Raw genomic sequence first — 72089 nt, 5'->3', positions numbered from 1 at the left:
GGAGGTGTATAGACTGGTGACGTCAAAAGATGCCAGGAGGCAGTTGTCCGGCAGCACCATGTCAGAGATTTTATCCAAAAAATCCCCAGTGTCCCTAATGTACGACCTGGCCGTGACCGCATACTGGCGAAGCAATTTATCCAGAAAAATCGAAATGTTAGAAAAAATGGAGCCAGTACCTGCAACAATGGGACGGCCAGGTGGGTCAATCAGTGATTTATGTATCTTGGGGGGTACATATATGACCGGTGTACGTGGTTGTGTTACAGATAAAAATGTATAGAGTTCACCATCAATAATGTCCTGAGCCAAAGCTGCGTCCAGGACATTCTTGATGCATCTAGTAATCTCAAACTTCGGATCACCAGCCAACAGTTTGTACACATTCGGGTCACCAAGCTGTCTCCTAATCTCAAGGATGTATTTAGAGGTGTCCATGACAACAACCGCACCACCCTTGTCAGCTGGTTTAATGGTGAGGCTGTTGTCATGGCACAACCCCTCCAAAGTGACAACCTCAGAGGAAGTCATATTAGGATGTTTTAAGGGCATGGTACTAGTCTCATCCCGTAATGAGGCTACCTCCCTAGAGACAGCCTTTCTGAACGTTTCTAGAGCAGGAGAACCACTATGTGGTGAAAAATCACTCTTATTGAACAATCCAAAGGATTCCTCATCTGGCATGGTGACTCCATCTCGTTAGGGTTATTCCATGACTTTTTGAATAGCATGGACCCTGACATCAGTCCACTCTGCTACTCATGTCCAGTTTCCTGACACTACGGTCACTATAGTGAACAACACACTCTCTACGGATATTTACACCAAGCCGACTGACTGTAACACGCTGTTACACTATAACAGCTGCCATCCGAGGTCAATCATTAATTCTGTACCCTATGGCCAATTACTTAGGGTCAAAAGGGTGGTGCAGGATCCTGATCTACTCCCGACTCGGTTTTCACAGATGGTACATAAGTTTATACAACGAGGCTATCCTGCTCAGGTGATTGATAAACACCTCAGCAGAGTGAGAGATCCACAACAGATACCATCTGTGAATACACGTAGCAACATTGAGAGGATACCGTTCATATCGACGTACTCGGAACAGAGTGCCTCTGTTGCTCAGATTGTTCGCAAATATTGGCCGATACTGAGGAGTAATTTTCCTGACATTACAGCATTGACTTTGCCGCCTCTGCTTTCTTATAGGCGCGCTGCCAATTTTCGTGATAAGCTGGTTTGGGCAGATATTTCCACTAAGACCTTGGTACAATCCCATATTGGCTCCCGAAGGAGGGGCTCCTACCCTTGTTTGGATTGCATTAACTGTTCTTACATGATCAAGGGTGAGAAGTTCACGCATCCCGTTACAGGGACCCAATATGGGATTGGGCATTTTTTAACATGCAACAGCTCTTTTGTGATCTATGTGCTTTCCTGCCCTTGTGGTCTCCTCTATGTTGGGGAGACCACTTGTGACATGAAGACACGTCTTAACAATCACCGGTTCTCTATCAGACAAAAAAGAAAAGATCTGCCCGTTCCTAAACACTTTGTGGAGGCTAAACATAGGGAGAAAGATTTGAAGTTTATGTTGGTGGACCATATCACCTTGTCTAGAAGGGGAGGTAATAGGACGCTGGCCCTTAAACAGAGGGAATTGAGGTGGATCCATCGCCTCAACACCCTGAGACCCTATGGTATCAATGTCGATTTCAAGTGAAGTGTGGTGTAGGAGGGGGCACCTTGCTACTCCTTGTTGGTCCTCGACTCGCCGTGCCCTGGTGTATGTGAATATTTATTAGTGTCATCTACTATGGAAACTGATTATATAAATATGATCGTTTTACTCTATCTTTTAATTTTCTTCTTTCTCTTTTCTCTTTCTCCAGTTATTGGGACTCCACCGATTCTGTTCATGGACAGTGGGCGTCTATTTCTGCGTCTCCTTGTTGATTTATGGCGATGGGGGAGATCTTTGGGGCCTTATGAATTGTATTGTCTTTAATAAGATACTCAATGGGTCTACTGTAATTATACTTCTCTGGAGTGGTGGTCTTTTCCTTGGTTGCTTAAGACATGAGGGTCGGTTTCTGGAACTGGGCACCTTGGCATTGATGTGTCTTGGATCCCAGGCCCGTTATGGACCGGGGGCGATGATCGTGAGAACGACGTGGCCCCTTTTGGTCCCCGTCCCAGTGTCATAAAACATGGGTATGGCACAGATGATTTAGGGGTAACCCCTGTTGCCGATATACTCGAACCACGTTCACTCCTATCTCCAAATATTCTAAATACATAAATATACAGGTTGACCCGATGAGGTATTCAGTAACCCTCGTCAGTATGCTCCCATAGATTTCTATTTGGCCTAATGTTCTCCCTTCGCCGTTCTTTGCGAGCTTGCGCCTGCCCTATGCCTGCCGCTGGATTTTGTGGAGACACGGAGTATGTTGCTGGGCCGGCTGTTGCCATGGCAGTGACGCCACTACTGTAGGCGTGTCTGGCCTGGTGACGCGGACCCTGCATCATGGGTGCTTCCCGGCGACGCCTCTGGTTTGGTCATGTGGCCGCCTCCCGGGTCGCGTGCCTTTAACGTCACGTCTCCTTGGTGATGGCTACTGGCTTCGGCCTAGAAGGTGTCGCTTCTGTGACGCGGCTGACATTTTGGGCATGCGCAGTTCGACAGTGAGGACGCGGATCTTGGCGCCCCTGCACAGGTGCTACGGAGTGAGTTTTTTAACCCTGGTTGTTATAATTGCACTTTATATATGATACACAGGTGACTTTGAGTATGTTGATGAGTTATGGACCAACAACTAAATCACAGTTGAGACTGATAACAAAATTGTTGGAGCTGTATACACTGTGAATGTATTGTGATATATATAAATCATCATGTAATTGTATTAGACAGATCCACTGTATATTGCACAATGCACTTTATTATGTTTTTTATGAATTAATCATGTTGTAGATTGAATAATTGTCACTATAATTGTTTGCTATGAATTGTGGGTATATATACCCCTGTATGACACTGTGTGATATGCTTGAGAAAGACCGCATTGAGACGGTTGAAACGTTGCAGAGGGAATAAAAGATCCACCATTTTCACTTTATCTGGAGTGCTGCCTCATCCTTTTGATGTCTATATATATATATATATATATATTTGATAAACTCCACGGCACGTCCAGAAGTACCAAAAATAACAAGAATTTTTATTCACCAGACTAGCAGCAGTATGTCTGGTGAATAAAAATTCTTGTCATTTTTGCTACTTCTGGACGTGCTGTGGAGTTTATCAATTTTTGTAAGTAAGGTGGGTGGATCGTTCCCCACAGCCGCTGGCATCCTACTATACTAATTTTCTTGCTGCCCTTTTGCTGTGCTGCCCTTCTTTTGTACTCTCTATCTCTATCTCTCTATCTCCATATATGTGTGTGTGTGTGTATATATATATATAGCTGCCTGTCAGGTGGAGCTCAGTGCATAGGAATTGATACAGTTACCACTGAACGCAATTGAAGCTGCAAACTTTTTCTTCAGTGAGCTCCCTTTAGTGGTGGTTGCAGAAAAACTCTTTGGTTTAATTTTTGAGAAATAAGAGAAAGAGATTAGTGTCGGGCCCTTCCTTATCACAGACCCTGTAGCAGTTGTGTAGTCTGCCGCCATAGCAATTATCCCGCTAGGGGTGGGATTACCTGCAGAATCACCGGCAAATCTGTAAAACTGTTGTGGAACATATGTTACGTCTCTAAAAGGGGCATAGATATAGGGGGTGCAGAGATAGCTGTCTCAGGAGGGTTCTAGTTCCTAAGGGGACCCAAAGTCCAGTCCTATAAATGACACATGGTAGATCGGGGCCTTGTTACAGGTATTGAAGTTACACCTCTGCGCTGTGCTATGATATTTTCTAGCCTTACTAGGCAATTACTAGAAAAGGTGCATGATACTTTACTTTGCTTTGGACACAACAAATACTGATCTGATTTAGTGAGAATACAGTGTATTGATGTTATAGCTTAGGCCTTTATGCACACGGCCGTTGTTTGGGTCCGCATTCGAACCGCCGTTTTTGCGGCTGGGATGCGGACCCATTCACTTCAATGGGGCTGCAAAAGATGCGGACAGCACTCCATGTGCTGTCCGCATCCGTTGCTCCGTTCCGTGGCCCTGCAAAAAAAAAATAGAACATGTCCTATTCTTGTCTGTTTTGCGGACAAGAATAGGCATTTCTACAATGGGCCTCCCATTCTGTTCAGCAAATTGTGGAAGGCACACGGGCTACTTCCGTTTTTTTGCGGATCTGCAATTTGCGGACCGGAAAAAAATGGAATGGTCGTGTGCATGAGGCCTTACAAATACAATTTTTGCACAGGTCTGTACATGATCACCTTATAGACCTTTGCTTGGAAACACAACTACATGCAAGCATCACGTGACCTGACAACTGACACATTCCCATTAGATGGAGGCATTACTGTAGCTGACATAATCTAAATCCTCTGCTTTACCCCCTGTTGTTTTATGACCCAATAACTGGGATAGTAAAATCCCAACACTCGAAAACAGATGAAACAAGAAATATAATAAGCATGAGATTGGACATCCGATGGTTCCAACTACTTTGTGACTGTTTTTGACAAATACTGGCTAAAATTGTGTATTGTGCAAATGCATCACAGTGTCACGCCGGTGACAGGTTTGAGAAGGTCTGAAAGAATAACTGCACATTAGTTATCTGACAGCCTCTTTTGGTTTCACTTTGTGTGTTGCTGGTATGTCCACACCCTCTGTTCAGGTGTGGATCATGTGACCTTTACCTCGCCCTATTTTGTCTGACTTTTCCCATCACTCCTTGCTCTGAATAGCTTCATTTAGTTTTTGGAAGAGCTGGAGTGTGGTTCGTGGTGAAGTCCTGTTAGTCCATTGTCCATTGTCCATTGTCCATCATCCATCAGCCTCAGAAGTTAAGTGTTCCGCTTGTTGTGTTTTTGTATTCCACCCCCCACCTTTGTTGTTTATTAGTCCTCAGCGAGACGCTGGTTCCTTCACCAGGGAAGGAGCGGGTTGTCTCTGCTCCGTCATTACTATTAGGGCGTCTGAGGGCCACCAGGGTTTTCTAGGTTCATGTGTATGGGCATCTCTACCATCGAGATGTGCCCATATGGATAGGAGTTAGGGCCAGGAGCAGGGTTTTATAGGTGGTGACCCTTTTCCTTCCCTAGCAGTGAGGCCTAGTGTCTTTTACCTTCCATCTTTTGTTGTATTTTGGTGTTCTCCCCTACAACATCCGTGAGACACAGAGAGCAATGAGCCTAACAAATGCATAGAAAGCCTCCACTAAATGTATTAATATAGTTGCTAGTATGATAATAGAATGGGGATACTTGCAGCAAAAAGGCACTGACACTGGTGTATATAGAAGAGAGGAGGTCACAGAATTGCAGGAGCACACAAGTAGGAAGGGCCTGGTCCTTTACCAGATCTAATGGGCCTATTTCCAACAACCTTATTTGCTAACAGTACAGTTCCTCTACAGAGGGTGGTCCTGTATGGGTTCTCACCACACAGCAGCAAAGGGCTGGGGCTATGGGCCTAGCTATAGTGGAAGCAAGGGAAGTGGCTGCTATGGGGCCCTAAATCAGACATTGCCCGATCCGAAAGAGGAGGACTGATAGATTTTATTGTCAGAGGCCCCTCAAACGTATTAAACAATTAAATTTTATACAGTGACATGAGATATAGTATATATACGTGTAGGAAACTGCCTGGCCGGATCTGAGAGAGCTGCCTTGACTAGCCGCAGGAGTGAGGCCTGCACGGAAGAAGGAAGTTGTTTGGAAGGAACCTGTTCAAACATTTGCTGCGGAGTCCCAGTCAGATCTAATTACGCCCCTGGCTGGGGCCCCCTCTCTCCAAGGATCTCTTAGTAGCCTCACTCTCTGCCTTTGGCTACATGCACACGACCGTATATGTTTTGCTGTCCGCAAATTGCGGGTCCGCAAAAAAAACGGATGACATCCGTATGCCATCCATTATTTTTTGCGGATCCATTGTAACAATGCCTAAAATGGACAAGAATAGGACATGTTATATATTTTTTGCAGGGCTACGGAATGGACATATGGATGCGGATAGCACACGGTGTGCTGTCCCCATTTTTTGCGGACCCATTGAAATGAATGGGTCTGCATCCTGTCTGCAAAAAAAAAGGAACGGAAACAAAATACGTTCATGGCAATGAGACCTTTGTATGTAAGTCCATTAGTGTCTTTCTATCATTTTTAGTGTTGAGCGAGCATGCTCAGCCAAAAAACCAGTTCGGCTCGAGCATCGCGATGCTCAGACGAATACCTCGTGTGCTTGAGGTAGTGTATTTAAATCCAATTAAACCTCTATTTCTGAAAAGTTTCTGCTGGGATTTGAACTCACAACCTTCTACATTAGGGCGAGGACTTTAACCACTCAGCTATAAAGCTGAATGGTAAACTGTGTCAGAAAAACCTCATAGTAGTTTGTCATGTAGTAAGTATTCCTATATAGTGTTGATCGCAAATATCCTAATTACTAATTTTTATCGTGAATATTGTCAGTTCGAGAATTCACAAATATCTGGAATATAGTGCTATATCTTCGTAATCGCGAATATTCTAGATTTTTTTCATCAGTACCCATGATTCCTCATTGCTTCTTGCTTGCGGGCCAATGAGAAGGCTGCAATATCTTTGACTTTAGGAGTAGTGTTGATCACAAATTTTTGTATCGCTAATTTACCGATTTGCTGATTTTCGCAATCAAGAAAATAATGACTGGAGATCACGAATTCTCGAATTTGCGAATATATGATGAATATTAGCCCAAATATTTGCTAAATATTGCAAATTCGAATATTGCTTCTGCCGCTCATCACTGTTCCTATACAGCAGAAGTATCATTTCATATTTCAGTGCAGGTTAACATGTAGCTCTGTAGCATAGTAATTGGGGTTCTTGGCTCTATTGTAGAAGGTTGTGAGTTAAAATCCCGGCAGCAACTTTTCAGAAATAGAGGCTACATTTGATTTTATTTAATTTAAACATATATGTGTTTTTAGCCATAATATATTTACATATAATATATTATATATTCTAAATATATAATAATATATTATGGCTAAAAACATCAGTAGCAATTTCCCACAGATTATGCATTTCTTCTGGGATTTGAACTCACAACTTTCTATATTGGAGCCAAAAACTTTAACCACTACACTATGCAGCTACATATTAACCTGCACTGAAATATTTCTTCTGCTGTATAGGTATACTTACTACATGACAAACTACTATGAGGTTTTTCTGACAGTTTACCATTCAGCTTTATAGCTGAGTGGTTAAAGTCCATGCCTCTAATGTAGAAGGTTGAGAGTTCAAATCCCAGCATAAACTTTTCAGAAATAGAGGCTAAACTGGATTTAAATACACTGGGTGTCCCCAAGCACTAACTTCATATATGGACATAGCTATATATGGAGACAGAGCAGGGACTCCTAAGCCGTGGACTCACACTGGGGGATTCCCTCACTGTACAGCGATCTTCTGCATAGACCTCAGTGAGACCCGGTACCCTCCCCTCTTCAGTGCCTGGTTTAATGCTCAGTGACTTCCATTGTGATCTGTAGAGCACCCGAGCATCGCAAAGTGTTCTACCAGAGCACCTGAGCACTTTGGTGCTCAATCAACACTCATAATTTTCTTAAGATTTTTACATCTCCCCAAGCCCCCGTACTCATGTCTTCTGCAAATTAATTTTGATTTGATTAATTTCAGATCCACGGGATGACTAGATTTCTTGCTGTGAATTTTAAACCTACTTATATCTGAACTCTAATACAGAGGGCTTTGATTTTCTGAAAAAGTATGTTAAGCAGAGAGCCTGTTATTCTTCATTTGGAAAATGTCTAGCTAAGCAAAGCATTTTCTAAGGTCCACAAAATATCGGCTACAGACAGGGTTTGTGTAATGATGTGTCTGATTGTGTCATCTGTAAAATCCAGATGCATTTTACCCCACTGACTTACAGTACATAGGAAGAGGTCAATCAGCTAGGCAAACTTTAGCCCTATAGATCGTAGGGTACCAAGTACTAATTATGATCACTGAAAGAGCACCATCCAAAAACATAACTTTTATTTGTAATTGTGAAAAGATACCCAATTATCCCACCAGAAATAAAACTATTATCAATATGGTGAGGTTATTAATATTCAGTATTGGGCCATACGTATTGCCCTAAAGATACAAAGGTACACAGGTATAGGCAGTATGTCCACCTTGATCCAAATGATTTTTGTGTCAATCCATGAAGATAACTATTTCATGGGAGTACACCTCACTCACCTTTCCATTTGATTCCCAAACTTCAGATACCAAAGGATCCTCCCAAGGATGGATTGTAGATGATGTGAATTATCCAGGGATGACGTTGATACCTCAGGGTACACTGCCTTGCTCCAGGTGATTCTTTCAGGTGGCTGCTACTGGTTTACCAATACAGATTCAGGCCACTAAATGTCCCATGTCAGCTGGGTCTCTACAATTTCCCATGGCAGAGCATCCACTCCTATGTAATCTTGGTTGTCTGTTTAGGGTCATTGTCTTGGAAAGTGAACTTTCGCCTATGTCTGATGACCAGAGCAGTCTAGACTAGGTTTTCATTAAGAAAATCTCAGTATTTTGCTCTATTCAGGTTTCCCTCAACCCTGACCAGTCTCCCTGTCCCAGCTGCTTAAAACACCACTACAGAATGATGCTGCCACAACCATGCTTCACTAAAGAGATGCTATTTGGCAGGTGATAAGCAGTGCCTGGCTTCCTAAAGACATGACGCTTAGAATTGATGCCAAAACTTTCAATATTAGTTTTATCAGACCAGAGAATATTGTTTCTCACAGTCTGATAGTCCTTCAGGTGCTTTTTTTGCAAACTCAATGTGGGCTTTCATGTTTCTTTTACGGAGGAAAGGCTGCTTTCTGGCCACTTTGCCATGGAGCCTAGATTAGCAGAGTGCTGTAGTGATAGTTGACCTTGGTCACCCCTCTTACCAAGGCCTTTTTCACCGATTACTTAATTTGGTGGGGAGGCCAGCTCTAGAAAGACTTTTGGTTGTTCTGTTTAAGGATTATGGAGGCCACTGTGCTCTTGGGAACTTTCAGTGGAGCATAATTTTTTTTGTCCCCTTCTACAAATCTGTTCTTCCGCACAAACCTGTCTCTGAGCTTTACATGCAGTTCTTTCCTCTTTATGTCTTGGATTTTGCTCTTATACGCATTGTCAGCGTGAGAACTTATATAGATAGGGCTGTGTCTTTCCAAATCATATCCAATCAACTGATGTGAATATAGCTGCCTTAGTACAACTTTATTGTGTAACATGGTCCCATATTGGATTGTGACTGTGTTCGTAACCAAGCTTTGTGTGCCTTTATATAATGGGCAAAGCACTTGTGAAACCAAGATTTTTAATTTTATCTGCTTAATTAAAACATCTTTTAAATACTAGCTCTTTAAAAAGTCACGCAGAAGAAACAAAGAGGTTCAACCAAAGTCCCTTTGCTTGGGTCAACACAGCAGGTAAATATTGGAAATGAACTGTTTGTTCCCGATATTTTCCTGCTCATTACAAGAAGTGAAAGCTGCATTTATAAACAGCAATCACCACTGGTTTATGGGGACGAAAGAGCACTACAGTAATTACCGGTACTCGTCCCCAAACAGGTTCATTATTTCTAAACGGTGAATGAACAAAGATTTAGTTTGACCATATCATTGATGCTTTCCCCCGATGAGCAAGCATTTGCTTGTTTATTGGTGAACTGTGGCACCTGTTAGTTATCGGTAAGCAGACCTTCTAGGAACTGTGTGTGTGGGCAGGCAGCTCTGAGTGGGCAGCACATGGCAGTCTTTGCCATGTAGGCCAGAGTCCAGCCATTTGTTTTGCAAGCTGGGCAAAGACCACTCTAGGACCTTTATCACATTTACTTAACACACAGTATGTTCTCAACCCTTTTAAATAAGAGACTCATATCTCCTATTCTAAATGTGTACCTTTCCTCTGACAATAGATAATATACATAAAACCCACATAAAAGATCAATCAAACCCATAAGACAAATCAAACCAGAAAACATCTTCTTTCTTCTCTGTCTTGCTTGCACAATATCAGTCAATTATTATAGTAAAGTATCTGTGTCATTAGTCCAACGAGGCCTTGCAATTCCATTAAGCAATACCTGCTTATGTAATGAGCTTTTTCTAGTAAGGCATTACATATTAATATTATACTGTATAGGCATCACTGTGCAATTCAATAGAGGAAAACAGTTCCATTTTAAAAGCTCTGACATTCTTATTGTTTCTTCCATACTCCATATATTTCACAAAGAGTATGCATTTAAAATGGAATGAAGAGTAGAATGTGGAATGTAATGACAATAAATAGTTCTAGAATAGACTGATCCTGCCTTCCTACAAAAGGACATATACCCAACATGACTGTAGCATTGCACAAAGCAGTATCGATTTTATTGAAATTTTGAGGGATTTTAAATATAAAAGCTAAGAACCCTTAACATGAAATACATCAAAATACAAAAGTCATTTATGGCAGCCTGTATTCTGTCAATGCACTGCTGATACGAGTAACCAGTGTCAGCCAGCACATGATGATACTGTTGTCTCAGAGTGCAATGGATTGGAAAAGTGCACAGGCTTCTGAAAAGTTTGCAAATTATTGACTCATTGTTGCTAAAGCTGTCATTTCTTTCAGAGCTGCCCTAGGCACTTGCCTCTGGGGCTTAGAAGGAAAAAACACTCCAGCTTGTATTTTAATTCTGACCCCATTTACCTCATTTTGTTGTTTGTTTGTTAATTAATCACTTAGCTTATATAAGTAGTGTTGAGCGAACCCGAACTATAAAGTGTTCGGGCATTTAATAAAGCTTTTGAAAGGGTTCAGGGCAGCCAATCAACAAGATTTAAGATGTGGGCACTTAGAAGCCATCACAGCCATGCCTAGTAATGGCATGGCTGTAATTGGCCAATGCATCATGTGACCCAGCCTCCATACAAGCTCGATCACGTGTAGCACCGCCCATCAACTCTGAGTAGTGCAGCGACAGGAAGCTGAAGCGAGGGAGAGTGTTAGCAATCTGTTTTGTGAGTGACCTTTATTGATTTTTCGTGGGTGCAATAAACCAGCTTTGCACCCCTAACACATAATATAATAATACATCTGGCTGTTAATTCTGTGAGTGACCTATAGCGATTAAAAAAAAAAAAAAATTTGAGGGGTGCAATGCACCATCTTTGTACCCCTGACACAGAAATATAATAACTAATCTAGCTGTTAATTCTGTGGGTGACCTAAAGTGATTTTTTTTGTGGGTGCAATGCACCATGTTTGTACCCCTTACACAAAAATATAATAGTTAATCCGTCTATTAGTTCGATGGGTGACATATACCCATTTTTGGTGTGAGATACACGTGCACTGCATATGTGACAGGGAAATTAATATAGTTAATCTGTCTGTTAGTTCGGTAGGTGACATATTCCCATTTTTGGTGTGAGGTACACCTGCACTTCATACATGACAGGGACATTAATATATTTAATATGTCTGTTAGTTCGGTGGGTGACCTCAAAGAATGAGGATAGAGATGGCCTTGCGGTTCGCTCGGCGGTAATTTCACGGCGAACTTTGCTGGTTCGCAATTCGCCATATTTGCCATATTTTTTGCATAGCGCCGAATTTTGACCCATGACACATCCATCAGGTGGAACAGGACAGCCAATTGAGATGTTTCGGCACATGGACACACCCCCAACCCTATAACAGAACCCGATCTGGCAGCCATTTTACATTGTGTTTTGCCAGTGTAAGGAGAGGTTGCATTTTGGAGCAGGGACAGTTAGGGACACCAAAAGCTAGCTAATAGGACCACAAAAGTCCTTTTTAAAGACTGATTGAGGGGTGCCATATACCTTCTTCCACAAAATGCTGATTGAGGGATGCTATTGATATATACCTTTTTCCACCAAATACTGATTGAGGGATGCAATATACCTTCTTCCACAATTATTGCTCTTCTCTACATAAATAGTGTTGAGTGAATTGAAGTATCTTAAATGGACTTTGATATGAATTTCAGGGAAAATTAAAATCACTGCAAAGTCGAAATTCCTTGTGCTTCGTGGTAACAATTTTTTTTTCTCTGAAATGGCGGTAAAAATTTTTTAAAATAATACTCTCCTCATCCATTTGACTGCAAAGAGGCAGCCGCGGAAATCTTGCTGGTAGATCCCACACAAAATCTTGTGTGTGGTGATGTATAATGTCAACACTCTGGCCAGCGTTATGACGTCATCATCACACACCGCGTGGGATTTGGCGCTGTATTTTCAAGCAAGATGTCTGCAGCGGCCTCTTTGTGCCCAAATTGATAAGGTAAGTACAATTTACATTTTTTTTTAACTGATCAACCCCTGAAAGGTCTTAATATTCATTTCAGATGCCGCGATAAGCGATGAACATGGCATCTAAGGGGTTCAATCAGGGCCGGCTCCAGGTTCATGTGGGCCCTTCGGCGATAAAGTCTCAGTGGGTCCCCTTGTGGCATTTTGCATGGCGCTTACAGCAATGAAACTGCATGTATTATAGATTATATACCTTATGCAAAGCATGCTACAGAGCGGATATATGTGAATCAGTCGTTATATGCCTACTTTCTACCCAGTGTTTCAGTCCCTCAGGTCTACTCACAGATATGTGCCCCCTCACAGTAGAACTGCCAACATACGCCCCTTCACAGTAGATATGCCAATATATGTGCCCCAACACAGTACATATGCCAAGATATGTGCACCCTTCACAGTAGATATCCCAAAATATGTGCCTCCTCACAGTTGATATGCCTAGATGTGTGCCCCTTCACAGTAGATGTGCCAAGATGTGTGCCCTCTTATGGTGGATATGCCAAGATATGTGCCCCCTTCACAGTGGTTATGCCCAGATGTGCCCCCTTCACAGGAAGTGAAAAATAAAAATAAAAATACTCCTCGCCTCAATTACCTGGCTCCTCTTATGATCTGTGCTCCCCATCAGCAGCAGCAGGATACTGTGACACATGGCGCTTCTGTGTAGGAGGAGCAGAGGCTGATTCCCAGCCTGCCCCGCTCCTCCGCCTACACAGATCAGCAGGACGATGTGTGAGGACATTGTGCTGTTGCTGTTGTTGAGCGCTGGTGGCTCAATGGTGGAATAGGGAGCAAATAGTTCCCTGCTACAGTGGGGTGCCTACAGTGTTTGGCACCCGGGGCGGGTCCTTACTCTGCCCCCTCCCCAATACTTAAAAAAAAAAAGTTACCCCCTCACAGTAGTATTGCCTTCATTTTACAGCCTTCACAGTAGTTTTGTACAGATGTGTGCCCCCTCACAGTAGTTATGCCCACATTGTGCCCTCTCACAGTAGTTATGCCCCCTCTGTGCCCCTTTCACAGTTGTAATGCCCTATCTGTGCCCCCTTCACAGTAATAATCCCCATTGTGCCCACTTTGCCGGAATAATCCCCATTGTGCCCCCTTCATAGTAATAATCCCCATTGTGCCCCCTTCATAGTAGAAATCCCCATTGTGCCCCTTCACAGTAATAATGCCAACTGTGCCCCCTTCACAGTAATAATGCCCACTGTGACCCCTTCATTGTAGCAATGCCCTCTGGTTCTGTGCCCCCTCCATAGTAGAAATGCCCATTGTGCCCCTTTCACATTAGTAATACCCTCTGTGCCCCCTCCAGAGTAGTAATGCCATCTGTGCCCCCTCCATAGTAATAAAGTCCTCTGTGCCCCCTCCATAGTAATAATGCCCATTGTGCCCCTTTCACATAAGTAATGCCCTCTGTGCCCCCTCCAGAGTAGCAATGCCATCTGTGCCCCTCCATAGTAGAAATGCCCTGTGTGCCCCCTCCATAGTAATAAAGACCTCTGTGCCCCCTCCATAGTAGAAATGCCCATTGTGACCCATTCACATTAGTAATGCCCTCTGTGCTCCCTCCAGAGTAGTAATGCCATCTGTTCCCCTCCATAGTAGAAATGCACTCTGCGCCCTCTCCATAGTAATAAAGACCACTGTGCCCCCTCCATAGTAGTAATTACCTCTGTGCCCCCTCCATAGTAATAAAGTCCTCTATGCCCCCTCCATAGTAATAAAGTCCTCTGTTCCTCCCCCATAGTAATAAAGTCCTCTGTGACCCCTCTGTATTAAAAAAACAAAAAACACAGTAACTACTCACCTTGTCCTGTTCCTGAAGCTCACAGTCCTCTCTTCCCTGCAGGCACAGAACGCTCTGCAGCACTGTGTGGGCGGAGCTTATGCAGATTACAGGGATGCAGGCTCCGCCCACACAGATCGGCAGCACAATCTGTGCCTGCAGGCTTAATGGTGGAGTGGCGAAAAGTCTTCCTGCTTCACCATTTAGAGCGCAGCTGGCCTGAAGGAGGGGAGGAGCGCGGGGAGCTGAGCAGTGAATGGCTTGCCTCAACACCTTGTTTCTGACAGAGGTGTACAATTTACATCCTGATTTTGAAGGTTCCTTTGCAAATTCTTTGATGTTAAGTTGGACTTCTTCGTCTACCATTCCCAGTCCAATAGACAGGTGAAGTGAACTTAGCAGAACCTGGAGAATTCCATGCATCACTTCATCTCTTCTAGTCCAGACAATTGTGTATCTTTTTTGCTTGGGCTGAAACACTCAAGTGAGTCTACAGGCAAGTCAATACTTTTAATTGTCTATATCCCCCCTTCCCATTACCACTTCATCTAATGTACCAGCTGCAGCAACCACTTATAGGGATTTTCTCCAGACAAATATTGCCCTATTCAAAATGTTTTATGAAGAAGTCAAGGTCTGGTTAGGTCTTCTAAGAATCTTCCCTTGAAGATACCTGTCCTACAGGTTTACTCTTGGCTTTCTGGATCCATTTAAGATATTGAAACCAATCAATCCTGTTATATGCTGACTACCTCCATCTCTCCATATCCCCAACTCCTTTCAAATGTCACACATCAGACCTTTTATGCTTAATCAATACTCCAGATACTCTGTGGTTGCTCTCTCTTCTGTTGGTCTTGAGAATGATTTAGAGGTTAAGAGCATCCTGGATGTAAAGAAGAAGGGAAGAACAAACCTACTATTTGGTGGACTTAAAAGGTTACGGTACAGAGGAGAAATCCTGGAAGCATGAATCAAATATTAACACACTAGCCCTTCTGTAGAAATTTTTGCAACAGTCTAGACCAAAGAAAAGGGAGCGCAAGGTAGCATAATCTTACCCAGTCATGCATATTCTATATACCAGGAGTTCTGGATTTGACCATTAACTGCCTGATCTCAGTACTGACCCTGTGCAGCCTGCCCTGACCTAAGACTGTTTAAACAGATTGCATGTAGTCTACCTGTACTAACCTAGGCCTATATCTGACTATGGTTTTGCCTGATCCTAGCTGCTCCACCCTGATATCCTTTGACCCCCATGGGTCAACAGTCACTTAATCGAAAACTACTTCATTAGTTGGTGACCTGGTGGTTCCCCTAAAGTGGAATCCAGATCCTTGTAAAGGGGTTAAAGCATGAAGACCATATTTCACTGGTTTCATGAGGTGATGAGATGTGCTGGGTTTATGCCACACAGATCTTTTCCCATAATAGTTATAAAGTTCAGTGTTAGTTTCATCTGACCAGAAAACATTCTTCCATGTATTTGGGGCATCTACCCCATATCATTAGGACAACAAGTTTTCTTAGAACAAAAAGTTTTCTTATGTTTTTCGTTAAACAATTGATTTTTTCTGGCTACTTTTACATAAAGGCTCCCCTCTGTGGATTCCACTGTTTGTAGTAGTCCAATAGACAGATACTTCCATCTCTTCTGTGGCTCTTTAGAGCTCTGTCACGGACGGTGTACAGGAAACAAGACAAAGCAACATGCATATATGACTAACTGGATCCAAAGCTAAGGAACCAAAAGGGAGATCCCTGCACAAGACCTATCACTTTCCCTGGCTGCTCAGCCTATGCAAAGATCCCAAAGGTGGATGGTTGCATATCCACATACCTCGACTATATAAGCCCTGAACACCCTACAATAGTGAGGGGACACAACCACCGGCTCCCTACACCAGACACAGAGGGAGTCAGGGTCACCTGGGATCCAGCAAACAGAAAATAACAGATAAATGTACAGCACTTAACTTTGTAGCAGACTGGGAAACAGGATCAGCATGCACACACACTCCAGGAAGAAGTATAAGCAGCCCATAATGCATTATGGGGAGGAATTTAAAGGGAAGCAATCAGTCCAACTACATGACAGCTGAGAGAGGCTAACGAGATGAGGAACTGAACAGCACAACAAAGAAAACTCAAGGAGGAGGTTCTGAAAGGCTTCTGTCAGAGCTTCTCAGCTGTCTGGTTGTGACAGTACCCCTCCCTCTACGAGTGGACTCCGGACACTCAGAACCCACCTTCTCAGGATGGGACCTATGGAAAGCTCTGATGAGACGAGAGGCCTTAATGTCCGTCACTGGGACCCACATCCTCTCCTCAGGACCATAACCCTCCCAATGAACAGGGTACTGAAGAGAACCACGGACAAGACGAGAATCCACAATCCTAGAGACCTGAAATTCAAGATTCCCATCAACCATAATCGGAGGAGGAGGCAAAAGCGAGGGTACAATGGGTTGAACATAAGGTTTCAATAAGGACTTATGAAAAATATTATGGATCTTCCAAGTCTGAGGAAGATCAAGACGGTAGGCAACAGGATTGATGACAGACAGGATTTTGTAATGCCCAATAAACCTAGGACCCAACTTCCAGGAGGGAACCTTCAATTTGATATTCTTGGTAGACAACCACACCAGATCACCAACATTCAGGTCCTGACCAAGCACACGTCTTTTATCTGCCACACGCTTACATCTCTCACTCATGCTCTTTAGATTATCCTGAATCTTTTGCCAAATAGATGACAAAGACGAGGAGAATCTGTCCTCATCAGGCAAACCAGAAGACCCCTCTCCCGAGAGTCCCAAACTGCGGATGAAACCCATATGCACCAACAAATTGTGACTTATCAGAGGACTCCTGACGACGGTTATTTAAAGCAAACTCAGCAAGGGACAAAAAAGAACACCAATCCTCTTGATTCTCTGCCACAAAACAGCACAGATATGTCTCCAGATTCTGATTGACGCGCTCCGTCTGGCCATTCGACTGTGGGTGGAAAGCAGAAGAGAATGACAAGCAAACCCCCAAGAGAACAGAAAGCCTTCCAGAACCTGGAAACAAACTGCGTGCCCCTATCAGAGACTATGTCTGAACGAATACCGTGCAATTTGACAATGTGATCAATAAATGCCTGCGCCAGCGTCTTAGCATTGGGCAAACCAGGAAAAGGGATGAAATGCACCATTTTGCTAAAACGGTCCACCACCACCAGAATCACAGTCTTCCCCGAGGAACGAGGCAGGTCCGTTATAAAGTCCATGGACAGATGTGTCCAAGGACGGGAAGGAATGGGTAAGGGAAGGAGAGGACCTGATGGCCGTGAATGAGGGACTGGCACGAGCGCAAGTCTCGCAGGCTGCCACAAAACCCTCAACCGACTTACGAAGTGCAGGCCACCAGAATCTCCGAGCGATGAGATCCAGTGTGGCTCTTGCCCCCGGGTGCCCAGCAAGGACCGTATCGTGGTGTTCCTTAAAAATATTGTGTCTTAAAGCGAGAGGCACAAACAACCTCCCAGGAGGACAAAGATCAGGAGCCTCTGACTGGGCTGCCTGCACCTCTGCCTCCAATTCAGAAAAAAGAGCAGAGACCACCACACCTTCAGCCAAAATGGGACCCGGGTCTTCAAATTTCCCGCCTCCCGGAAAACAACGTGACAGGGCATCTGCCTTCACATTCTTAACTCCAGGGCGGAACGTGACAACAAAATTAAACCTAGAAAAGAACAAAGACCATCTGGCCTGTCTCGGGTTCAGACGCTTGGCTGACTCCAAGTAGGCCAGATTTTTATGGTCAGTAAATACGGTAATAGGGTGTCTGGCTCCCTCTTGCTAATGGCGCCATTCCTCAAAAGCCAACTTGATGGCCAACAATTCCCTATCTCCCACATCGTAATTTCTCTCTGCGGAGGAGAGTTTTTTCGAGAAAAAGGCACACGGTCACCATTTGGCAGGAGAGGAACCCTGAGACAAGACTGCCCCCACACCCACCTCAGAAGCATCAACCTCAACTATGAAGGGTAAAGAAATATCAGGTTGCACCAAGATGGGAGCGGAAGCAAAACTCTCCTTGATATTAGAAAAAGCCTTACGCGCCTTTACTGACCAAGAAGAAAAATCTACCCCCTTTCTGGTCATATCAGTGAGTGGTTTAACAATAGAGGAATAACTCAAAATAAACTTCCTGTAATAATTGGCAAAGCCCAAAAAATGCATCAGCGCCTTCTGATTCTCAGGAAGCTCCCACTCAAGCACAGCGCGGACCTTCTCGGGGTCCATGCGAAAACCAGAAGCGGAGAGAAGAAACCCCAGACATTGCATATAATTTATTCTCCCGCAGGATGAGCAAGACCTGACGTAAATGTTCCTTATGAGTTTTGAAATCAGGAGAAAAAAATCAAAATGTCATGCAAATACACTAATACAAATTTTCCCATCAAATGATAAAAAATGCTGTTCATGAAATGCTGAAAAACAGCTGGGGCATTCATCAAACCAAAAGGCATAACCAAATTCTCAAAATGGCCCTCAGGGGTATTGAAGGCCGTCTTCCATTCGTCTCCTTCTCTGACCCTGACCAGGTTGTATGCCCCCCTTAGATCTTATTTGGAAAAGACTTTAGCCCTAACAACCTGGTTAAAAAGGTCCAGGATCAGAGGAAGTGGATAAGGGTCACGAATAGTGATACTGTTCAGCTCCCTGAAATCCAGACAAGGTCTTAAAAAACCATCTTTTTTCTTAACAAAGAAAAAAACAGCGGCAACAGGTGACTTCGAGGGTCGTATGTGTCCTTTTCTCAGACTCTCAGAGATATAAGCACGCATAGCGATCCTCTCAGGTTGGGAAAAAAGATTGTATAAACGAGATTTAGGCAGTTTGGCACCTGGGATGAGATTAATAGTAGGGATGAGCGAACTCGAACTGTATAGTTCGGGTTCGTACCGAATTTTGGGGTGTCCGTGACACGGACCCGAACCCGGACATTTTCGTAAAAGTCCGGGTTCAGTGTTCGTCGCTTTCTTGGCGCTTTTGTGACGCTTTCTTGGCGCTTTTTGAAAGGCTGCAAAGCAGCCAATCAACAAGCGTCATACTACTTGCCCCAAGAGGCCGTCACAGCCATGCCTACTATTGGCATGGCTGTGATTGGCCAGAGCACCATGTGACCCAGCCTCTATTTAAGCTGGAGTCACATAGCGCCGCCCGTCACTCTGCTCTGATTAGCGTAGGGAGAGGTTGCGGCTGCGACAGTAGGGTGAGATTAGGCAGATTAACTCCTCCAAAGGACTTGATTAATCGATCGATCTGCAGCTGTGCATCATTGAGCTGCTGAAATTCAATTGCTCACTGTTTTTAGGCTGCCCAGACCGTTTGTCAGTCACTTTTTTCCTGGGTGATCGACGGCCATCTTGTGTCTTGTGGTGCGCCAGCACAAGCTGCGACCAAGTGCATTTAACCCTCAATGGTGTGGTTGTTTTTTTTGCTAAAGCCTACATTAGGGTGAAGCTGTCACACCAAGTGCATTTAACCAGCAATAGTCTGTTTATTTTTTGGCCATATACTACATCAGGGGCAAGCTGCGCCTGTCACCAAGTGCATTTAACCCTCAATGGTGTGGTTGTTTTTTGGCTAAAGCCTACATCAGGGTGAAGCTGTCACACCAAGTGCATTTAACCAGCAATAGTCTGTTTATTTTTTGGCCATATACTACATCAGGGGCAAGCTGCGCCTGTCACCAAGTGCATTTAACCCTCAATGGTGTGGTTGTTTTTTGGCTAAAGCCTACATCAGGGTGAAGCTGTCACACCAAGTGCATTTAACCAGCAATAGTCTGTTCATTTTTTGGCCATATACTACATCAGGGGCAAGCTGCGCCCGTCACCAAGTGCATTTAACCCTCAGTAGTGTGGTTGGTCAAGCTGTCACACCAAGTGCATTTAACCAGCAATAGTCTGTTCATTTTTTGGCCATATACTACATCAGGGGCAAGCTGCGCCCGTCACCAAGTGCATTTAACCCTCAGTAGTGTGGTTGGTCAAGCTGTGACACCAAGTGTATTTAACCAGCAATAGTCTGTTCATTTTTTGGCCATATACTACATCAGGGGCAAGCTGCGCCTGTCACCAAGTGCATTTAACCCTCAATGGTGTGGTTGTTTTTTGGCTAAAGCCTACATCTGGGTGAAGCTGTCACACCAAGTGCATTTAACCAGCAATAGTCTGTTCATTTTTTGGCCATATACTACATCAGGGGCAAGCTGCGCCCGTCACCAAGTGCATTTAACCCTCAGTAGTGTGGTTGGTCAAGCTGTCACACCAAGTGCATTTAACCAGCAATAGTGTGGTTATTTTTTGGCCATATCCCAGTCTAATTCTGTCAGTAAATCCATACCGGTCACCCAGCGCCTAAATACTAGGCCTCAAATTTATATCCCGCTAAATCTGTCGTTACCGCTGTACTGTTGTGGCTGGGAAAGTTATTTAGTGTCCGTCAAAGCACATTTTTTGTTCAGGGTTTGAAATACAATTCCCAATTTAGCAATTTCATAATTTAGTGGTTTCTGCTATATCAGAGCTATTTGAAATCTATCCCTAAAAGGGTATATAATATTCAAGGTGCACATAGGGTCATTCAGAATAACTTCACACACACGCTACTGTGCATTTCCAAGTCTAATTCTGTTAGTAAATCCATACCGGTCACCCAGCGCCTAAATACTAGGCCTCAAATTTATATCCCGCTAAATCTGTCGTTACCGCTGTACTGTTGTGGCTGGGAAAGTTATTTAGTGTCCGTCAAAGCACATTTTTTGTTCAGGGTTGAAATACAATTCCCAATTTAGCAATTTCATAATTTAGTGGTTTCTGCTATATCAGAGCTATTTGAAATCTATCCCTAAAAGGGTATATAATATTCAAGGTGCACATAGGGTCATTCAGAATAACTTCACACACACGCTACTGTGCATTTCCAAGTCTAATTCTGTTAGTAAATCCATACCGGTCACCCAGCGCCTAAATACTAGGCCTCAAATTTATATCCCGCTAAATCTGTCGTTACCGCTGTACTGTTGTGGCTGGGCAAGTTATTTAGTGTCCGTCAAAGCACATTTTTTGTTCAGGGTTGAAATACAATTCCAAATTTAGCAATTTCATAATTTAGTGGTTTCTGCTATATCAGAGCTATTTGAAATCTATCCCTAAAAGGGTATATAATATTCAAGGTGCACATAGGGTCATTCAGAATAACTTCACACACACGCTACTGTGCATTTCCAAGTCTAATTCTGTTAGTAAATCCATACCGATCACCCAGCGCCTAAATACTAGGCCTCAAATTTATATCCCGCTAAATCTGTCGTTACCGCTGTACTGTTGTGGCTGGGAAAGTTATTTAGTGTCCGTCAAAGCACATTTTTTGTTCTGGGTTGAAATACAATTCCCAATTTAGCAATTTCATAATTTAGTGGTTTCTGCTATATCAGAGCTATTTGAAATCTATCCCTAAAAGGGTATATAATATTCAAGGTGCACATAGGGTCATTCAGAATAACTTCACACACACGCTACTGTGCATTTCCAAGTCTAATTCTGTTAGTAAATCCATACCGGTCACCCAGCGCCTAAATACTAGGCCTCAAATTTATATCCCGCTGAATTTGAATACAATACATTGGGCCAAATAATATTTTTGTTGTTGTGGTGAACCATAACAATGAGGAAAACATCTAGTAATGGACGCGGACGTGGACATGGTCGTGGTGGTGTTAGTGGACCCTCTGGTGCTGGGAGAGGACGTGGCCGTTCTGCTACATCCACACGTCCTAGTGTACCAACTACCTCAGGTCCCAGTAGCCGCCAGAATTTACAGCGATATATGGTGGGGCCCAATGCCGTTCTAAGGATGGTAAGGCCCAGTGGCGTCTCTAGCTTTCAAAATTTGGGGGGGCACACTGGGGGCCAGGACAAAAGTAGGGGGGGCAGCTATAACAACGATACATTTACACAAGTACGCTTCGAAATGCTGCGATACCTAAAACCGCAACAGGGAAGAAAAGTCCAGCTGTCTGTGGATGACACTTTTATAGAGAGGGGGATCTGTGGATGACACTGCTATGGGGGGGGATCTGTGGATGCCACATACCGGGTATAGCATCTTATGCTATATGTGTCATCCACAGATCCACCCCATGACAGTGTCATCCCCATTTCCCCCTCCATAACAGTGTCATCCCCATTTCTCCCTCCATAACAGTGTCATCCACAGATCCCCTCCCCTGCCTCTCACAGGAGTGTACATTTGACATTTCTAAACCGTAATCCATATCCTGCAGTAACTTTAACTTTAAATCAGGAATCAGCAGCCGCTCATCTCTACTAGTACCTTAACCTTACACCACTCGGCTAGCTTCGGTAACAGGGCCAGGCTACAGCCTACAGGTACTGCCTGTTAGTTGTTATCGAGCGAGCGCTCATTTCTGCAGGTCAGAGGATACGGATTACAGTTTAGAAGAAATGTACACTCCTGTGAGCGGTCCAGACCAGTGGCGGATCCAGAGCCTGGTCTCGGGAGAGGCACTTCCAGATTATTTTCTGTCCGCCGCCACAGAACAAGGGTGCTTATAGAACAGACTCCACAGTGTAGCGGTATACTGTATACTGTGTGGCACAGTGTAGCGGTATATTGTATATCGTGGGGCACAGTGTAGAGGTATACTGTATATTGTGTGGCACAGTGTAGAGGTATACTGTATATTGTGGGGCACAGTGTAGCTGTATACTGTGTGGCACAGTGTAGCGGTATACTGTATATCGTGGGGCACAGTGTAGAGGTATACTGTATATCGTGGGGCACAGTGTAGAGGTATACGGTATACTGTGTGGCACAGTGTAGAGGTATACTGTGTGGCACAGTGTAGAGGTATACTGTGTGGCACAGTGTAGAGGTATACTGTGTGGCACAGTGTAGAGGTATACTGTGTGGCACAGTGTAGAGGTATACTGTGTGGCACAGTGTAGAGGTATACTGTGTGGCACAGTGTAGAGGTATAATGTGTGGCACAGTGTAGAGGTATACTGTGTGGCACAGTGTAGAGGTATACTGTATAGTGTGTGGCACAGTGTAGAGGTATACTGTATATTGTGTGGCACAGTGTAGAGGTATACTGTATATTGTGTGGCACAGTGTAGAGGTATACTGTATATTGTGTGGCACAGTGTAGGCTATATGTGTATAACATAAACATATTTCACATGAACACTTACAGTTACTTGGCTTGGCCCTTGGGGATCTCGGACGCCACTTCCACACTTTGTCCGGGGGCTCGGCGGAGCTGATGTGTTTTATCCTAATGAGAAAGATTTCATAATAAGGATTTGGAGAAGGGGCAGAGGGATAGCAGAGCAGGGAGAGGCTGGTGCTGCTACTAGGGGGTCATACCATGGGGGAGTAATAAAGCCCACCATTATGCCCCCCAGTAGAAATAATTCTCCTTATAATGTGACAATGCAAAAAATACCCCCTTATGCCCCCAGTTGAGCTAATGTCCCCCATAATGTGCCAGTATAAAATACCCCTATATAGTGCCCCCAGTAAATGCCCCCATAGTGCTCCTCTCCCCCTTCCTCCTAGTGCCCCCCATAATGTACCAGTATAAAATGCCCCAGTAGATGCCCTCAGTGTCCCCCATAATTTTGCAAGTATAAATTACCCCTTCTTAGTGCCCCCGTAGATGACTCCATAGTACTCCTCTCACCCCTTCCCCATAGTACCCACCATAATGTGTCCCAGTATAAAATGCTACTGTACAGAGCCCCCCATATAAAACACCCCTTCTTTGTGTTGCCTCAGTAGATGCCCCTATAGTGCCCACCAATAATGTGCCAGTAATAAGCCCCCCATTACGTGCCAGTAATAAGCCCCCCATTACGTGCCAGTAATAAGCCCCCCATTACGTTCCAGTAATAAGCTCCCCATTACGTGCCAGTAATAAGCCCCCCATCATGTGCCAGTAATAAGCCCCCCCATCATGTGCCAGTAATAAGCCCCCCATTACGTGTCAGTAATAAGCCCCCCATTACGTGCCAGTAATCATGTGCCATTATTAAGTCGCCCCCCATTACGTGTCAGTAATAAGCCCCCCATTACGTGCCAGTAATCATGTGCCATTATTAAGTCCCCCCCATCATGTGCCATTATTAAGTCCCCCCCCATCATGTGCCATTATTAAGTCCCCCCCCATCATGTGCCATTATTAAGTCCCCCCCATCATGTGCCATTATTAAGTCCCCCCATCATGTGCCATTATTAAGTCCCCCCATCATGTGCCATTATTAAGTCCCCCTCCGTCATGTGCCATTATTAAGTCCCCCCTCCGTCATGTGCCATTATTAAGTCCCCCCCATCATGTGGCATTATTAAGTCCCCCCCATCATGTGGCATTATTAAGTCCCCCCCATCATGTGGCATTATTAAGTCCCCCCCATCATGTGGCATTATTAAGTCCCCCCCATCATGTGGCATTATTCAGTCCCCCCATCATGTGGCATTATTAAGTCCCCCACCCCTTCAGTATCACTATTGTAAAAAAAAAAAAAAAGAACACACATACTAACCTCAGTGGCAGCGATGCGATGCAGGCCTCTTCTGGTCTGTGTCCCACGCTGTATGGCTCAGGCAGCGCGATGACGTCATCGCGCCGCCTGCGCCGGCTTCTGATAGGCTGCCGGCCTAGTGCCGGCAGCCTATCAGAGCAAGGGGAAGGGACACGCCTCTCCCTCCCCTGCACCGCCGCTGGCACAGGCAGTATTAAGGAGATGAGCGCAATGGAAGCGCTCATCTCCCTGTGCCCGGCGGCGGCTCACTTTATGGGGGGGGGGCGCATTTTAGTTGGGGGGGCACATGGGGGGGCCGAGCATGATGTAGGGGGGGCCGTGGCCCCCTCTGGCCCCCCTCTGGCCCCCCCCTGGCGACGCCACTGGTAAGGCCTGAGCAGGTACAGGCATTAGTCAATTGGGTGGCCGACAGTGGATCCAGCACGTTCACATTATCTCCCACCCAGTCTTCTGCAGAACGCGCACAGATGGCGCCTGAAAACCAACCCCATCAGTCTGTCACATCACCCCCATGCATATCAGGGAAACTGTCTGAGCCTCAAGTTATGCAGCAGTCTCTTATGCTGTTTGAAGACTCTGCTGGCAGGGTTTCCCAAGGGCATCCACCTAGCCCTTCCCCAGCAGTGGAAGACATAGAGTGCACTGACGCACAACCACTTATGTTTCCTGATGATGAGGACATGGGAATACCACCTCAGCATGTCTCTGATGATGACGAAACACAGGTGCCAACTGCTGCGTCTTTCTGCAGTGTGCAGACTGAACAGGAGGTCAGGGATCAAGACTGGGTGGAAGACGATGCAGGGGACGATGAGGTCCTAGACCCCACATGGAATGAAGGTCGTGCCACTGACTTTCACAGTTCGGAGGAAGAGGCAGTGGTGAGACCGAGCCAACAGCGTAGCAAAAGAGGGAGCAGTGGGCAAAAGCAGAACTCCCGCCGCCAAGAGACTCCGCCTGCTACTGACCGCCGCCATCTGGGACCGAGCACCCCAAAGGCAGCTTCAAGGAGTTCCCTGGCATGGCACTTCTTCAAACAATGTGCTGACGACAAGACCCGAGTGGTTTGCATGCTTTGCCATCAGAGCCTGAAGCGAGGCATTAACGTTCTGAACCTGAGCACAACCTGCATGACCAGGCACCTGCATGCAAAGCATGAACTGCAGTGGAGTAAACACCTTAAAACCAAGGAAGTCACTCAGGCTCCCCCTGCTACCTCTTCTGCTGCTGCCGCCTCGGCCTCTTCTGCTGCTGCCGCCTCGGCCTCTTCTGCTGCTGCCGCCTCGGCCTCTTCCTCCGCCTCTGGAGGAACGTTGGCACCTGCCGCCCAGCAAACAGGGGATGTACCACCAACACCACCACCACCTCCGTCACCAAGCGTCTCAACCATGTCACACGGCAGCGTTCAGCTCTCCATCTCACAAACATTTGAGAGAAAGCGTAAATTCCCACCTAGCCACCCTCGATCCCTGGCCCTGAATGCCAGCATTTCTAAACTACTGGCCTATGAAATGCTGTCATTTAGGCTGGTGGACACAGACAGCTTCAAACAGCTCATGTCGCTTGCTGTCCCACAGTATGTTGTTCCCAGCCGCCACTACTTCTCCAAGAGAGCCGTGCCTTCCCTGCACAACCAAGTATCCGATAAAATCAAGTGTGCACTGCGCAACGCCATCTGTAGCAAGGTCCACCTAACCACAGATACGTGGACCAGTAAGCACGGCCAGGGACGCTATATCTCCCTAACTGCACACTGGGTAAATGTAGTGGCAGCTGGGCCCCAGGCGGAGAGCTGTTTAGCGCACGTCCTTCCGCCGCCAAGGATCGCAGGGCAACATTCTTTGCCTCCTGTTGCCACCTCCTCCTTCTCGGCTTCCTCCTCCTCTTCTTCCACCTACTCATCCAGTCAGCCACACACCTTCACCACCAACTTCAGCACAGCCCGGGGTAAGCGTCAACAGGCCATTCTGAAACTCATATGTTTGGGGGACAGGCCCCACACCGCACAGGAGTTGTGGCGGGGTATAGAACAACAGACCGACGAGTGGTTGCTGCCGGTGAGCCTCAAGCCCGGCCTGGTGGTGTGTGATAATGGGCGAAATCTCGTTGCAGCTCTGGGACTAGCCAATTTGACGCACATCCCTTGCTTGGCGCATGTGCTGAATTTGGTGGTGCAGAAGTTCATTCACAACTACCCCGACATGTCAGAGCTGCTGCATAAAGTGCGGGCCGTCTGTTCGCGCTTCCGGCGTTCACATCCTGCTGCTGCTCGCCTGTCTGCGCTACAGCGTAACTTCGGCCTTCCCGCTCACCGCCTCATATGCGACATGCCCACCAGGTGGAACTCCACCTTGCACATGCTGGACAGACTGTGCGAGCAGCAGCAGGCCATAGTGGAGTTTCAGCTACAGCACCACTTCACCACCAATGACTGGGCCTCCATGCGAGACCTGTGTGCCCTGTTGCGCTGTTTCGAGTACTCCACCAACATGGCCAGTGGCGATGACGCCGTTATCAGCGTTACAATACCACTTCTATGTCTCCTTGAGAAAATACTTAGGGCGATGATGGAAGAGGAGGTGGCCCAGGAGGAGGAGGAAGAGGGGTCATTTTTAGCACTTTCAGGCCAGTCTCTTCGAAGTGACTCAGAGGGAGGTTTTTGGCATCAGCAGAGGCCAGGTACAAATGTGGCCAGCCAGGGCCTACTACTGGAGGACGAGGAGGACGAGGATGAGGAGGAGGTGGAGGAGGATGAGGATGAAGCATGGTCACAGCGGGGTGGCACCCAACGCAGCTCGGGTCCATCACTGGTGCGTGGCTGGGGGGAAAGGCAGGACGATGACGATACGCCTCCCACAGAGGACAGCTTGTCCTTACCCCTGGGCAGCCTGGCACACATGAGCGACTACATGCTGCAGTGCCTGCGCAACGACAGCAGAGTTGCCCACATTTTAACCTGTGCGGACTACTGGGTTGCCACCCTGCTGGATCCACGCTACAAAGACAATGTGCCCACCATACTTCCTGCACTGGAGCGTGATAGGAAGATGCGCGAGTACAAGCGCACATTGGTAGACGCGCTACTGAGAGCATTCCCAAATGTCACAGGGGAACAAGTGGAAGCCCAAGGCCAAGGCAGAGGAGGAGCAAGAGGTCGCCAAGGCAGCTGTGTCACGGCCAGCTCCTCTGAGGGCAGGGTTAGCATGGCAGAGATGTGGAAAACTTTTGTCAACACGCCACAGCTAGCTGCACCACCACCTGATACGCAACGTGTTAGCAGGAGGCAACATTTCACTAACATGGTGGAACAGTACGTGTGCACACCCCTCCACGTACTGACTGATGGTTCGGCCCCATTCAACTTCTGGGTCTATAAATTGTCCACGTGGCCAGAGCTAGCCTTTTATGCCTTGGAGGTGCTGGCCTGGCCGGCGGCCAGCGGTTTGTCTGAACGTTTATTCAGCACGGCAGGGGGCGTCATTACAGACAAACGCAGCCGCCTGTCTACAGCCAATGTGGACAAGCTGATGTTCATAAAAATGAACCAGGCATGGATCCCACAGGACCTGTCCGTCCCTTGTCCAGATTAGACATTAACTACCTCCCCTTAACCATATATTATTGGACTCCAGGGCACTTCCTCATTCAATCCTATTTTTATTTTCATTTTACCATTATATTGCGAGGCTACCCAAAGTTGAATGAACCTCTCCACTGTCTGGGTGCCGGGGCCTAAATATATGCCAATGGACTGTTCCAATGTTGGGTGACGTGAAGCCTGATTCTCTGCTATGACATGAAGACTGATTCTCTGCTGACATGAAGCCAGATCCTCTGTTACGGGACCTCTCTCCTCTGCCTGGGTGCTGGGCCTAAATATCTGAAAATGGACTGTTGCAGTGGTGGCTGACGTGAAGCCTGATTTTCTGCTATGACATGCAGACTGATTCTCTGCTGACATGAAGCCAGATTGTCTGTTACGGGACCTCTCTCCTCTGCCTGGGTGCTGGGCCTAAATATCTGACAATGGACTGTTGCAGTGGTGGCTGACGTGAAGCCTGATTTTCTGCTATGACATGCAGACTGATTCTCTGCTGACATGAAGCCAGATCCTCTGTTACGGGACCTCTCTCCTCTGCCTGTGTGCTGGGCCTAAATATATGCCAATGGACTGTTGCAGTGGTGGCTGACGTGAAGCCTGATTCTCTGCTATGACATGCAGACTAATTCTCTGCTGACATGAAGCCAGATTGTCTGTTACGGGACCTCTCTCCTCTGCCTGGGTGCTGGGCCTAAATTTATGAAAATGGACTCTTACAGTGGTGGGTGACGTGAAGCCTGATTCTCTGCTATGATATGAAGACTGATTCTCTGCTGACATGAAGCCAGATTGTCTGTTACGGGACCTCTCTTCTCTGCCTGGGTGCTGGGCCTAAATTTATGACAATGGACTGTTGCAGTGGTGGCTGACGTGAAGCCTGATTCTCTGCTATGACATGCAGACTAATTCTCTGCTGACATGAAGCCAGATTGTCTGTTACGGGACCTCTCTCCTCTGCCTGGGTGCTGGGCCTAGATTTATGAAAATGGACTCTTACAGTGGTGGGTGACGTGAAGCCTGATTCTCTGCTATGACATGAAGACTGATTCTCTGCTATGACATGAAGACTGATTCTCTGCTGACATGAAGCCAGATTGTCTGTTACGGGACCTCTCTCCTCTGCCTGGGTGCTGGGCCTAAATTTATGACAATGGACTGTTGCAGTGGTGGCTGACGTGAAGCCTGATTCTCTGCTATGACATGCAGACTAATTCTCTGCTGACATGAAGCCAGATTGTCTGTTACGGGACCTCTCTCCTCTGCCTGGGTGCTGTGCCTAAATTTATGACAATGGACTGTTGCAGTGGTGGCTGACGTGAAGCCTGATTCTCTGCTATGACATGCAGACTGATTCTCTGCTGACATGAAGACAGATTCTCTGTTACGGGACCTCTCTCCTCTGCCTGGGTGCCGGGGCCTAAATATCTGAGAATGGACTGTTCCAGTGGTGGGTGACGTGAAGCCAGATTCTCTGCTATGGGACCTCTGTCCAATTGATTTTGGTTAATTTTTATTTATTTAATTTTTATTTTTATTCATTTCCCTATCCAAATTTGTTTGCAGGGGATTTACCTACATGTTGCTGCCTTTTGCAGCCCTCTAGCCCTTTCCTGGGCTGTTTTACAGCCTTTTTAGTGCCGAAAAGTTCGGGTCCCCATTGACTTCAATGGGGTTCGGGTTCGGGACGAAGTTCGGATCGGGTTTGGATCCCGAACCCGAACATTTTCGGGAAGTTCGGCCGAACTTCTCGATCCCGAAAATCCAGGTGTCCGCTCAACTCTAATTAATAGGGCAATCGTACTCCCTGTGCAGGGGCAAATCCTGAACTCCACTCTCAGAGAAGACATCCGAAAATTCAGAGAGAAAAGATGGTACAGTCTTAGTAGCAACTTTAGAAATAGATGTCGTGAGGCAATTCTCTCTGCAAAAGTCACTCCAACCATTTATTTGCCTCGCTTGCCAATCAATGGTGGGGTTATGTTTAGTGAGCCAGGTTAGCCCCAACACTAGAGGAATAGGCAAACCGCTAAGGACGAAACATGACACATCCTCAACATGAGCATCACTCACAATTAAACGGATATTGTGAACTATGCCCTTTAATGATTTCTGAGAAAGTGGAGCGGAATCAATAGCAAAAACAGGAATATCCTTTCCCAAAGTGCGCACCTGGAAACCATGAGTTATTGCAAATTGATTATCAATGAGATTGACAGCTGCTCCACTATCCACAAAAATCTCACAAAAAATGCTCTTGCTCTCTAGCGCCACCCTAGCAGGCAGGACAAAACGGGAACTACAAGCAAACGGAAAACCTTAAATTTCCGTCTCAACCCTGCCAATTGTAACAGACTGAACATTTTTAAAAGATTTTTTCCTGTTTGTTTCTTTATTACTCCCAGAAAACTGCCTAAATCTCCTAGAGGGACAAACATTTGCCAAATGATTTATACCTCCACAACAAAAACAAACCCTCCCATGCGAGCTGAATCTTCTATTGTCAGAAGCAATCAACCCCAGCTGCATGGGCTCCTGCTCAGAAGGGGCTGACAGCGACCGAGACCCCTACGCACAGAATGAGACCGCTGCACTGTCCTGGGACTGAGTATGACAGGAAGGAGACATCTCTCCTCTCTCTCTAAGACGCCTGTCAATACGAACGGCCTGAGACATAGCAGAGTCCAAAGAAATAGGCCTCTCATGAAAGGCAAATGCATCTTTCAATCCCTCTGAAAGACCATGGCAAAATTGACTTCGGAGTGCAGCATCATTCCAACCAGTATCAGCTGCCCATCTCCGAAATTCTGAGCAGTATATATCTGCGGATTGTTTACCCTGGCATAATAGACGTAGTCTAGACTCAGCCAGAGCAATACGATTCGGATCATCATATATCTGACCCAGGGCTAAAAAGAATTCATCCACTGAACGGAGAGGCCGTGCCCCCTCCGGCAGCGAAAAGGCCCAAGACTGAGCGTTACCCCTGAGCAGCGATATAATGATCCCCATCCTCCGTTCCTCATCACCAGAGGAATGGGGAAGAAGGCGAAAATGGAGTTTGCAAGCCTCTCTAAAACGCACAAAATTCTCACTACCCCTGGAGAAGGTATCCGGGAGCGAGATCTTAGGCTCAGAACAAACTCCATGAATGCAAGCTGAACCGGTCACTTGAAGCTGAGAAAAAGTGTTACGGAGATCAGCTACCTCCAATGAAAGACCCTGGAAGCGTTCAGCCAAAAGTGAAACCGGATCCATGCTAGAGACGGTTTTGGCGGCTTATAATGTCACGGACGGTGTACAGGAAACAAGACAAAGCAACATGCATATATGACTCACTGGATCCAAAGCTAAGGAACCAAAAGGGAGATCCCTGCACAAGACCTAGCACTTTCCCTGGCTGCTCAGCCTATGCAAATATCCCAAAAGTGGATGGTTGCTTATCCACATACCTCGACTATATAACCCCTGAACACCCTACAATAGTGAGGGGACACAACCACCGGCTCCCTACACCAGACACGGAGGGAGTCAGGGTCACCTGGGATCCAGCAAACAGAAAATAACATATAAATGTACAGCACTAAACTTTGTAGCAGACTGGAAAACAGGATCAGCATGCACACACACTCCAGGAAGTAGTATAAGCCGCCCAGTAAAGCATTATGGGGAGGAATTTAAAGGGAAGCAATCAGTCCAACTACATGACAGCTGAGAGAGGCTAACGAGATGAGGAACTGAACAGCACAACAAAGAAAACTCAAGGAGGAGGTTCTGAAAGGCTTCTGTCAGAGCTTCTCAGCTGTCTGGTTGTGACAAGCTCCTTCTGGATTATCATTGTTTTTTTGGTTGAATCTTTGATTAGTGGCCTTTTTGCCTGGTCTATTAGGTTTGGTTGGAGCCCCCTCTTGTCAGTTTTGTTATTGAGCCATTTCCTTTTCTTTAGTTATATTGGATTTAATGGTGCTCTGGGGGATGCCGAAAGTTTGGGATATTTTTTTTATTACTTAACCCTGATCTATACTTCTCTACAACTTGTCTCTGAACTGTCAGGAGAGCTCCTCAGTCTTCATGTTGTCTGCTAAGTAGAGCTGCAGACTCGGGGGGCCTTTCAGAACAGGTATAGTTATTCTCACATGACAGATCATGTGGCACTTTGCACACAGGGGATTTTATTCAACTAATTATGTGACATTGGAAGTTAATTGGTTTGATCAGACTTTATTTTATTCTCAGTGGGCATGGGTTAAAACATATGCACTCACAACTTCTCAGTATTTATTTTTTTTAAACAAGGCATTATTTGCATTCCACTGTAACAATTTGGACTATTTTGCAAGGATCCTTATACAAAAAATGTTTTTAATTTCAGGTTGCAATGGAACAAAACTGGAAATATCAAGGGGGTGAATACATAGACAAGGCACTAATTTACCCATAAATGCATGTATAACAAAATGAAGCTTCTCCCTAGATTTGTATATATGACACTGATGAGCATACCATTTTTGTGGATAGCACCCTATAAGCAGGGGTTACCTTCATCTTTATGAAATACATAGTTCTTTCTACACTGCATGTAAGGGAACATGTTAATAATTTTGGTGGCTCCAAATTGCCTTGGATGTGGATGAGAATAAGTCAGAACTTAAGGCACTTGAATCTGTTCTTGACAAATCAGCAAGCTGCCTTACATTTCTCCTCTATACACAATATACATGCATAACAGCAGTATAGCTATACAGTATGTATTAGAGCAGTAGCAGCTGAATCTGGGTTCCTCTACTAAATAGGCTCTTACCAGTATTACAAATAACACTTGGTAGATGGGATTAGCCTACACATTTTACATTGGGGACCAGGAGCATCAAGTTGCACTTTCGCATGGCAAGTTTAATTTCCAAAAAGTTCCCTTAACACATTTTGTTGCCTAATTGCATATTTGAAAACAGAAGTTAATAGAAATAAGATTTGCTATGCTAAATACACCAGAAATCTGACCAAATTTGCATCTAACATCCTGGCGTGTATGACTTGCCTGAAAGACCGTGTTCTGCAGTATCGTACACAATATAGTGTGGTACAGTTAGGCAAATCAATAGGTAAAACAATTTTTGTTTAAAAGGATACCAATACATATATTAAAATAATGTGGTATCGTGGGTGCATTTACTTACTTCACGAGGGGGGGGCGGTTTACCAGGATAAGCATAATACACCTGTAAACCGAGTACCCCCCAGCCTGGATCTTCTAGAGTTTTAACGGATGAAGGCAGCCAATCACACGAGTGCTCCTGATGAAGGGACGTGCCTGTCCCGAAACGCGTTGAGCCGGATTTATATGTACATGCAATAAAAACCTTTGAAGAGAAGCACCCGTGTGATTGGCTGCCTTCATCCGTTAAAACTCTAGAAGCGATCCAGGCTGGGGGGGTACTCGGTTTACAGGTGTATTATGCTTATTCTGGTAAACCGCCCCCCTCGTGAAGTGAGTAAATGCACCCACGATACCACATTATTTTAATATTATTTTAATATATGTATTAGTATATGTATTGGTATCCTTTTAAACAAAAATTGTTTTACCTATTGATCTGCCTAACTGTACCACACTATATTGTGTACGATACTGCAGAACACGGTCTCTCAGGCACTTGAGACGGTATGCAGTGATCCTACCCATGTGTACAATCTTTTTATCCTTCTTATCCTTTCGGCAGAATTTATTTATGTGTACAATCATTTGATCTTTTATGCAGATTTTTTACATATGTGTATATATATATATATATATATATATACATTTTTATCCTACACATTGATATCTCTATACACATCCCTTTACCTCCACTCCTTTTACAAATAAAACGCTGATGCAAAACCTATTACACACTTAAGCAGCTCGACAAGAATCGACCACTACTGGTTTATTCAAAAATAGGTGAGATCTGGATGGTATTTCCACCCACCAGTCCCCCTATTTTGGCATACTACCATATTCTATACAGGCAGACACCCTTGTCGACCTGACTAAACCCGGAGCAGTCTCTAGTACCTAGCACCCAACTTTCTTTCCACCCCACTCCTAGAAACCCGAGGCGCCTCTAGTCTTTCAGATCTAGTGGAATCCCTTCTAATAGATCCGTCTGACCCTCATACTTTCTCTCTCTCTCTCATACCTTGCATGACTTGCGCCAGAATTATGTTTAGGAAAATTTAGCTGCTCACTGGACAGCATCTAGAAAAAAAGGGTTATCAGAAAGGGTCATGGCCTTAAATGTGTCAATATGCAACAAAATTTGGCACAAAATGTTGTTGCCAATAAAGACAACCAAGAGATGACCTACTGTAATGAAAAGGAAAAAAGTGTCTAGCATATCTAGCAAGATATGTCAAATGGATAATATACTGTGATGAATTTGGCACATCTCCAGCCTCTCTGGTCTAGTTTTAAGCTGAGTTTAAGACAGTAATAATAAATCTGCCCCTACAGTATATGTATAATTAAATAAGATGCAATCTCTGGGCCAAAAGAAAAGGACACTGGGATTAGAACCTTGCTCTCCCAGGAAGTACCTAGGGTTATTAATACACCGTTAGACCTCTTAACCTCTGAGTCAACTCATTCGCCTGATGAATTTCGGTTTAATAAGCTGCAACATAAATAATAAGCAAGTAGTCAGAAAACTCCCGGCTATAGAGATGAAATATACATTGTTTATGAAATCCAATTATTAGTGCAATGCTGGCAAACTCTCTTATCATGCTTTTCTCTTTGAAAGAAACCTCACTCGCCTCTCCCAACCAGGAACAGGTCAATGAAAGTTGACATCATCCAATATAACTTCACTGTCTTCGAATCTTGGCAGTGGGTCTAATTCATTTACATGAGAATAGATTACTGATCAGTTATTATCCAAAGAGCAAACCCTACTGTGCCTACTGGAGGATGGGATAGAGAAGCAGCCATCCAAGAAAAACTTTATCATGTATTTTATCTGTGACATTTTTCTACGTATACGGAAAATGAAAACACAAAAAGAAATGCCTACATAGATTTTTTCCCATCTCTCGAATTTTTATTCTCCTGCGAATGGCCACTAACGCACTAGAGGTTAATTAGAAATATATATCTTCTATACGTGTCATCTGAGTATTTCTCTCCGAAAGTTTAAGCAGTTTGTTGACTTTACGATTGCATCTATTTATCTGTCAAAGTCTTTGAGAAAGCAGCAGTTCCTCATTATGAATTGATTCCAAATTGTCGAAAAGTTGCGGATGTTTGCTAACTTGGGAGGTTTGGAGTATTTGTGTCTTTCTTTTTCATTTTGGAGTCCCTGGTGGATGAGAAATCTATTTTACATAATTTGTATGAAGGAGTCAAATTAACATGACATCTCTCTCCTAACACTGAACTATAGGGCGCAAATGGAATTAAAATGATGTCCTTTTGTACTGCACATTTCAATTTAATATTAATGTGCTGTAGGGATTCTTTAATGATAAATGACTAACTGAAGGATATGATCTTCAGACCTATGTCTTTAGCACAGTGGTATAAATTAATCATTGGCCAAATAAAAGTGACTAAGGCAGACAAGTTGACTTATTGAGATGTAGGGAAATTTGTCTCACCGTTCAAACTTCTTCTTGAGTATTTAATATTTTGCTAACAATAATAGCGATGAGAACAATGGTATTTTATATTGCTTTGCTTTTATTTCATTAGCTAAAAAAAAGAAAAAAGAAAGTAACATAGTATGATATACAGTAGGGGCTTAATTTGCAACCTAAGTGATGACCATGTTTTGCACCACATTTATTATGTGTTTTCAAAGTTTTTGGTGTCTCCTTTAACAATGTCGTAACTTCCCAGGAAAGAGGTGTGGCTGAGTGGGTAAGGGACATGGCTCAAGATTAATTAACATGTGCAAAAATGGTGCCACAAAGTAATCTAACCAATAGATAGTGTAAATTTAGACATAGATGGAAGAGTTTATTAAAGGGGTGATCCAAGAACTAAAACATTAGTTAGATAGCCTTAATATAGCCCCCCCCCCCCAAGCAACTTTGCAATTTACACACATTTTTAATTCTGTGCATTTGTGCTCTGTTAATTGCGGTCATTTGACCCTCCAGCTGGCTTCTCTTCACAACATCTGCTAAAAAGAGTCGTCCGGTCCCAAGATGCACAGCACTGAAGACGACAGAATGTCATCAGCACTGCTGGACCTCCCCGTTAACCTCCCTTGTATTCGTCCAGTTTTCCCGGCTCCTCCCTGTCGACCTTAATTCATTCTCTTATGTGCTGTATGTCACATCAATGGGGAGTAGCAAAGTTTACCACAGCCTCCCCTCTCCCTGCCCATTCGACTCCCCGCACACCCACAGCCTTCCCATGTCTCTGTTATATCGCTACTACACTGTGCACAAGAATCCCCAGATACACTACATGAAGGGACATGGTGTTTAATAGATTTACAATAATTTAGTCTAGAAAGCGGTATACAGTAAGATATATATATTCACCGAATAAAGAGGCATCACTTCCAGTTTTTGGTGACAGGGTGACGACCCCAAACTTTATTCCCAGCAACGTTTCAGCCTTCTCACTGAGGCCTTTGTCAAGCCTCAGTGAGAAGGCTGAAACGTTGCTGGGAATAAAGTGGACTGTGCTGGGAAAAAACTGGAAGTGCTGCCTCTTTATTCGGTGAATATATATCTTGGAGGAGAAGCCAGCCTCTCTGAGGAAACTTGCACCCAGTGCACAACATCTGACTGTGCTGCTGCACTATCTGTGGTACAGTAAGATATATAGATATAGAAATTTGGCTGATTTTTCTTTATTAAGCCTTAAAGGGGTTATCCGAGACTTAAAACATTAGTTAGATATCCTTAATATCGCTCCCCAACAACTTTGTCATTTACTTACTTATTTTAAATTCTACCCTTTGAGGAATGTGGAATTATAATCCAATGCCAGCCATGATCTAATTACAGTCATTTGCTGTCAGATAGCAGAGGGAGTGAACTCCGCAGGGGTCCTGGATTCAAGCAGGCCACATCTGTACAAGTTCACACCTCACTCAGCCAGCATGGAAGCCAACTCATCTTACAGGAAAATCCCCCCTGTAGGGGGTCTTAGCCATTGCCCAGATCAATCAAATCCATCAGACATAATGTAACTGGGGATTCATAAGGAATTATGAATTGCCCGTCCATCACAGGCATAAACCAGTTATATATCTGCGACCCTGGGGCCAAGACGGACATGTCCCTGGTCGTAATTTGGGGGTCAGGTGCCGGGAAGGGGAGATACAGAGATCTCCCCGCAGGAACCTAAAAACAACACCATGTTTGGTCTCCACCTGTAGCCGGAACCCAGGCAGACCCGTTGGTCCCAGAACTATCTACCTGTGACCTTCCGGTCTGGAGCTATGGACCCTAATGAGTTTTGTGGGTCTTTGTCTACCAGGACCAGGAAGGTGGAGTGGACTCCTCCCAGAGGCAGGGAGGGGAGTGGCCGACTACAGTGTCTTTCTCTGAAGGGGGTCGCATCGAGTACTGTGTTTGGAGGGACCGTGGACAAACTGCTGACATCACTGTCCCCATGTGACTACAGCCAACCATTATAGCAACCTAGAACTCATTACAACCCAAAGGACTACTCATCCATCTGGTAACTGATCCTTGCTCTATTTAACATGTGGTTGTAACATACCACATGTATTTGCCCATCCGACCACTGTATATATTCTCTGTGTATATCGTGTATAGTGTAAGGCATCCTTAAGGCAATTAAATATATAATTTAATCTTGTACTGTCCTTGTTTCTCGATCACGAATCCCCATATTTGTGTTTCGGCATAGTTATAAGTTACTGCGGGTTGGTTTCTCACCCTATATAATCCCGTTAGCGGACCGGGCTTATATCAAATGAGACTGGTAGCAGTCTACCGGGCTGAGGAAGCTCTGTTTCACTGGGGCAGTGAAAAGGCTCTTTCAGCTTGTCAGGGTTGTGAGCGAGTGTGGAGTTACGCCAGAGGCCGAGTAGCCCTCCGTCACTCACAGGACAGTGGACAGGAGGCGTCTGTATAAACTGTATCAAATTGACCTTACATGCTCCCAGAGAGGGCGTAACATCAAGTCTTGGAAACCAGTGACTAAACCGTACCTCGTGAGCTCGACCCAGTTGACGGCAGGCGGGGCTGCTAGATGAGGTATTCGTCACATACCCCATTCGCTCTCTGTGAATTACTGGTCTGTGTCGGATGAGTGCACAGCTGATTCCAGCGCTCCTCTGACACAGACCGGCAGCGCGATATGTGACAGAACATTGTGCTGCTGGGAACACATGCAGCTGAGGGAATGGTGTACTGGGAGAAGACAGCTCTCCCTGCTTCACCAGTGTAGCGTATATGGGGATCCTTGCACACAGTGTACTAGCAGTATGACAGAGACATGGGAAGGCTGTGGGCTTTTAAGAAAAATCAGAAAAGCTAGCAACATTTGCATAATTTACAAACAAAAATAAAAAGAGAAGAGTTTTTATGGTCAATTTAGATTTTTATCTTTTATTTTTTATTACATGTGGCTCCTGATAGTATAGGGCATGTGTAGTTTCTCTTTAGGTGTTATTTGTACAGTATATCTATGGTAAATTAACAAAAAGACCCATGAAATTTGTGGTCATGTACTACATACAACCAAGGTTTTATAGGGAAGAACATCAAGTACAGGTGTGTTGGTGCATAAATATAAATTGAGAGCCTATTAAATTATTTTATGTAATCAGAGATCATCATGTTCAGGACTACTCTGTAAGCATGAAGTGTTCGAGATAGATTTTTGATAAATAACATATATTGCACCATTAAGTCTAACTGCTTATGTGAATGGAGAAAAAATTATATAATGTAAAATTATAATAGTGAAGAGTCTGGATTGGAAAGGCCTTTCAAATATCCTTTTAGGACACGTTAGTCTAGCGGAGTGTGTCCCTTATCGGAGATCTCTATCATTTGGCTGGATTTTTCTACTTACAGTAGGACAGAAGAGCTTGTTTTTTTCCCCTTGTTCATGACCATAAGAGTTATTTTTTTTACCCTTTTGTTTGCTAACAATGCATAGCAGTTACCCTAGCAAAGACAGACCTGCACATTTTCTCACCATCCAGAAGCAAGAGGAGACAATAAAGTTGGGATTAGTGTTAGTAGGTTACCTGCACGCCATCCCCTGAAGAAGCCGTTTGTACGGCGAAACATGTAGGGATGCAGGAGTGACATTGATTTTTAGTTCAATATTGGAGAGAGGGGAACCCCAACAGGGGAGAGAGTGCATATAGTAAAATAAGAGCCGAGATATTAAATAGACTGACAGATAGGAGTAGGATACATAAAGAGAAGGGAGACAGCCCTGAGAAGATATCAGGCACCCCAACAAGTCCGCACTGTCAGTACTATATATAATTCCCATCTCTCCAATATTTGAGGAATTTTAAAAATTTAGAGTGGTAATAAATAAATATTTTTAAATGTACCATTAAAATGTATGTTTTATATAAAAAAAACTAGTCAGTGAGGTGAGAAAAAGTCACACTTCGGTCCTAGTGACCACTGAACTTCATATATGGGATTAGTGTTCAGCGCGAATATTCGAAAAGCTAATTTTTATCTCGAACATTGCAACTTCGCAAATATTTAGAGTATAGTGCTACAGTCAGGTCCATAAATATTGGGACATCGACACAATTCTAACATTTTTGGCTCTATACACACCACATATCTACCACGATGGATTTGAAATGAAACAAACAAGATGTGCTTTAACTGCAGACTGACAGCTTTTATTTGAGGGTATTTACATCAAAATCAGGTGAACGGTGTAGGAATTACAGCAGTTTGCATATGTGCCTCCCACTTGTTATGGGACCAAAAGTAATTTGACAGAATAATAATCAAACTTTAACTTTCTAATACTTGGTTGCAAATCCTTTGCAGTCAATTACAGCCTGAAGTCTGGGACGCATAGACATCACCAGACGCTGGGTTTCATCCCTGGTGATGCTCTGCCGGGCCTCTACTGCAACTGTCTTTAGTTCCTGTTTGTTATTGGGGCATTTTGCCATCTGTTTTGTCTTCAGCAAGTGAAATGCATGCTCAATCGAATTCAGGTCAGGTGATTGACTTGGCCATTGCATAACATTCCACTTCTTTCCCTCTTTGGTTGTTTTTGCAGTATGCTTTGGGTCATTGTCCATCTGCACTGTGAAGCGCCATCCAATGAGTTCTAAAGCATTTGGCTTAAAGGGAGTCTGTCACCTCCATATGGCCATATGCAGTGCTTACATGGCTCTGTAGCACACCTATACAGGATTGTAACGGTACCTTTTGTCTTTGTCTTTAGACTTGCACCAGCAGGAAAAACGAAGTTTAATTCATATGCAAATGAGCACTCGCAAGTGCCCAGGGAGGAGTTCAGTGTGTAGGTGCCCAGGCTGCTCTGCCTTCTTTTCACTTTACTCCTCCCCAGTCTCTGCCTTTGCCCGCCCTCCAAGTCTCTTGCCTCATTGATAGGTCCGGACTTGAGGGCGGGCAAAGGCAGTGACTGGGGAGGAGTAAAGTGAAAAGAAGGCAGAGCAGCCTGGGCACCTACACACTGAACTCCTCCCTGGGCACTTGCGAGTGCTCATTTGCATATGAATTAAACTCCGTTTTTCCTGCTGGTGCAAGTCTAAAGACAAATACAAAGGTACTGTTACAATCCTGTATAGGTGTGCTACAGAGCCACGTAAGCACTGTATATGGCCATATGGAGGTGACAGACTCCCTTTAATATGAGCAGATAATATTGCCCGAAACACTTCAGAATTCATCCTGCTTCTTTTGTCAGCAGTCACATCATCAATAAATACAAGAGAAACAGTTCCATTGGCAGCCATACATGCCCACGCCATGACACTACCACCACCATGCTTCACTGATGAGGTGGTATGCTTAGGACTATGAGCAGTTCCTTTCCTTCTCCATACTCTTCTCTTCCCATCACTCTGGTACAGGTTGATTTTGGTCTCATCTATCCATATGATGTTGTTCCAGAACTGTGAAGGCTTTTTTAGATGTTGTTTGGCAAACTCTAATCTGGCCTTCCTGTTTTTGAGGCTCACCAATGTTTTACATCTTGTGGTGAATCCTCTGTATTCACTCTGGAGAAGTCTTCTCTTTATTGTTGACTTTGACACACATACACCTACCTCCTGGAGAGTGTTCTTGATCTGGCCAGCTGCTGTGAAGGGTGTTTTCTTCACCAGGGAAAGAATTCTTCGGTCATCCACCACAGTTGTTTTCCGTGGTCCTCTGGGTCTTTTGTTGTTGCTGAGCTCACTGGTACGTTCCTTCTTTTTACGAAATGTTCCAAACAGTTGTTTTGGCCACGCCTAATGTTTTTGCTATCTCTCTGATGGTTTTTTTTTTTTTTTCAACCTAATGATTAGAGTTGAGCGAACAGCTGGATGTTCGGGTTCGAGAAGTTCGGCCGAACATCCCAGAAATGTTCGGGTTCGGGATCGAACCCGAACCCCATTGAAGTCAATGGGGACCAGAACTTTTCGGCACTAAAAAGGCTGTAAAACAGCCCAGGAAAGAGCTAGAGGGCTGCAAAAGGCAGCAACATGTAGGTAAATCCCCTGCAAACAAATGTGGATAGGGAAATGAATTAAAATAAAAATTAAATAAATAAAAATTAACCAAAATCAATTGGAGAGAGGTCCCATAGCAGAGAATCTGGCTTCACGTCACCCACCACTGGAACAGTCCATTCTCAGATATTTAGGCCCCGGCACCCAGACAGAGGAGAGGTTCATTCAACTTTGGGTAGCCTCGCAATATAATGGTAAAATGAAAATAAAAATAGGATTGAATGAGGAAGTGCCCTGGAGTCCAATAATATATGGTTAAGGGGAGGTAGTTAATGTCTAATCTGGACAAGGGACGGACAGATCCTGTGGGATCCATGCCTGGTTCATTTTTATGAACGTCAGCTTGTCCACATTGGCTGTAGACAGGCGGCTGCGTTTGTCTGTAAGGACGCCCCCTGCCGTGCTGAATACACGTTCAGACAAAACGCTGGCCGCCGGGCAGGCCAGCACCTCCAAGGCATAAAAGGCTAGCTCTGGCCACGTGGACAATTTAGAGACCCAGAAGTTGAATGGGGCCGAACCATCAGTCAGTACGTGGAGGGGTGTGCACATGTACTGTTCCACCATGTTAGTGAAATGTTGCCTCCTGCTAACACGTTGCGTATCAGGTGGTGGTGCAGTTAGCTGTGGCGTGTTGACAAAAGTTTTCCACATCTCTGCCATGCTAACCCTGCCCTCAAAGGAGCTGGCATTGACACAGCTGCCTTGGCGACCTCTTGCTCCTCCTCTGCCTTGGCCTTGGGCTTCCACTTGTTCCCCTGTGACATTTGGGAATGCTCTCAGTAGCGCGTCTACCAACGTGCGCTTGTACTCGCGCATCTTCCTATCACGCTCCAGTGCAGGAAGTAAGGTGGGCACATTGTCTTTGTAGCGTGGATCCAGCAGGGTGGCAACCCAGTAGTCCGCACAGGTTAAAATGTGGGCAACTCTGCTGTCGTTGCGCAGGCACTGCAGCATGTAGTCGCTCATGTGTGCCAGGCTGCCCAGGGGTAAGGACAAGCTGTCCTCTGTGGGAGGCGTATCGTCATCGTCCTGCCTTTCCCCCCAGCCACGCACCAGTGATGGACCCGAGCTGCGTTGGGTGCCACCCCGCTGTGACCATGCTTCATCCTCATCCTCCTCCACCTCCTCCTCATCCTCGTCCTCCTCGTCCTCCAGTAGTGGGCCCTGTCTGGCCACATTTGTACCTGGCCTCTGCTGTTGCCAAAAACCTCCCTCTGAGTCACTTCGAAGAGACTGGCCTGAAAGTGCTAAAAATGACCCCTCTTCCTCCTCCTCCTCCTCCTCCTCCTCCTGGGCCACCTCCTCTTGCCATCATCGCCCTAAGTGTTTTCTCAAGGAGACATAGAAGTGGTATTGTAACGCTGATAACGGCGTCATCGCCACTGGCCATGTTGGTGGAGTACTCGAAACAGCGCAACAGGGCACACAGGTCTCGCATGGAGGCCCAGTCATTGGTGGTGAAGTGGTGCTGTTCTGTAGTGCGACTGACCCGTGCGTGCTGCAGCTGAAACTCCACTATGGCCTGCTGCTGCTCGCACAGTCTGTCCAGCATGTGCAAGGTGGAGTTCCACCTGGTGGGCACGTCGCATATGAGGCGGTGAGCGGGAAGGCCGAAGTTACGCTGTAGCGCAGACAGGCGAGCAGCAGCAGGATGTGAACGCCGGAAGCGCGAACAGACGGCCCGCACTTTATGCAGCAGCTCTGACATGTCGGGGTAGTTGTGAATGAACTTCTGCACCACCAAATTCAGCACATGCGCCAAGCAAGGGATGTGCGTCAAATTGGCTAGTCCCAGAGCTGCAACGAGATTTCGCCCATTATCGCACACCACCAGGCCGGGCTTGAGGCTCACCGGCAGCAACCACTCGTCGGTCTGTTGTTCTATACCCCGCCACAACTCCTGTGCGGTGTGGGGCCTGTCCCCCAAACATATGAGTTTCAGAATGGCCTGCTGACGTTTACCCCGGGCTGTGCTGAAGTTGGTGGTGAAGGTGTGTGGCTGACTGGATGAGCAGGTGGAAGAAGAGGAGGAGGAAGCCGAGAAGGAGGAGGTGGCAACAGGAGGCAAAGAATGTTGCCCTGCGATCCTTGGCGGCGGAAGGACGTGCGCCAAACAGCTCTCCGCCTGGGGCCCAGCTGCCACTACATTTACCCAGTGTGCAGTTAGGGAGATATAGCGTCCCTGGCCGTGCTTACTGGTCCACGTATCTGTGGTTAGGTGGACCTTGCTACAGATGGCGTTGCGCAGTGCACACTTGATTTTATCGGATACTTGGTTGTGCAGGGAAGGCACGGCTCTCTTGGAGAAGTAGTGGCGGCTGGGAACAACATACTGTGGGACAGCAAGCGACATGAGCTGTTTGAAGCTGTCTGTGTCCACCAGCCTAAATGACAGCATTTCATAGGCCAGTAGTTTAGAAATGCTGGCATTCAGGGCCAGGGATCGAGGGTGGCTAGGTGGGAATTTACGCTTTCTCTCAAATGTTTGTGAGATGGAGAGCTGAACGCTGCCGTGTGACATGGTTGAGACGCTTGGTGACGGAGGTGGTGGTGGTGGTGTTGGTGGTACATCCCCTGTTTGCTGGGCGGCAGGTGCCAACGTTCCTCCAGAGGCGGAGGAAGAGGCCGAGGCGGCAGCAGCAGAAGAGGCCGAGGCGGCAGCAGCAGAAGAGGTAGCAGGGGGAGCCTGAGTGACTTCCTTGGTTTTAAGGTGTTTACTCCACTGCAGTTCATGCTTTGCATGCAGGTGCCTGGTCATGCAGGTTGTGCTCAGGTTCAGAACGTTAATGCCTCGCTTCAGGCTCTGATGGCACAGCGTGCAAACCACTCGGGTCTTGTCGTCAGCACATTGTTTGAAGAAGTGCCATGCCAGGGAACTCCTTGAAGCTGCCTTTGGGGTGCTCGGTCCCAGATGGCGGCGGTCAGTAGCAGGCGGAGTCTCTTGGCGGCGGGTGTTCTGCTTTTGCCCACTGCTCCCTCTTTTGCTACGCTGTTGGCTCGGTCTCACCACTGCCTCTTCCTCCGAACTGTGAAAGTCAGTGGCACGACCTTCATTCCATGTGGGGTCTAGGACCTCATCGTCCCCTGCATCGTCTTCCACCCAGTCTTGATCCCTGACCTCCTGTTCAGTCTGCACACTGCAGAAAGACGCAGCAGTTGGCACCTGTGTTTCGTCATCATCAGAGACATGCTGAGGTGGTATTCCCATGTCCTCATCATCAGGAAACATAAGTGGTTGTGCGTCAGTGCATTCTATGTCTTTCACCGCTGGGGAAGGGCTAGGTGGATGCCCTTGGGAAACCCTGCCAGCGGAGTCTTCAAACAGCATAAGAGACTGCTGCATAACTTGAGGCTGAGACAGTTTCCCTGGTATGCATGGGGGTGATGTGACAGACTGATGGGGTTGGTTTTCAGGCGCCATCTGTGCGCTTTCTGCAGAAGACTGGGTGGGAGATAATGTGAACGTGCTGGATCCACTGTCGGCCACCCAATTGACTAATGCCTGTACCTGCTCAGGCCTTACCATCCTTAGAACGGCATTGGGCCCCACCATATATCGCTGTAAATTCTGGCGGCTACTGGGACCTGAGGTAGTTGGTACACTAGGACGTGTGGATGTGGCAGAACGGCCACGTCCTCTCCCAGCACCAGAGGGTCCACTAACACCACCACGACCATGTCCACGTCCGCGTCCCTTACTAGATGTTTTCCTCATTGTTATGGTTCACCACAACAACAAAAATATTATTTGGCCCAATGTATTGTATTCAAATTCAGCGGGATATAAATTTGAGGCCTAGTATTTAGGCGCTGGGTGACCGGTATGGATTTAGTGACAGAATTAGACTTGGAAATGCACAGTAGCGTGTGTGTGAAGTTATTCTGAATGACCCTATGTGCACCTTGAATATTATATACCCTTTTAGGGATAGATTTCAAATAGCTCTGATATAGCAGAAACCACTAAATTATGAAATTGCTAAATTGGGAATTGTATTTCAACCCAGAACAAAAAATGTGCTTTGACGGACACTAAATAACTTTCCCAGCCACAACAGGACAGCGGTAACGAGAGATTTAGCGGGATATAAATTTGAGGCCTAGTATTTAGGCGCTGGGTGACCGGTATGGATTTAGTGACAGAATTAGACTTGGAAATGCACAGTAGCGTGTGTGTGAAGTTATTCTGAATGACCCTATGTGCACCTTGAATATTATATACCCTTTTAGGGATAGATTTCAAATAGCTCTGATATAGCAGAAACCACTAAATTATGAAATTGCTAAATTGGGAATTGTATTTCAACCCAGAACAAAAAATGTGCTTTGACGGACACTAAATAACTTGCCCAGCACAACAGTACAGCGGTAACGAGAGATTTAGCGGGATATAAATTTGAGGCCTAGTATTTAGGCGCTGGGTGACAGGTATGGGTTTAGTGACAGAATTAGACTTGGAAATGCACAGTAGCGGGTGTGTGTGAAGTTATTCTGAATGACCCTATGTGCACCTTGAATATTATATACCCTTTTAGGGATAGATTTCAAATAGCTCTGATATAGCAGAAACCACTAAATTATGAAATTGCTAAATTGGGAATTGTATTTCAACCCAGAACAAAAAATGTGCTTTGACGGACACTAAATAACTTTCCCAGCCACAACAGGACAGCGGTAACGAGAGATTTAGCGGGATATAAATTTGAGGCCTAGTATTTAGGCGCTGGGTGACAGGTATGGGTTTAGTGACAGAATTAGACTTGGAAATGCACAGTAGCGGGTGTGTGTGAAGTTATTCTGAATGACCCTATGTGCACCTTGAATATTATATACCCTTTTAGGGATAGATTTCAAATAGCTCTGATATAGCAGAAACCACTAAATTATGAAATTGCTAAATTGGGAATTGTATTTCAACCCAGAACAAAAAATGTGCTTTGACGGACACTAAATAACTTGCCCAGCCACAACAGTACAGCGGTAACGAGAGATTTAGCGGGATATAAATTTGAGGCCTAGTATTTAGGCGCTGGGTGACCAGGTATGGATTTAGTGACAGAATTAGACTTGGAAATGCACAGTAGCGGTGTGTGTGAAGTTATTCTGAATGACCCTATGTGCACCTTGAATATTATATACCCTTTTAGGGATAGATTTCAAATAGCTCTGATATAGCAGAAACCACTAAATTATGAAATTGCTAAATTGGGAATTGTATTTCAACCCAGAACAAAAAATGTGCTTTGACGGACACTAAATAACTTTCCCAGCCACAACAGGACAGCGGTAACGAGAGATTTAGCGGGATATAAATTTGAGGCCTAGTATTTAGGCGCTGGGTGACAGGTATGGGTTTAGTGACAGAATTAGACTTGGAAATGCACAGTAGCGGTGTGTGTGAAGTTATTCTGAATGACCCTATGTGCACCTTGAATATTATATACCCTTTTAGGGATAGATTTCAAATAGCTCTGATATAGCAGAAACCACTAAATTATGAAATTGCTAAATTGGGAATTGTATTTCAACCCAGAACAAAAAATGTGCTTTGACGGACACTAAATAACTTGCCCAGCCACAACAGTACAGCGGTAACGAGAGATTTAGCGGGATATAAATTTGAGGCCTAGTATTTAGGCGCTGGGTGACCGGTATGGATTTAGTGACAGAATTAGACTTGGAAATGCACAGTAGCGTGTGTGTGAAGTTATTCTGAATGACCCTATGTGCACCTTGAATATTATATACCCTTTTAGGGATAGATTTCAAATAGCTCTGATATAGCAGAAACCACTAAATTATGAAATTGCTAAATTGGGAATTGTATTTCAACCCAGAACAAAAAATGTGCTTTGACGGACACTAAATAACTTTCCCAGCCACAACAGGACAGCGGTAACGAGAGATTTAGCGGGATATAAATTTGAGGCCTAGTATTTAGGCGCTGGGTGACAGGTATGGGTTTAGTGACAGAATTAGACTTGGAAATGCACAGTAGCGGTGTGTGTGAAGTTATTCTGAATGACCCTATGTGCACCTTGAATATTATATACCCTTTTAGGGATAGATTTCAAATAGCTCTGATATAGCAGAAACCACTAAATTATGAAATTGCTAAATTGGGAATTGTATTTCAACCCAGAACAAAAAATGTGCTTTGACGGACACTAAATAACTTTCCCAGCCACAACAGGACAGCGGTAACGAGAGATTTAGCGGGATATAAATTTGAGGCCTAGTATTTAGGCGCTGGGTGACAGGTATGGGTTTAGTGACAGAATTAGACTTGGAAATGCACAGTAGCGGTGTGTGTGAAGTTATTCTGAATGACCCTATGTGCACCTTGAATATTATATACCCTTTTAGGGATAGATTTCAAATAGCTCTGATATAGCAGAAACCACTAAATTATGAAATTGCTAAATTGGGAATTGTATTTCAACCCAGAACAAAAAATGTGCTTTGACGGACACTAAATAACTTTCCCAGCCACAACAGGACAGCGGTAACGAGAGATTTAGCGGGATATAAATTTGAGGCCTAGTATTTAGGCGCTGGGTGACAGGTATGGGTTTAGTGACAGAATTAGACTTGGAAATGCACAGTAGCGGGTGTGTGTGAAGTTATTCTGAATGACCCTATGTGCACCTTGAATATTATATACCCTTTTAGGGATAGATTTCAAATAGCTCTGATATAGCAGAAACCACTAAATTATGAAATTGCTAAATTGGGAATTGTATTTCAACCCAGAACAAAAAATGTGCTTTGACGGACACTAAATAACTTGCCCAGCCACAACAGTACAGCGGTAACGAGAGATTTAGCGGGATATAAATTTGAGGCCTAGTATTTAGGCGCTGGGTGACCGGTATGGATTTAGTGACAGAATTAGACTTGGAAATGCACAGTAGCGGTGTGTGTGAAGTTATTCTGAATGACCCTATGTGCACCTTGAATATTATATACCCTTTTAGGGATAGATTTCAAATAGCTCTGATATAGCAGAAACCACTAAATTATGAAATTGCTAAATTGGGAATTGTATTTCAACCCAGAACAAAAAATGTGCTTTGACGGACACTAAATAACTTTCCCAGCCACAACAGGACAGCGGTAACGAGAGATTTAGCGGGATATAAATTTGAGGCCTAGTATTTAGGCGCTGGGTGACAGGTATGGGTTTAGTGACAGAATTAGACTTGGAAATGCACAGTAGCGGGTGTGTGAAGTTATTCTGAATGACCCTATGTGCACCTTGAATATTATATACCCTTTTAGGGATAGATTTCAAATAGCTCTGATATAGCAGAAACCACTAAATTATGAAATTGCTAAATTGGGAATTGTATTTCAACCCAGAACAAAAAATGTGCTTTGACGGACACTAAATAACTTTCCCAGCCACAACAGGACAGCGGTAACGAGAGATTTAGCGGGATATAAATTTGAGGCCTAGTATTTAGGCGCTGGGTGACAGGTATGGGTTTAGTGACAGAATTAGACTTGGAAATGCACAGTAGCGGGTGTGTGTGAAGTTATTCTGAATGACCCTATGTGCACCTTGAATATTATATACCCTTTTAGGGATAGATTTCAAATAGCTCTGATATAGCAGAAACCACTAAATTATGAAATTGCTAAATTGGGAATTGTATTTCAACCCAGAACAAAAAATGTGCTTTGACGGACACTAAATAACTTTCCCAGCCACAACAGGACAGCGGTAACGAGAGATTTAGCGGGATATAAATTTGAGGCCTAGTATTTAGGCGCTGGGTGACAGGTATGGGTTTAGTGACAGAATTAGACTTGGAAATGCACAGTAGCGTGTGTGTGAAGTTATTCTGAATGACCCTATGTGCACCTTGAATATTATATACCCTTTTAGGGATAGATTTCAAATAGCTCTGATATAGCAGAAACCACTAAATTATGAAATTGCTAAATTGGGAATTGTATTTCAACCCAGAACAAAAAATGTGCTTTGACGGACACTAAATAACTTGCCCAGCAACAACAGTACAGCGGTAACGAGAGATTTAGCGGGATATAAATTTGAGGCCTAGTATTTAGGCGCTGGGTGACCGGTATGGATTTAGTGACAGAATTAGACTTGGAAATGCACAGTAGCGTGTGTGTGAAGTTATTCTGAATGACCCTATGTGCACCTTGAATATTATATACCCTTTTAGGGATAGATTTCAAATAGCTCTGATATAGCAGAAACCACTAAATTATGAAATTGCTAAATTGGGAATTGTATTTCAACCCAGAACAAAAAATGTGCTTTGACGGACACTAAATAACTTTCCCAGCCACAACAGGACAGCGGTAACGAGAGATTTAGCGGGATATAAATTTGAGGCCTAGTATTTAGGCGCTGGGTGACAGGTATGGGTTTAGTGACAGAATTAGACTTGGAAATGCACAGTAGCGGGTGTGTGTGAAGTTATTCTGAATGACCCTATGTGCACCTTCAATATTATATACCCTTTTAGGGATAGATTTCAAATAGCTCTGATATAGCAGAAACCACTAAATTATGAAATTGCTAAATTGGGAATTGTATTTCAACCCAGAACAAAAAATGTGCTTTGACGGACACTAAATAACTTTCCCAGCCACAACAGGACAGCGGTAACGAGAGATTTAGCGGGATATAAATTTGAGGCCTAGTATTTAGGCGCTGGGTGACAGGTATGGGTTTAGTGACAGAATTAGACTTGGAAATGCACAGTAGCGTGTGTGTGAAGTTATTCTGAATGACCCTATGTGCACCTTGAATATTATATACCCTTTTAGGGATAGATTTCAAATAGCTCTGATATAGCAGAAACCACTAAATTATGAAATTGCTAAATTGGGAATTGTATTTCAACCCAGAACAAAAAATGTGCTTTGACGGACACTAAATAACTTTCCCAGCCACAACAGGACAGCGGTAACGAGAGATTTAGCGGGATATAAATTTGAGGCCTAGTATTTAGGCGCTGGGTGACAGGTATGGGTTTAGTGACAGAATTAGACTTGGAAATGCACAGTAGCGGTGTGTGTGAAGTTATTCTGAATGACCCTATGTGCACCTTGAATATTATATACCCTTTTAGGGATAGATTTCAAATAGCTCTGATATAGCAGAAACCACTAAATTATGAAATTGCTAAATTGGGAATTGTATTTCAACCCAGAACAAAAAATGTGCTTTGACGGACACTAAATAACTTTCCCAGCCACAACAGGACAGCGGTAACGAGAGATTTAGCGGGATATAAATTTGAGGCCTAGTATTTAGGCGCTGGGTGACAGGTATGGGTTTAGTGACAGAATTAGACTTGGAAATGCACAGTAGCGGTGTGTGTGAAGTTATTCTGAATGACCCTATGTGCACCTTGAATATGATATACCCTTTTAGGGATAGATTTCAAATAGCTCTGATATAGCAGAAACCACTAAATTATGAAATTGCTAAATTGGGAATTGTATTTCAACCCAGAACAAAAAATGTGCTTTGACGGACACTAAATAACTTTCCCAGCCACAACAGGACAGCGGTAACGAGAGATTTAGCGGGATATAAATTTGAGGCCTAGTATTTAGGCGCTGGGTGACAGGTATGGGTTTAGTGACAGAATTAGACTTGGAAATGCACAGTAGCGGGTGTGTGTGAAGTTATTCTGAATGACCCTATGTGCACCTTGAATATGATATACCCTTTTAGGGATAGATTTCAAATAGCTCTGATATAGCAGAAACCACTAAATTATGAAATTGCTAAATTGGGAATTGTATTTCAACCCAGAACAAAAAATGTGCTTTGACGGACACTAAATAACTTGCCCAGCCACAACAGTACAGCGGTAACGAGAGATTTAGCGGGATATAAATTTGAGGCCTAGTATTTAGGCGCTGGGTGACCGGTATGGATTTAGTGACAGAATTAGACTTGGAAATGCACAGTAGCGTGTGTGTGAAGTTATTCTGAATGACCCTATGTGCACCTTGAATATTATATACCCTTTTAGGGATAGATTTCAAATAGCTCTGATATAGCAGAAACCACTAAATTATGAAATTGCTAAATTGGGAATTGTATTTCAACCCAGAACAAAAAATGTGCTTTGACGGACACTAAATAACTTTCCCAGCCACAACAGGACAGCGGTAACGAGAGATTTAGCGGGATATAAATTTGAGGCCTAGTATTTAGGCGCTGGGTGACAGGTATGGGTTTAGTGACAGAATTAGACTTGGAAATGCACAGTAGCGGTGTGTGTGAAGTTATTCTGAATGACCCTATGTGCACCTTCAATATGATATACCCTTTTAGGGATAGATTTCAAATAGCTCTGATATAGCAGAAACCACTAAATTATGAAATTGCTAAATTGGGAATTGTATTTCAACCCAGAACAAAAAATGTGCTTTGACGGACACTAAATAACTTTCCCAGCCACAACAGGACAGCGGTAACGAGAGATTTAGCGGGATATAAATTTGAGGCCTAGTATTTAGGCGCTGGGTGACAGGTATGGGTTTAGTGACAGAATTAGACTTGGAAATGCACAGTAGCGTGTGTGTGAAGTTATTCTGAATGACCCTATGTGCACCTTGAATATGATATACCCTTTTAGGGATAGATTTCAAATAGCTCTGATATAGCAGAAACCACTAAATTATGAAATTGCTAAATTGGGAATTGTATTTCAACCCAGAACAAAAAATGTGCTTTGACGGACACTAAATAACTTTCCCAGCCACAACAGGACAGCGGTAACGAGAGATTTAGCGGGATATAAATTTGAGGCCTAGTATTTAGGCGCTGGGTGACAGGTATGGGTTTAGTGACAGAATTAGACTTGGAAATGCACAGTAGCGGGTGTGTGTGAAGTTATTCTGAATGACCCTATGTGCACCTTCAATATGATATACCCTTTTAGGGATAGATTTCAAATAGCTCTGATATAGCAGAAACCACTAAATTATGAAATTGCTAAATTGGGAATTGTATTTCAACCCAGAACAAAAAATGTGCTTTGACGGACACTAAATAACTTGCCCAGCAACAACAGTACAGCGGTAACGAGAGATTTAGCGGGATATAAATTTGAGGCCTAGTATTTAGGCGCTGGGTGACCGGTATGGATTTAGTGACAGAATTAGACTTGGAAATGCACAGTAGCGGTGTGTGTGAAGTTATTCTGAATGACCCTATGTGCACCTTGAATATTATATACCCTTTTAGGGATAGATTTCAAATAGCTCTGATATAGCAGAAACCACTAAATTATGAAATTGCTAAATTGGGAATTGTATTTCAACCCAGAACAAAAAATGTGCTTTGACGGACACTAAATAACTTTCCCAGCCACAACAGGACAGCGGTAACGAGAGATTTAGCGGGATATAAATTTGAGGCCTAGTATTTAGGCGCTGGGTGACAGGTATGGGTTTAGTGACAGAATTAGACTTGGAAATGCACAGTAGCGGTGTGTGTGAAGTTATTCTGAATGACCCTATGTGCACCTTGAATATTATATACCCTTTTAGGGATAGATTTCAAATAGCTCTGATATAGCAGAAACCACTAAATTATGAAATTGCTAAATTGGGAATTGTATTTCAACCCAGAACAAAAAATGTGCTTTGACGGACACTAAATAACTTTCCCAGCCACAACAGGACAGCGGTAACGAGAGATTTAGCGGGATATAAATTTGAGGCCTAGTATTTAGGCGCTGGGTGACAGGTATGGGTTTAGTGACAGAATTAGACTTGGAAATGCACAGTAGCGTGTGTGTGTGAAGTTATTCTGAATGACCCTATGTGCACCTTCAATATGATCTACCCTTTTAGGGATAGATTTCAAATAGCTCTGATATAGCAGAAACCACTAAATTATGAAATTGCTAAATTGGGAATTGTATTTCAACCCAGAACAAAAAATGTGCTTTGACGGACACTAAATAACTTGCCCAGCAACAACAGTACAGCGGTAACGAGAGATTTAGCGGGATATAAATTTGAGGCCTAGTATTTAGGCGCTGGGTGACCGGTATGGATTTAGTGACAGAATTAGACTGGGATATGCACAGTAGCGTGTGTGTGAAGTTATTCTGAATGACCCTATGTGCACCTTGAATATTATATACCCTTTTAGGGATAGATTTCAAATAGCTCTGATATAGCAGAAACCACTAAATTATTAAATTGCTAAATTGGGAATTGTATTTCAACCCAGAACAAAAAATGTGCTTTGACGGACACTAAATAACTTTCCCAGCCACAACAGGACAGCGGTAACGAGAGATTTAGCGGGATATAAATTTGAGGCCTAGTATTTAGGCGCTGGGTGACAGGTATGGGTTTAGTGACAGAATTAGACTTGGAAATGCACAGTAGCGGGTGTGTGAAGTTATTCTGAATGACCCTATGTGCACCTTCAATATGATATACCCTTTTAGGGATAGATTTCAAATAGCTCTGATATAGCAGAAACCACTAAATTATGAAATTGCTAAATTGGGAATTGTATTTCAACCCAGAACAAAAAATGTGCTTTGACGGACACTAAATAACTTTCCCAGCCACAACAGGACAGCGGTAACGAGAGATTTAGCGGGATATAAATTTGAGGCCTAGTATTTAGGCGCTGGGTGACAGGTATGGGTTTAGTGACAGAATTAGAATTGGAAATGCACAGTAGCGTGTGTGTGAAGTTATTCTGAATGACCCTATGTGCACCTTGAATATGATATACCCTTTTAGGGATAGATTTCAAATAGCTCTGATATAGCAGAAACCACTAAATTATGAAATTGCTAAATTGGGAATTGTATTTCAACCCAGAACAAAAAATGTGCTTTGACGGACACTAAATAACTTTCCCAGCCACAACAGGACAGCGGTAACGAGAGATTTAGCGGGATATAAATTTGAGGCCTAGTATTTAGGCGCTGGGTGACAGGTATGGGTTTAGTGACAGAATTAGACTTGGAAATGCACAGTAGCGTGTGTGTGAAGTTATTCTGAATGACCCAATGTGCACCTTGAATATTATATACCCTTTTAGGGATAGATTTCAAATAGCTCTGATATAGCAGAAACCACTAAATTATGAAATTGCTAAATTGGGAATTGTATTTCAACCCAGAACAAAAAATGTGCTTTGACGGACACTAAATAACTTTCCCAGCAACAACAGGACAGCGGTAACGAGAGATTTAGCGGGATATAAATTTGAGGCCTAGTATTTAGGCGCTGGGTGACAGGTATGGGTTTAGTGACAGAATTAGACTTGGAAATGCACAGTAGCGTGTGTGTGTGAAGTTATTCTGAATGACCCTATGTGCACCTTCAATATGATCTACCCTTTTAGGGATAGATTTCAAATAGCTCTGATATAGCAGAAACCACTAAATTATGAAATTGCTTAATTGGGAATTGTATTTTAACCCAGAACAAAAAATGTGCTTTGACGGACACTAAATAACTTGCCCAGCAACAACAGTACAGCGGTAACGAGAGATTTAGCGGGATATAAATTTGAGGCCTAGTATTTAGGCGCTGGGTGACCGGTATGGATTTAGTGACAGAATTAGACTGGGATATGCACAGTAGCGTGTGTGTGTGAAGTTATTCTGAATGACCCTATGTGCACCTTGAATATTATATACCCTTTTAGGGATAGATTTCAAATAGCTCTGATATAGCAGAAACCACTAAATTTTTAAATTGCTAAATTGGGAATTGTATTTCAACCCAGAACAAAAAATGTGCTTTGACGGACACTAAATAACTTTCCCAGCCACAACAGGACAGCGGTAACGAGAGATTTAGCGGGATATAAATTTGAGGCCTAGTATTTAGGCGCTGGGTGACCGGTATGGATTTAGTGACAGAATTAGACTGGGATATGGCCAAAAAATAACCACACTATTGCTGGTTAAATGCACTTGGTGACGGGCGCAGCTTGCCCCTGATGTAGTATATGGCCAAAAAATGAACAGACTATTGCTGGTTAAATGCACTTGGTGTCACAGCTTGACCAACCACACTACTGAGGGTTAAATGCACTTGGTGACGGGCGCAGCTTGCCCCTGATGTAGTATATGGCCAAAAAATGAACAGACTATTGCTGGTTAAATGCACTTGGTGTCACAGCTTGACCAACCACACTACTGAGGGTTAAATGCACTTGGTGACGGGCGCAGCTTGCCCCTGATGTAGTATATGGCCAAAAAATGAACAGACTATTGCTGGTTAAATGCACTTGGTGACGGGCGCAGCTTGCCCCTGATTTAGTATATGGCCAAAAAATGAACAGACTATTGCTGGTTAAATGCACTTGGTGTGATAGCTTGACCAACCACACTACTGAGGGTTAAATGCACTTGGTGACGGGCGCAGCTTGCCCCTGATGTAGTATATGGCCAAAAAATGAACAGACTATTGCTGGTTAAATGCACTTGGTGTGATAGCTTGACCAACCACACTACTGAGGGTTAAATGCACTTGGTGACGGGCGCAGCTTGCCCCTGATGTAGTATATGGCCAAAAAATAAACAGACTATTGCTGGTTAAATGCACTTGGTGTGACAGCTTCACTCTGATGTAGGCTTTAGCCAAAAAACAAACGCACCATTGAGGGTTAAATGCACTTGGTGACAGGCGCAGCTTGCCCCTGATGTAGTATATGGCCAAAAAATAAACAGACTATTGCTGGTTAAATGCACTTGGTGTGACAGCTTCACCCTGATGTAGGCTTTTGCCAAAAAACAACCACACCATTGAGGGTTAAATGCACTTGGTCGCAGCTTGTGCTGGCGCACCACAAGACACAAAATGGCCGCCGATCACCCCAGAAAAATGTGACTGACAAACGGTCTGGGCAGCCTAAAAACAGTGAGCAATTGAGTATCAGCAGCTCAATGATCCACAGCTGCAGATCGATCAATAATCAAGTCCTTTGGAGGAGTTAATCTGCCTAATCTCGCCCTACTGTCGCAGCCGCAACCTCTCCCTACGCTAATCAGAGCAGAGTGACGGGCGGCGCTGTGTGACTCCAGCTTAAATAGAGACTGGGTCACATGGTGCTCTGGCCAATCACAGCCATGCCAATAGTAGGCATGGCTGTGATGGCCTCTTGGGGCAAGTAGTATGACGCTTGTTGATTGGCTGCTTTGCAGCCTTTCAAAAAGCGCCAAGAAAGCGTCACAAAAGCGCCAAGAAAGCGACGAACACCGAACCCGAACCCGGACTTTTACGAAAATGTCCGGGTTCGGGTCCGTGTCACGGACACCCCAAAATTCGGTACGAACCCGAACTATACAGTTCGAGTTCGCTCATCCCTACTAATGATGGCTTGCTTCACTGATAGTGACAGCTCTTTGGATCTCATCTAGAGAGTTGACAGCAACAGATTCCAAATGCAAATAGCACTCTTGAAATTAAACCTGGAACTTTTATCTGCTCATTGTAATTGGGATAATGAGGGAATAACACACACCTGGCCATGGAACAGCTGAGAAGCCAATTGTCCCATTACTTTTGTTCCCTTAACAAGTGGGAGGCACATATGCAAACTGTTGTGATTCCTACACCGTTCACCTGATTTGGATGTAATACCCTCACATAAAAGCTGACAGTCTGCAGTTAAAGCACATGTTGTTTGTTTCATTTCAAATCCATTGTGGTGGTGTATAGAGCTACAAATGTTAGAATTGTGTTGATGTCCCAATATTTATGGACCTGACTGCATATATTCATTTTTTAGAATATTCTTCATTTTTTTCCATCTGAAGTCATGACTCATTGGCCCACAAGCAAGAAACAGGGAGGAATCATGTGTTCAGATGGAAAAATTACGAATATTACGTATTACTCTATAGTGCTATATATTAGCTTTTGACCCACGCCTTTATTGATCGCGTAATATTCGCATATTACGCGATCCTTACCTTGCCGATTTTAGAGTAAAAAAAAGTTGAATATAACAAATATTCGAATTTGTGAATATTCAACTAATATTTTACAAAATATTTGCAAAATATCGCAAATTCGAATATTGCCCCTGCCGCTCATCACTAGTGATTCCCTCTTCTAGAGCCCCATAGCAGCTCAATTGACTTGCCTTGTGAGTATTTTCAACCTTGATGAGACATTTATAAAGAACTTCTTCTTATACTTCGTTATCTAATGTAAGTAATTTACTTGGATTCTTTTCTGTGATTTTTAATGTAACTTGCACCATGAATATGTCATTTTTTGTAGTACACTAAATTGTTATACAGAACAGATCTTACAGAGCACTACTGTAGTCCAGCATGAAGTAAATAATCATCATTCTAAAGGCAGGTGGAAGTCAGAAAGGTTACTTAACCCGTCTTTTGGCTTCCCACGTAATTATTGATCTAATCAGAATGTACAAAGTTATATTTTCAAACATAGTTTCATTCTGTATCTGTCAGTTCTTTATGACATATTGATCTGGTTTGATCTATACAAATGAATTTGGCTTTTAAAGATTTATCTGCAAGTTAAAATGCAAATGGAGGCACAGGAAAGTTTGAAAAATATTTTTTTTTCTCTCAAAGAAGAGAAAGAAATTAAGGCACTAATCTTTCGAGAGGAGTATTAATATTCCTGTAGTAGCCATCCAATAGTTATTTGGTTATAATAATTCTACTCTACAATATTTTTGAGTAATGTTTGTATTCTGCAAAAGTTTGGACTTAGGAGTTTGACATTCTTTGTTTTTTCCCTTTGCAAATTTATATACCTTTTATACTTTGTCTTTTAATTCCTTTCATTTCTCTGCTTGCTGTTAATAAATGAAAAAAATTATAATATTGTTTACATCAGAGAATGAAAACCCATATGGACTCATATTTTTTTATTTTATGCACTTATATAGCACTAATATTTTCCACAGCGCTTTACAGACATTGGCATCCAACTGTACCCAATGGGGCTCACAATCTAAGGTCCCTATCAGTATCTCTTTGGAGTGTGGGAGGAAACCCACGCAAACACGGGTACAACATACAAACTCCATGCAGATGTTGTACTTGGTCGGATTCAAACCTAGGACCCCAGCCCTGCAAGGCACCAGTGCCAACTATTGAGCCACCGTGCTGCCCACATATGGACTCTGTATCTCATCCCAAGTGTTAAATTCACATAAGAACAGCTCAACATTTCTTCAAACTAACTGATATGGTACTTCTGAAAGCTCAATATGATGTCTTATACACCACAGTCAGGCAGATCCAGCATGGCCAGACCCTCTGGCTGCTTCCTTAATGATCTGGCAGAGCGCACATTCAGGCCTTTGCCTGATTAGTGAGAGCTCTGCATCTGCACTCACCTCTCTCCCTGCCGACACCGATCTGAGTGATCAGCAGCAGCAGAGCACATAGGAGGAGGGTCCTGTGCTGTACTGAAAGGAAATGAAAACTCCAAGTACAGCTTAAGGACCTTTGATGCTGTATGGGTGTAGCAGAGCTGTATGTGTGTCACAGAGCTGTATGTGTATAGCAAAGCTGTATATATATAGCAGTGTTGTATGAGTGTGTAGCAGAGCTGTGTATGTGTAGCATGGCTGTCTGTTTATAGCAGAGCTTTATCTGTGTGTAACAGAGCTATATATGTGTATGGAAGTGCTGTGTGTGTGTGTATTGCAGAGCTGTACGTGTACTAGAATTGTGTGTGTGTGTGTCACAGACAAATACTTAAAAATAATCTAGCAGAACAAGCAGCATGACAGAACACAACAGAGCAATGGCAGGAGATACATTTATTTGGACAGGTACTTTTGATGACGTGACCACATGCACCATTGCTGGTTGTTACAATGGTCAGCATATGACACAGTAAAGGTAACAGTTGCTGACCAAAACTATCCCCCCTCCATCCCAACGGTACACCCTAAAGTTACTGACCTTGACCCCTCCACTTCAGTAAACCACATTTCTTTCAAAGAGGATGTAGAAAATATTTTTTTCTAATTTTCTGTTATCTAAATATGGTAATTGAAAAAGCCATCAGTTGTATAATGTAATAAATGTTCTTAAGCAAATGTCCAGTCATTTATTTACGCAATAAAGTGTACAACTCAAAATTTAAATGAAGACTGGAATTGGGCAGGTTATGCTAAACTGATATGTAAGCTACATGGGAGTAGTACAAATAGCCAAAAATGGAAAAAAAAAAAGTGTCATATGGCTGCTAGCCAAAAGTGTCATTGGGCTTGCACACAATTTAAAGGGATTCTGTCATCAGATTTGTGCCCTATAAGCTAAACATATGGCCATGTCGGTGCTAATAACATGAATCCTAAACTGCCCTTATTAAACCTGCTTGTGGCTCTATTAGCCCAAAAAACTGGTTTTATAAGCTGTCACTCGCCTACCTCAGGCTGGCGCATGCGCACTTCGCTCAACGAAGCCGCTGCCAGGAGTCCGCGGTGCATCAGGCTGAGCCTAGTGCGCAGGCGCCGGATCTGGCAGAGGGACGGGTGGATTGAGGAGGCGGCGCTGAGGTGAGGAAGGCGGCGCTGGGCACCAGACGGTGAGGGGTCCGGTCGGCACCATGGATTAACGTAAAACCCCTTGGGCACCTTAGGTAGGTGAGTGACAGCTTATAAAAACCTGTTTTTTGGGCTAATCGAGCCACAAGCAAGTTTAATAAGGGCAGTTTAGGATTCATGTTATTAGCACCAACATGGCCATATGTTTAGCTTATAGGGCACAAATCTGATGACAGAATCCCTTTAAGATACAACTGTTTTGGCACAGGAGGATTTATAAATCTTGTATTGTACTCCACTTAGCACTTCCCTCTATTATCCAAAGAAGCTAAAAAAAAGAGGTGGCAGTCACTTTTACACCTGGGCTTTTTTGGGTAATTGCTCCTTAAATGCAAACACGTACGGTTGCTATTAAAGACATTTACGGAATATCCACAGGCCGTGCACCCTTGTGTAGCTCCCTTAGACTTGAATAAAGAGAGCCAGGGATATGACCATACATAATCTACTGAATCTGGAACCTGGAAAAATAGAGGTTCAATAACCCTTGTTCATAGATGGGACCCACTTAAATTTTTATTTTTTTTATTATAATTTTTTAAATCAGGGTTGCTTTGTCTAATAGGAAGGAGGAAATTAAGGAAAATGTTCAAAAAAATAAAATAAAAATTCCTCTATTTTTTACTTTTAGCATTCATGTCTAGGTTGTGTTCCTTAAATTTTCCACATCAAGGACTGCAGTTATATTCAGTATTTTTATTTTTACTATTATTATTGTTATTGTAACTACAGCTATATTGCAACTAGAGAACATGAAATGCTCACATGCACTGTTAGCTCAATCCTTTGATCTGCAATTGGCAGTATTGATTGTATTCTAGTGGTTTATACAGAGGTTAAACTGCTATTCTTGTGTCTTCAACAAGCTTTTACATTTGAAACAATATATAGAACAATGATTGCCCTTAAAAGCCATATTTTGGAGAATAGAAGGAAATGGTTCAATTGAAGACAGAGATGATGAAAGAAGAAAGGGCATGAAAAGAAAAGTGACGCATCAGTCTTCTAAGTGGCATTATTGAGTTTAGCCTTGCACATTATAGATCACTTATATTTCAAGGATTCTGAAGTAAATATTGACATGAAGCAACCCCCCGAAAAAAAACAATTTGCATGTTTAAAGTATATTTTGCTTTGTTACAATTACTGTCCGATCTTCCTGCTTCATATCCTGCCATCCGTTTTACACTTCAGGTGTGAAATGGGAACTCCAGCAACATTCGAGGAACACTAAATATGCTATATTTAGTTACAATTGGGTGTAAGAAAATTGTGCAAAAAATACAATTTAAAGTCCAGTCCACTAGTATTCTACGTTGGTTTTTGCATTAGTGTTATTTTATTTTTCTCAGCCCAACAACTTTTCAAATGAACAACACTCTAAAGGGAAAAAAAAACCTAAGAGGGTAATTTATGAATCTGAAATATGCCTTAATTAGACGTATTTCAGGGGCAGATTGTGGCTCAGCGTTTAGTTGCTCACAATCTGCAACTTCCTCCCACTCACGCCAGGTCTAAAAAAGTGGTCGTGGACAGGAAAGGAGTGGGCTAGGAGGCCCATCTAATTTACTATTTTCTACACCTGTTTCAGGCATAGAAAATGGTCTAAATGTAATTACTTCGGCGGAACCACCGCCAGCTTCGGGGTTTATTAAGACTAAATGTCTAAAACGCCGGTCTTAATAAATGTGCCCCTAAATGTTTAAAATTGTTTTATTTTATGAGATTTAGCCCCTAGTCGAGCCCCTAATCCTAATGTATTGTATACAGACCATTCTTAATGAAGTGAACAGTATATACTACAGATACAGCAGGGGTAACACACACACACTCTTAACTCAAATTTCTCAACTGATCTCGTTATCTTCAATCATAAGCCATTGAAAAGCAATTGCTTAACGCATTTAGTTGCATTTAGTTTAGATAACATCTCATAAAGCATGTGTGTTAACCCTGCTACATCCGTATATTTTTATACCGTAATTGTTTTCTTCCAGGCAGGTACATTACAGTACATTCAGAGAGCCTACATACCCTTTGACTTTTTTCACATTTTGTTATGTTAAGGATGGCTTCACTAAAAAATCTAGTTTTTCCCCATCTGCACTCAATACCCTAGAATGAGAAAACATAATGTTAGAAAAGTTAGTAAATTTACTAAAAAGGAAAAACTAAAATATCATGGACATCAGTATTCAGACCCTTTGCTATGACATTTGAAATGTAGCTCTAGGGGCTTCTCATTTTTCTTGATCATCTTTAAATTGTTTCCACACCTTGCTTCGAGTCCACATGTGTTAATTTTTGTTGATTTGACATGATTTTAAAAGACACACTCCTGTGTATATAAGGTCTCACAGCTGGCAATGCATATTAGAGCGAAAACGAAGCCATGAGGAGGAAAGAGCTGCCTGTAGAGCTTATAGAAGGGTGGAGGCACAGATCTGAACAAGTGTATAAAAAAATAATTTTTAAATGGAAGAAGTTTGGAACAACCAAGACCAACCCTTCCAAGAGCTGGCCACCCCACCAAACCATGGGAGAAACTTTTCAGAAGGTCAACCTTCACTGTAGCACTCCACCAATCTGGGCTTTATGGCACAGTGGCCAGAAAGAAGCCTCTCCTCAGTGAAAGATACATTGAAGTTTGCAAAAACGCATCTCAAGGACTCTCAGACTGTACGAGAAACAAGATTCTCTGGTCTTATGAAACCAAGATTGAACTGTTTTGGCCTCAATAGTAAGTGTCATGTTTAAGGCAAACCAGACACTGGTCATCACCTGCCCAATACCATACCTACAGTGAAGTATAGTGGTGGCAGCATCATGCTTTGGGGGTGGTTTTCAACGCCTGGGACAGGGAGACTTATTATTAATGAAAACCTAATTCCGGAGTCCTCTGAACCTTAGACTGGGCTGAAGGTTTATCTTTCAACAAGACAAAAGACACTCAGCTATTTTCAGAAATCACATAGCAGTGAATGCAGAGGTGGTCACACATGTGTGGCTTCCTCTCCATTCACTAAGGGATTCCATTTTTAAGATTGGAGAGGGATCCTCAGAGGTGGGACTTGGACTCTCAACTGTCAGACATTTATAGTAAATCCTATTGATTTGTCATAAATGTCCCAGGTGGGAATACCCTTTTAAGTATTAGCTCTGCATTTTTTCATCCATAAAGTTTTTACATTTTAAATTTGATGCCACTGATTTGAGTGGTATATGCCTTTGTGGAGTGGGTTGTGCAAAAAAGACTACTCATGCAGGGCGCCATGTAACCTAAGGCTAGCCTTGACCACAGATTCTTCTATAGTCTCCTCTGTAGCATATATTTAGCTATTGGCCAAATGGTGACTCAACATTCATCTAATGTCTATGGATAGCTCCTGGGGAAGAGGTCCTTTGTGTACCCACTGCTTACATACAAAAAAATATATATAAATCATACCATTTAGCATTTCTCTGAATCTGTATAATAATTATTTTCCTTTTCTCTTCCTAGTCTCTGACTGATTGAGTTAGCACAGAAGAATCGTTCAATGGACTGCAATATTTTGAATAGCATAGTAGAGAGACACTAAAAGCATGATGTAAAAATAAATTCAATTGTAATTCTTTTTTGATGAACATAGCTTAGCAAAGGACGATTACTACAAGATCCACACAGAGCTTTTCATTACATTTAAGTAAATGTTAAAAGAAAAGGCCATGTTTCAGCTGGATAATTTATGAAGGCAATATGTTTAATGTTCAGCTGCTAGAGCAAAGGCCAGGGGAATATTAGTGAGATATGGACAGAGATATCATTTCAACTCTAGCATTAATTCTCTGCAAAGATTTGGATGGTCTTCAAATGCAGTAAATGATGGAGGCCAGTAGATACAGAAAACAGACATTAAGCTACCAAGGAATAGAAACAAATAAACTGAAGACTATTCTGCAAACTGCACACATTCATATAAAATAGCAGAGATTAATTTATTTTACGAATTAGGCTACTTTCACTTCTGCGCTTTCCCTTTGCGCTATTGAGATCCGTCATAGGATCTCAATGGCTGGGGAAAACCCTTCAGTTTTGTCCCTATTCATTGTCAATGGGGACAAAACTAAAGTAAAGGTAGTTTAGAATGTATTCTGTTCCGTTTCATTGCTTTCCCATGACGCACAAAAAAGCCATGCAAGCTGCGTTTCTGAGTGCGTCCTGGGCAAATGATCAAGATGGATCCATCATGACTCACAATGTAAGTCAAAGGTGACGGATCCGTCCCCCATTGACTTACAATGGTTTTAGAGATGGATCTGTCTTGGCTATTTAGAGATAACACAACCGGATCCATTTATAACGGATGCAGACGGTTGCATTTTCACTGAAGCGGGATGAAATAGCCTTAAAGGGTTTCCAGGATTTGAGTAATGGGAGTAAATGAAATGAAAAACCTCCACCAATTAGGGTGCATTCACATCACCGTTTAGTTTTCCGCTCTTCTGATATGTCAGACGGATCAGAAGAATGGAAAGCTAAGGGCGGGTTCACATCAACGTTATGTATTCCGTTATGGCTTTCCATTATAACATGGTTATAATGGAAAATAACGGAATCCATAAAACGGAAGCTTTTAAGAGGCATTCCGTTTTTATTTTTCATAATATAAGTCTATGGGCAGCATAACGGATCCATTATGCAGGAGTCCAGTCCTGCATAACAGAAAACAGGGCGTATCCGTTATGCTGCCCATAGACTTGTATTATGACAGAATGCAATACAGAAGCCTTTAAGAGGAATTCCGTTTTGCTTGGCTTCATAATAGAAGTTTATGGTAATAATAACAGATCCGTCTGGTTCCCGTTATGCAGAACCGACAAAAAAGTCCTGGTGACAGGACTTTGTTTTCCGTCTTGCATAACAGGAACCAGACGGAAAGCAAAGCGGCAAGCAAAACGGAATGCCTCTTAAAGGCTTCCGTTTTGACTTCTGTCTTATGGATTCTGTTATTTTCCGTTATAACCATGTTATAACAGAAAGCCATAATGGAATACATAACGCTGATGTGATCCCACCCTCCATGGTGATGTGAATGCACCCTCAAAGAGGTTTTCCAACTGTTTTATACTGATGACCTATCCTCTGGGATAGATCACAAATGATCCATGTGATGTGTACAAAATAGCCTCACAATACAGAAGAATGTCCAGTACGGCGCCAAATGGATCAGTAAAAACTGAAGGCAGCTCATTTTTACATTAGGCTGTGATGTGTGCTTATACAGGAAACTATAACTAAACTGGTGTAAAGTACAACTGGCTTAGTTGCCAATAGCAACAAATTAGATTCCACCTTTCATTTTCCAAAGCTTCTTTGGAAAATGAAAGGTGGAATCTGGTTGCTATGGACAACTAGGACAGTTTCCTTTAGACTAGTTTTGATGAATCTCCCGCATAGTGCTGACTTTGTCACACATCGAGGTTGTGCCAAAGTAAGGGTCATTTTAAAAGAAAATAGGCCTCAACCTTCAAAACTGTCTAAAAGAAAACTGTCTTTGTTGCCCATAGCAACCAATTAGAGCTCAGATTTCATTTGTTAAACCGCTATGGTTAAAATGAAAGCTATGTTCTGATTGGTTACTATGAACAGCTCTTTTAGACGGTTTTGATAAATTTGCCCCTATTTCTCCATAAAATATGAACAAATCTGGCACAGGGATGCAGATGTAAACAGAGCCTTAGGCCCCTTTCACACGAGCGCGATGCATGAAGTGAACGCATAGCACCCGCACTGAATCCTGACCCTTTCATTTCAATGGGTCTGTGTACATGAGCGTTTTCTTCACGCATCAGTTCCGTGTTGCGTGAGAATCTCATCATGTCCTATATTCTGCGTTTTTCGCGTAGCCCTGGCCCCATAGAAGTGAATGGGGCTTCAGTGAAAACTGCATTGCATCCGGATGTAACCTGGATGCATTCCGGGGGGAATTTGTTTTTCACTGATGGTTGCTAGGAGATGTTGTTTGTAAACCTTCAGTTTTTTTTAACGTGCGTGAAAAACGCATCACAATTTATTGTACCAGTGCGGAAATAACTGAAACACTAAACGCAATTGCAGACAAAACTTTATACCTTACCGTTTGTCATCAGTTCATTAAACTAATTATTTCTCAAACAGAAAAATATGGAGCTGCGTGCAATCTCTAGTGTGAACACAGGATGAAAAACAAATCCAACTCTACTCTATATGTATATACAATGATATCTATGTTGATATTAATATACAGTACAGACCAAAAGTTTGGACACACCTTCTCATTCAAAGAGTTTTCTTTATTTTCATGACTATGAAAATTGTAGATTCACACTGAAGGCATCAAAACTATGAAATAACACATGTGGAATTATATACATAACAAAAAAGTGTGAAACAACTGAAAATATGCCATATTCTAGGTTCTTCAAAGTAGCCACCTTTTGCTTTGATTACTGCTTTGCACACTCTTGGCATTCTCTTGATGAGCTTCAAGAGGTAGTCACCTGAAATGGTTTTCACGTCACAGGTGTGCCCTGTCAGGTTTAACCTCCTCAGGACCGCCGCACGCAGGGATGCGTCTTTGCGGCAGCCCTGTAATTCCTCCTAGACGCGCCGGCGCGTCATCTCGCGAGATTTCGGTCAGAGCCAGCCAGCGCATGCGCATCTCTGGCCGGCAAAAGTTAAAGGACAATTTCGTCATCAACCTGCCAGCCAATGATCGTCGCTGGCAGGCTGATGATTTTCAAAAAATCTAATCAGAAGCCATCTAACACATTATATTTATAAATATAATGTGTTAAATGGCTGCTGTGCTCCTCTGCTGGTTCTTTTCCTCGGTTGGTTCCAGCAGAGGAGCACAGTTCACAGTGAGTACACACCAACAGTACACTTAGCCCCAGATCACCACCCATCACTCCAATTAACCCCTTGATCACCCCTTGATCGCCCCTGTCAATCACCTAGTTAAAGGGAAAAAAGTGATCAGTGTAAACTGTCACTTTTTTTCCCACTGTTATTGAATGATAGTTTTAGGTTAGTTTAGGCCCCTTGGTTAGGTAGTTTAGGGATCAGTTAGCGCCGAGCCCACCGCACCGCAGTCACTGATTCGCTGATTAGCGTATCGCTAATCAGCATTTGTACTGTTATAGTATCTGTAAGTGATCAGAACTGATCACAGTCAGATCTATAATAGTATTAGTGTCACCTTAGCTCGCTCTCCACCTAAAATGCAGTGTTTGCCCGATCAGGCCTGATCGGTCGCCCACACATGCGTTCACCCACGCCCGCCCCGCCGCAGTGACAAAAAAATTTTTTTTTCATCACTGCACAATCACTTTACAAGTGCTGCGCGATAAAAAAAAAAATCTGTTTTCATATTTTTTATCAACAGCAGCGGACTCCGGTACTTCGCTAGCCTCCCATTTGTAAGACAGGCTTGCTTTTTTTCTTGGGTAGTCTCAGGGAATAACCCCTAAATTTAGTAGTCCAAATTGCAAATAAGGGGTATTCTTCTGAAGAGGCCTACAGGCTTCTGACCCAGTCGGATGAGGAATGGGAACCCTCATCTGACGAATCCAGCGGGTCAGAATATGAACCTGTAGAAAACAGTGGCAGTCTGACCCAAAGCTCGGACGAGGAGGTTGAGGTCCCTGATACCACCAGGCGTACCCGGCCCCGTGTTGCTAGACCACAGGTTGCGCAGGATCCGCTTCAAGGGCAGCAGAGTGGGGCTGGCGCTGTCGGATTACGTGGTGAGGCATACACCAGCAGCGCAGCCCATCCTGGACCTAGTACCAGCACTGCCGTAGAACATGGTGAAGTGGCGAGCACCAGAAGGGCAGTTGAAGCTAGTACGGTGGCACGTGCAGTAGTTCCCCCATTGCAGCCACCGCACAGACAGGCCCGTAGAGCCCCTAGAGTCCCTGAGATGTTGGCAAACCCTCATTGGCAGCACCCAACTTCAGCCACACCAGTAGTTCCCCCTTTCACCGCCCAGTCTGGAGTTCGGGTTGAGACAGCTCAGATCGGTTCGGCACTGGGGTTTTTGGAGCTGTTCTTGACTGCGGAGCTGTTGGACTTAGTTGCGGCAGAAACAAATCGATATGCCACTCAATTTATAGCCGCCAACCCGGGAAGCTTTTATGCCCAGTCTTTCCAGTGGAAACCCGTCCAAGTTTCCGAAATTAAAACTTTTCTGGGCTTTCTCCTCAACATGGGCCTAACAAAAAAGTATGAATTGCGGTCATATTGGTCCACGAACCCAATTCATCACATGCCCATGTTCTCTGCTGCCATGTCCAGGACACGATTTGAGACCATCCTGCGTTTCCTGCACTTTAGCGACAACAGCACCTCCCGTCCCAGAGGCCACCTAGCTTTTGACCGGCTCCACAAAATTCGGCCTCTCATAGACCACTTCAACACCAAATTTGCAGATTTCTATACCCCTGAGCAAAACATCTGCGTAGACGAGTCCCTTATACATTTTACCGGGCGCCTTGGCTTCAAACAATACATCCCAAGCAAGCGCGCCCGGTATGGGGTCAAATTGTATAAGCTCTGTGAAAGGGCCCTTGAGCCGGTCGGTTGCCCTGACTACCTGGGGAGCAGTGGGAAGACAGTCTGGGACTTGGTGTCACCCTTATTTGGCAAGGGGTACCATCTTTATGTGGACAATTTCTACACAAGTGTGCTCCTCTTCAGGCATTTGTTCCTAGAACAGATTGGCTGCTGTGGCACCACGCGACCTAGTTGCCGGGGCTTCCCACAACGGCTCGTTACCACCGGTCTTGCAAGGGGGGAGAGGGCTGCCAAGCGTGACGTTTACATGCTCTCCTCCATTCACGCAGACACGACAATCCAAATTGAATGAGCAACCAGTGTCATTGAAAAGCCCCTCTGTGTCCACGACTATAATTCGCTCATGGGAGGGGTGGACTTCAATGACCAGATGTTGGCTCCCTATTTACTTTCCCACAGAACCAAACTCTGGTATAAGAAGGTGTCTGTATATTTGATTCAATTGGCTGAATATAATAGTTTTGTTCTCAACAGTAAGGCTGGGAGAACAAGATCCTTCCTCAAATTTCAGGAAGAGATCATCGAGAACCTCCTGTATCCAGGAGGTTCCGTGGCCCCAACCACCAGTGTAGTGAGCCGTCTACACGACCGACATTTCCCCAGTGTCGTTGCCGGTACCTCAAACCACCCGCCACCCCGAAAAAAATGTTGTGTCTGTAGCAGGAGTGGAATAAGGCGTGACACCCGCTATTTCTGTCCTGACTGCCCTGACCACCCTGCCCTATGCTTAGGGGAGTGTTTCCGGAAGTACCACACACAGGTACACTTAGCATAGGGATTGCTGAAGGCTTCTCCTTTTTTACACCAAATGAAGGAAACATCATTGTGACCAAACAATTGAATTTTTGTTTCATCTGACCATAACACAGAAGACCAGAAGTCTTCTGACGCTGGGTTCACACCTGAGCGTTCTGAAAGGAGCGCTCTGTATGCGCGATTGTACGGGCATTTACAATCGCGCATACAGAGACAAGCGAACGCCCATTGTCGTGCGTTCCCGAAAGTCTATGTACGGGAATGCGCGACAAAACGCCCCAAAGAAGCTCAAGAACTTTTTTGAGTGTAGGGCGTTTTTCAGCGCGTTCAAATGCGCTGTAAAACGTTCAGGTGTGAACCAGGGCCATAGGGAAGCATTGGTTTTCATGTGTTGAGCGTTTTACAGCGCGTTTGAACGCGCTGTAAAACGCTCAGGTGTGAACCCGGTGTTATTTGTTCAGATAAGATTTTGCAAAGGCCAAGCAAGCTTTTGTGTGCCTGGTCTGCATCCGTGGAACCCAGTAGTGTGGAGTGTCCATTGGATTTTCTGCCTTGAGACATTGCCAACAGCAGAGTCAAGATTCACCGGGATGGCCTTGGTGGTGATCCTTGGATTCTTTTTCACCTCTCTAACTATCCTCCTGGCCAGCACAGGTGTCCCTTTTGGCTTCCGACCATGTCCTCTGAGATTTTCCACAGTGCGGAACATCTTGTATTTTTTGCTCAAATGTAAATAAAAGTTGAGAAATGTATTTTTTCCACAATAATGCCTCTTGTACATTGTCTTATTATCTTTTGCGAGACACCTATGTCATTTCCCGTCAAAAAAATTACTTGCTGGTTGAATAAAAGTAACTTTAAGTCAAAATTTGCCAGGGGTATGAATAATTATGGGCAGCACTTTAAGTCCGCTAGAGGGCATCAGATCTTAATCATTCTAGACTACGCCACTCGGTACCCAGAGGCGGTGCCACAGCGACATACCTCGTCCAAACTCATAGCTAAGGAGCTAATGGAGATGTTTTCCCGAGTGGGACTACCTAAAGAGGTTCTGACCGACCAAGGGACCCCTTTTGTGTCCCAGGTGATGAGGGAACTTTGTAAGTTGCTGCACATAAAACTACGGACGTCCGTTTACCATCCACAAACAGACGGTTTAACGAAACATTAAAAAATATGCTGAAAAAGGTAGTGTCTAAAGATGAGAAGGACTGGGACCTCCTTCTGCCCTATCTCATGGGCAGTGCGAGAGGTACCCCAGGCCTCTACTGGGTTCTCGCCCTTCAAAACTGTTATATGGCAGACACCCTCGCGGTCTCTTGGACGTGGCCAAAGAGGCGTGGGAACAACAACCTACTCCACATAAAAGTGTCATTGAGTATGTTACCAAGATGCAAAATCGTTTAGAGACAGTGTTGCCTCTTGATAGGGAGCATATGGAGGCAGCTCAGTGAGCCCAGAGTTGGGTCTATAATCGGCAGGCTCGGGTCAGGATCTATAACCCGGGTGATCGGGTTTTGGTACTGGTGCCAACGTGGACAGTAAGTTCCTGGCTAGGTGGCAGGGGCTCTACGAGGTACTCAAGTAAAATGGAGCTGTAAACTACAAGGTACACCAGCCAGGGCGGCGAAAGCCGGAGCAGGTTTACCATGTAAATTTACTGAAACCATGGAAAGATAGTGAAATCTGTACAGAAGGTAGCCCGCGGCCGGGTTTTCTAGGAGAAGAGGTACCAGCCCCTCTGTCTAATGCAAGAGAGGCGGCTGCCACAGTAAAAATTGCTGACAGCCTATCCTCTAAATAGACTCAGTAGGCCAGGGAGTTCGTTAGTCGGAAAACGGATGTGTTCTTGGACCTCCCTAGACGCACTTCCATAATCCAGCATGACATTTTCAC

The sequence above is a fragment of the Bufo gargarizans genome, chromosome 1 (genome assembly GCF_014858855.1).
Source record: "Bufo gargarizans isolate SCDJY-AF-19 chromosome 1, ASM1485885v1, whole genome shotgun sequence".
Taxonomy (NCBI): domain Eukaryota; kingdom Metazoa; phylum Chordata; class Amphibia; order Anura; family Bufonidae; genus Bufo; species Bufo gargarizans.
Note: the sequence above shows the minus strand (reverse complement) of the source record.